Genomic DNA, 72089 nt, shown 5'->3' with positions numbered 1-72089 from the left:
GGCGGGACGCAAAGAATTATTCGAAATTAAGATCGAATTTTTATCGGGAGGAAAAAGTCATATACGTGTATTAGCATATTTAAACAAGTTCTCTTAATTAGCTAATTAAAAATGCGATCATTCTGTTTTTAATTAAATTTTATCGTATGCATATTTCAGTAATTTCATTAGCTTCAGTGTTGAATATTTATTTAAAGTTTAATTAAAAAAGAGAGTATTTTATCTGAATTTATTTTTAATTATATAATCTTAATTAAGAATTTTTTCTTACACTTAAAATTATGGTGATTCAAAACTAATACAAAAGCATGATTTTATGAATTTAATTAAAGTATTTTTTTAGGGAATAAAATGTTTATTTTGATTGAATAATTAACACTCCCATATTTAGGTCCAGCAATTTTAATTTACTTATTTATTTTTAATTTATATATTGAGTTGTTTGGAAAGTAATTTCGCTTTTTTTCCCTATGAAAATTAAATGCAATTTTCTTATAGTGAATAAATATCTTATTAAATCATATTCTGGTCGTATAAATTTTGCCTTCTTCCTTTCAGTAGACTGATTCTATGAGCATTAAATTGTTGTTCTTTGATGGCGAAAAAAATTAATCAAGGTAATTTCTGACCTCCTTATTTGAAATAAAGGTTTTGCAGTCAAAAGAATTTCTAGAGACCGGAACATTGTTGTAGACAACCCATTTTTTTACCCCAGAGATGTCTGGTGTCAAAAATGGATGGTTTTCTCTGTGTGTCAGAAACATATCACTGACTTAATGCGACAGCATCTTCCAATAAGAACGCAAGGAATCTATATGACGAGCTTTCAGATTAAACATAAGCGTTTCAAATGATCATGAACGGTCGAATTCGATAAATTTTGTCTCTCAATGATATCACAAGTTGTTATTCTCCGGTTTGCATCAATTAAACTGGCGTGGTGCGTCTTCATGCATCTTTATCCAAGTTTTGCCGAAACGAAATTCAGTAAACCAGTTTTGGCAATGATGTACTAACAATACATTTTCATACACATCGGATAATTTTTTTTCTTGATTGAAAAGTATTCCCTTTTTGATAGTAAAAAAAGTAAAATATGTTGAAAAATCTGCTTTTCTTTTCCAACATTTATGGTCAGCTCAACAACCTTGTCAGCAAAACTGTTTATAAACCTTGTTTTGATCTCTTCAGCATCATGGTGGTAAATCGTTTACATGTAATTGTCCAGAGCATAAATTAGAATGAACTATTCCGAAATAGAAAAAGATGATAAAGAAGTTCTAATTCTAAAACAATAAATTAATCGTATTGATTTGAACTCTTACGATTGCATTTTGTTGATATTCAATAGAAACTGGCGACTAAAAGCAAGCATATGATCAAAAAAGTGTTAAAATCAAATGTGAGCAAAAAAGGAACTTTTTATCAATTTACTAACACTGTCTGATGCAGACAATGTCTCTATGGAGTACTTTTTATGGTTTGGCACTGTGTATTTCTAATGGACGCTGTTTTTCGTAGCTCTGTCACCAAGGTAAATAAAAAAGTCATAGTTAGAGTGCCTTACAAAAAACAACCCTAATGGTAATCTGGTGCGAATTTACTGCAACCCTTATCGATGGGCGATCCGTTCGTCGATGGACAGTCAGGAAATTATCCGCTGCAGTTGCATTCAGTCATCAAAACAGTGTAGCTCATAATAAAGGAAATTCTTAGAAGTAAAAGCGCACTCTCGCTAACATCAACACACAACAACTTGCTATCGACAACTTACGGCTTCCTGACATCTTCTAAAAGTTGGTGTTAATATAAAACGTAGAAAACGCAATTTTGCTTGTACCTTTATGGAAAAAATGTTTTTCGGGTTTGTTGACATTACTTTGATGACGACCTTGCTAATTTAATGAAAATTACCGGGCATTCGTAGCATCTTTCAAAATTTGCCTCTCCTAAATTTAACAGAGCTTTTATAGTTATTTGATGCTCTTAATTATTCAGTAAAGTAATTATTGATAGATGGTTAAATGGTACAAAAGTGGAATCAGTTACACCTCTCAAAACAGTACTACATACTCAAGGTACTTGCTTCAGATGTTGTTGTAAACTTAGTCTATGGTAAAAATATAATCACATATATCACTCCGAAACAACACTATATACTCAAAGTATTTGTTTCAAGCGTTGTTATGAACTAAGAATATGGCAAAAATATAATTAGTCACACCACTCTAAACAACACTATATACTCAAGGAACTTATTTCTGACGTTGTTACAAACTAATTAATATGGAAAAATGTAATTAGCAATATCGCTCTAATCAACACTCTGTAAAGGTACTTCTTTCAAAAGTTACTGTAAACTATAACATAAACTAAGTCCATAATTGAGGGTGCTACTATATATATAGACTCCAGAGAAATTGGAAAAGGCAAAGAAATTGGCAAAGGAGGGTACAAAGCTTAGTCGGATGGACATCCTCTGCAATATTACTAAACAACAACTAAGACATAGATTAAGACAGATCAGAGGTGTTATTGGCAGCAGAGATGGGACAATATCACCAGAGGGAGACAAGTCTATCAATTTTATAATGGTGCGGCTGGTTAGAAATTTTTATCTAAATCAATTTTACGCAGCCCACAGGGAGTTCGTGGAACAGAAGCTCGTCGTTTTGGTTAAATAGCTTCTTGCAAATATTGTGGCAAACTAAAATTCATCCAACACTTTATCAGTGAATGTCAAAAATTCTCGACACTCCGTGACTACGGTTTTAACAATCAGAAGAACATGAAGATGTGCTACAGAACTAAACCACGTCTATGGTAAAAATGTAATAAACTAAACTGATATAAATAAGAAAAGATTAAATTACCTGAAACAGTAAATTCCAGGTCCAGTCGCTGCAGTAAAAAATTTCTTCAAGGAAGAAATTGCATTGGTCGGCTTGTTAATGAAAGTTATAACTTTCATTTTGCTCTAATTGCTTTAAAAAGAATATCATATAGAGTCAGAATTTTCTACTTCGGACGGACAATTTTCAAGTTTACTAAGCAAAAGCTTATAGAAGACCGAGAATATTATTTTCAATAATAAGTAAGTTGCCATAATGAGCATTGAATACCAGCATCGCAATACTGTAGATACGTTCGCAGTTGTTTCACTGCTCAATCTATTGTAGCTTCGGTGTGCTGTATGCTCTTACGAAACGAATGAAAGAAAGCTTTCTGGTTTCCTGAAGTTTTCAATCGTTCATGCTTTGGGGTCTCGACTTTTGGTAAAGTTTAATATCTGTAACATTATACTGGTACCTTAAATAATAGTCAGAATTCAAGAGTAGAATTATCTATATCATATTTTTGTCGGTGCTGGTCGTTAATGGCCATCCAACTTAGACTTTATCGCTAACTTCGTAATAGATTTGTTGTTATGTTTTATGATTGACTTGGTATTGGTTATTTGTATAAAAAAATGTACACGGACATATAAAGCTTCAACTTATCTTTTTACGTTATTCCTTTTCTAAATTTTATTCTCGATTCCTTATTTAAAATAAACACTTTCTCACACTTTATTATTCACATCCTGTCTTTTAATTAATTTTTAGTTTCAAGTGCGCATAAATTAATATTTTTAGTCTTTCCCTTAAACCGAACTGCGAGAAACATATTGTTCCCTCGATCTATTTTATGGACCAATTGTAATTGCTAACGTTTCTCTTTTTGCATGTGCATCGGAATTATTTTGCAAGATTGTCCCTAATTTTGATTCAGGAGTACTTCAATTTTGAGTCAGTTGGATGATCCTGCTAATAATGTTCTAATAAACATTGATGTTCTCTTTCCCTGCCTAAGATCTGTTTTAATCCTTCCTCTTGGCAATGGTTTTAAATGTGTATCATCTTCGAATGCCGTCATTACTATAAGAAACATTTCCACTTCCTACTAGGCTTTAACTTGCAATTATAATTAAAATTAAGAACTTAATAATGGCAGAGAATACTAAGGAAGGATGATAAATTTGGTAAATACCTTAAAATTAAAGATAAAGAAGAATTTTTAAGGTCAACAATACCTTTTTAAATTTATGCTGATGACAATCATAGAAATCTGGATACTCATGTTAGAAAACTAGTTCACATCATGCGATTTATCTGTCCAATGAAAATTCCGGCACTGGTTTTCATTTTTATCATATGGATAAAGCATATAGATTAAAACATATTTATTAAATTGATGTTTTTCGTAAAAGCGTATAAATTAAAAAACAAAATTATTTCAACAATCGTTCAAAACCAAAGCCAATTTTCGTTTCTTAAAGCAACTATTTTTGTTAGGCATTTAGTTTTTCATACGATTAGCTATTTTAGGTAAGACATTCTCATTTAAATCTGCTGTAACATGGTCGTATTAATAAATCCGATGAACGTGATAGAAAAACTAATAAAAAGGGTATATGAAACTTATGTAGTTATTGATTTTTTTCTTGTTTGTTGATTTATCTTTTTAATTAATCCTTCTTTCCTTATCTCTGTTACCTGTTCAATTTAATGCAAAATTGCACGTTTCATTGCAAAATTTACTGTGACAGTGGTGATGGGGGGAAGGGGGACAGTTTTTATAAATTTTCTTAAAAAGTTTAATAATCATCATTTTGAATGTATCTATATTTTTTAAATTATAATTCGGGGTTTTTTCTTCATCTAAAATGTTTTTAATCTAAAGCTAATTTGAAAGCATATTTTTTTAATAATCTTTCACTTTTTAATAAAAAATTGTTTTGTCCACATTAATTTTATTACATGGGTTTAAGGTGGGAAAGTCAAGAATTTAATTATTTTTATCTATTATTGCTTACAAAAGAAAAATTTAGATCAAAAGGAGACTAGTTTTATTATAAAAATACAGTCATGAGAAAATAATTTTTACAGTGTTTAGATTAATTCATATATTTAAACCCAATAAATACTAATTTATACTTATATTGAACTATGTTCCAACTATGCTTGAAAAACTGTTACAAAAATACGCTATACTGTAAAAAATTCCGGATTATAATACGGTAAAAAGTATTGACATCCTGAGTGCAGCATTCGTAAAATCTATTTTCCCATAAAATCTATGCTTACCGTAAAACTTTATATCGTATTTTTATAGTAATATTTATTTTATACAATAACTATTGCTCTAAAAATTACGGTATATCATATTTTTGTTTCGCAAAACTTTACGTTAAAAACGAATGCTATAAAATACTGGTACTCCAAATGCCGATATTTTTTACCGTAATTGTTTACAGTGTATGACAGAATTATTCTATAAGCAGCTATAAAAATAACGCAATCCAATTGGTAATTAACATCTCAAAAAGTTAAAATTTATGTCGTGACGATAGTTTTTCCTAAGTTTTCCTTTGTAAAAGAAATTAAACTTGTAGTCAAATAATCGAACTTATTAAACTAAATGTGGAAAAAACTTTAAATAAATAGTTTACAAAATAAATTTCGTCTATAATATATAGATATCCAAATAAGTTATAGGTTTTTATAAACCTACAATATTAATACAGCTGCGTAATGTTACAGACAAGTGTCTACACTAGCTTCGTAGAGTAATTAGAAATCAATTTAAATAGTGACAGTTAAAATACGTTATAGGCATGTTCATTCATAGTGTAAATATATATATATATATATATATATATATATATATATATATATATATATATATATATATATATATATATATATATATATATATATATATATATATATATATATAAAAAATACAAAAATAAATACTTTTGTATTAATAAAAGAATTAAAACTCTTTCGTTTTCATAAAATGCCTTTGTTAAAGAATAAGCGTAGAGAGATTCTATTTTGGGAATTCAAGGCTGAAAACATACCATTGAATTATAAATAGATTTATATTTCAAAGGAAGAGTTAGTTTTAGAATCGTTCCCTTTTTCACTTCCATATAAGGAAGCAGTAAATGATTTTCCTTAATGCGTAAGGTTACAAGGAATGTACGAAGTGTGCCTTTTTACCTCAAATCTGTGTTGATCTGTGAAACGTAAGAACGCATAGTTTTGCGTGTCCTTTTCATCATGATGTGATCCTGATAAGCTGTTCCGGAATTGTCAGAAGTCTTGTCCATTCCCCTCCCGTAGGGAGTGTGGAAGTGAACTGTTATCAATACCAGCCTATCTTTAAATAAACCTGTTTAGAACGTATGATGGCTTAAGACTGCATTATTTTAAGCTAAATACAGCACTGATAACAGGGTTGTAGCCCTGTTATTACATATATATATATATATATATATATATATATATATATATATATATATATATATATATATATATATATATATATATATATATATATATATATATATATATATATATATATATATATATATATATATATATACATATTATTTGCAAAAAAGAAACAGACAAGAAATGTTTTGGATACCTTTGTTCACATGGTTCATAATGGTAACCTCAAAAACTATTAATAATAAATTCTCACGAAGAAATAAAACGACATCACTTAAAACTCAATGTTAATTTTACTCTTATACTCACGAAAATTGAAATCAAATAGGCTTAGGAACAACATAATTGTTATAATTTACTGGTTTAGCTATCGAATTGGCGAGCTTTACAAGTTAGTCACAAATCAAGGCCATCAAAGAAAAGAAACAGACAAGAAATGTTTTGGATACCTTTGTTCACATGGTTCATAATGGTAACCTCAAAAACTATTAATAATAAATTCTCACGAAGAAATAAAACGACATCACTTAAAACTCAATGTTAATTTTACTCTTATACTCACGAAAATTGAAATCAAATAGGCTTAGGAACAACATAATTGTTATAATTTACTGGTTTAGCTATCGAATTGGCGAGCTTTACAAGTTAGTCACAAATCAAGGCCATCAAAGAAAAGAAACAGACAAGAAATGTTTTGGATACCTTTGTTCACATGGTTCATAATGGTAACCTCAAAAACTATTAATAATAAATTCTCACGAAGAAATAAAACGACATCACTTAAAACTCAATGTTAATTTTACTCTTATACTCACGAAAATTGAAATCAAATAGGCTTAGGAACAACATAATTGTTATAATTTACTGGTTTAGCTATCGAATTGGCGAGCTTTACAAGTTAGTCACAAATCAAGGCCATCAAAGAAAAGAAACAGACAAGAAATGTTTTGGATACCTTTGTTCACATGGTTCATAATGGTAACCTCAAAAACTATTAATAATAAATTCTCACGAAGAAATAAAACGACATCACTTAAAACTCAATGTTAATTTTACTCTTATACTCACGAAAATTGAAATCAAATAGGCTTAGGAACAACATAATTGTTATAATTTACTGGTTTAGCTATCGAATTGGCGAGCTTTACAAGTTAGTCACAAATCAAGGCCATCAAAGAAAAGAAACAGACAAGAAATGTTTTGGATACCTTTGTTCACATGGTTCATAATGGTAACCTCAAAAACTATTAATAATAAATTCTCACGAAGAAATAAAACGACATCACTTAAAACTCAATGTTAATTTTACTCTTATACTCACGAAAATTGAAATCAAATAGGCTTAGGAACAACATAATTGTTATAATTTACTGGTTTAGCTATCGAATTGGCGAGCTTTACAAGTTAGTCACAAATCAAGGCCATCAAAGAAAAGAAACAGACAAGAAATGTTTTGGATACCTTTGTTCACATGGTTCATAATGGTAACCTCAAAAACTATTAATAATAAATTCTCACGAAGAAATAAAACGACATCACTTAAAACTCAATGTTAATTTTACTCTTATACTCACGAAAATTGAAATCAAATAGGCTTAGGAACAACATAATTGTTATAATTTACTGGTTTAGCTATCGAATTGGCGAGCTTTACAAGTTAGTCACAAATCAAGGCCATCAAAGAAAAGAAACAGACAAGAAATGTTTTGGATACCTTTGTTCACATGGTTCATAATGGTAACCTCAAAAACTATTAATAATAAATTCTCACGAAGAAATAAAACGACATCACTTAAAACTCAATGTTAATTTTACTCTTATACTCACGAAAATTGAAATCAAATAGGCTTAGGAACAACATATTTGTTATAATTTACTGGTTTAGCTATCGAATTGGCGAGCTTTACAAGTTAGTCACAAATCAAGGCAGTCCAAAAAAAAACAGTTAAAACCAGGAAAGTTTCGACAGAAAATATTAGGAAGCATAAAATAAAGATAATTTTTATAAAAGTACTAGTTAAATATGCACAACCAACCAGTCCATAATAGGGTAGCGCACCTAGTGGCTTATGATGACATTTTCAGATATGGGTTGTATTCTCAATTGTCATGATTCCTCCTCTTCCAGTTTTTAACTTATGTATTGAATCACCCTATATAATCATTTCTTCCTTATCACTGCCAGATTCTGCATTTTACAAACATTTGGTCAGAAACATACACGGAAACAGTAATAATAACAGTAATTCTGCAAGATACTTTTAATAATAGCAAACATATATACATGTTACCAATTTTAAATAACAAAAGCGCTGTGTTTCCAGAAAAAAAACTATAATTTTTTTTAATTGATAATAAAACAATTTTTTATCCTAATATTATGAGTGATATTCTCGCATTTTGTTGGGGAGGGGGGGAAATTGTCGCACACAAATTAATTCTTTCTTCACATTTTGTAAATAATCATCACAATAAGAAAATAATAAAAATCATGTGATCCATAATCGATAAAAAAAAAATATTGACGTTGAAATAACGCTAATTGAACTCATCAAAAGTTACTCAAATGCATAGTAAATAATTGCAATATCGTATAAAAAATATAAGATTTAAAAATTATGGAGAAATCAATAGCTGCTAAAAATTAGATAAAATCATTGCCTTAAGAAGGAAATACTCAAATGCAAGATTCGAATTTTCCATATTGTGTGAAATATATCGAAAAATTTAAAAAACACGTGAAAATCATTATCAATAACTGCCGAAAATACAATAGAAACATTACAGTGATTTACGATACTGTCGGTGTAAATTAATCGCGTCAAAAAGTGATTATCTAAGTGCATGGTTCAAATACTACGTGTAAATGTCTGTAGAAAAGAAAACTAATTTTTTTAAATTTTCAAGAGAAAAATCTTTCTGCAAGAATTGTAACATTCTGCGACAATGTCGCCGTGTCGCTGTGATTTTGCCACGGGGAGTGCGAATAAGAATTTTTAATATTCTATTAATAAGTACTTAATTTACAAAAACGGCATAGCCAGACCAGTAATAAAATTAGAGAACAATACATTTCCAAATTGTTCGGAAATTAGACAAGGATATCTTTAATACTTTTCTAAAAAAAATATTTGGCTCCTTGATTTTAGTTTAATGAATTTTTATTCATTTTAACAACAAGAGTACGCCCAAAATGTGTCCCCAAGACATACGTCATTTTTCCTTCAAATGGGCATCATGCTGGCTTCAAAGGGGGTGGTCTAAGGGGTGGGTGGAGATAAGAGGACTGCAGGCGAATGTCAATATTTGACTCTCTTTAGGAATGATGCAATCGCTCGCTTTCCCACCAATCCCTTCAGTCTGTATGTGTGTGAAGATTTTTCCCCCCTCACTCAATCCACCATCTTTTCCGCAAGAGGAGAAGGGACTAAAAGTTAAGGGGTGGGGGAATCAGAAACTTTTGGGAATTAATTAAAACGAAGAGTAAATATTGACGACGGAATATTAATTGTTTGCAGCAGGCGCTCGTACCCGGTGTTCTCTTCCATTTTTACCCCCCTTATTCCGTGCACCCCTTGAATTTTCCATGCAGGGAAAATAAGAAAGCGAAGATGCGGAGCTTAAAGTTTGTGGGGGGGGGGATTCTCTTCCATGCGGGATTAATTGCCTGCAGCGGTCTCTTTTGCCCTTTTAATCCCCAAATGAAAAGTTTCAACTATTATTTCGTAGGGATTCAACCAAAATGCCCCCCCCTCCCCAACTTGATTTCTACATACTTCAATTTCATCTTTGTCCACTTGGTTGCGTCCCGCAGGACGCGAAAAGTTGGATTAGCAGAAACAATCTCCCCTTATAAAACAGAGGGAAATCCTTAGGGATTTTTGTTTTGTTTGCAGTACTATCACCTATTCCTCGAGAGTCCCTAATGATGTGTTTGTTCTTTTAGAAGGTGGGTTGAACGATTTTAGTTTAATTTAAAATGAGAATGTGATGTGGAGGATATAGACTCCCTGAAATTTAATTGCGGCTATTTAAAGAATAAAACACTTTTCCCTTTTTTTTCCCCTCTCGCCGCTTTGTTTAATGAAAAAGAGAAAAGTAAAAAGAATTGTCATTAGCAATAAAAGAGACAAAGTGGTGATTTGGCGTGAATGTCATTAAGAACATATTAAGTTAAGGAATTAAAAGAAAAGTTAGAAGTAATAGGGATTTTTTTTTCCCTTTGCGACTGAAATTAAAATAATTTAACAATGGGTTCTTATTAAAACGCATTTTCAAGTGAATGTTTCCGTTTTTCGTTTAGTAATAAAACAGGGATTAATTATTTGACAGAACTGCATTAAGAATTTGCGGCAGAGGGATTATAAAAATTGTCACAATAAATAAATTTTAATTAATATTTCCTCAGGAGAATTAAGTTTCTCGAGATTTAATAAGAAGAATATGAAGAGAAAAAAAAAGTCATTTTAAATACTTTTCCAAAGGAATAGAAGAAGAAAATTTTTTACAAAAATAAGCATTTTTCAGAATTTAGAAACTATGAGACTAAATTTCTAGCTACTTAAAATATTTAATTAAAGTACCACGATATTTCTGCTACACTTACTCATAGGATGTCACTCAAAAAGTTGTACGTCTGATTTCAAAAGCAAATTAAAGAACTTTGTGACTCTGTTTTCAAAAAGCACTTAATTTCTTTGAGATTCGAAAAAACAACGTACCTCTTATGTTGCTTATTAAAACATACCTTTTTCTGCTGTACTTTATCTGATGCAGGGTTGCTACTAAATGGACCATTTTAAAAAGTGATTTTAAAAATTTTGAAAAATATATAGGTGACTTAAAATATTCGTATTAACAAAAACAAAATTGTTAATTTAGTGTGTTTAGTTAATTGTGGATGAAAAAACCTTGAGAATGTTTTTGTATAGCTCAACTAAAGTTAAATATTTTTCAATCGCTTGTCCTTAGACGCAAAATATTTATTAAACATATTTTTCATACTATTTTCATTATTTGGTATTAATTTAGGTCAAAATAAATTAAAAATCTTATGGTTATGAAATACAGCATGAAGCACCGGTGCCTTTTTTTTCGTTACAGGTAAAATCTTCCAAACAATAATTTTTTCAAATTTGCACTTATTTACAGTTATTTAGGTCCTAAGATTAACAGTTATTCATCGTTGAAATTTCTTTAATTTATAAAATCAATTACTGATAAATTTTAGAATGTGAATGGAAAAAAAAACTAAATTAATTATTTTTTTTGGTTTTATATTTTAGTTCAAATATAATTCCGATAATGTAGCAAATTTTTTAGTAATTATTAGGCTATTTTTTATAGTTAAAAAATACCAAAATATATTTTTGCTTGCAATTAGAACGTCAGAAAAAAATATATGAAAAGGACACCTGCGTAATATCTGCCTCAAAAGGTTAAATAAAATACGTGTGGATGTTAAACCCTTGAAAGCGTTTTTGCAAAGTTGTATATTTTTAAATAGCATTTGAAAAACTTTACTGTTATTTTTTAAGTCTTCCCAGATAATTAGGAATACTGTTTTTATTTTGTGTGTTTATCTTATGCATCTGTTACAGAAACACGTATTTTAACGGAGCCTTACAACCATGTCGCTTATTTGTGATAAATTTTAGAAATAACATAATATCTACATACATAAAATTCCATTTTATTTAACTGCCGTTTATTTTGAAATTTAAATTGGTGATTCAAAAATATTATATCATATTGAATTCTGCAATTTTTACTCCGCCAAGAAAACTTTAATGATTTATTATTTTAAGGTGTCAAAATATTCACGTAAGATTGGAAGCATGGAATTTGGGCAGTAAGATATTGTTAAGGAAAAAAGAAAAAAACAGCAATACAGACTTAATTAAAATAGAGCATAAGAATATAACGCCCTTTTATGGTTAAGTAATATTTTGTTAAGTGATGAATTGTTTCATAACGTTATCAAAACAATGTCATTACGCGAATTGCTCAATTTTTTCGAGCTTGTTACAAGAGTTCCCTTGTCCTCTGGTGCGGTTTCAAAATTACAATGCTACGGAGTAGAACCTTGATAATGGTAAACTAAGAATTGGGTCAGCTTTTCAACACCGGTTATAAAATAAAATAAAAACAAATTTTAAGAGAGAGACACTGATTATGAGTTACAGCTGTATTGAAGAACAGCTTGGATTGATCAAATAGTTTTTATGCACTTAAATTGAATTAAAAAAAACTTGATAGTATTGAACTTTTATAACTTTATCAATTTTTACGCTCAAAGTTTATTTATTTAAGGAAGCTGAGAAAACACATAAAAGCGTTCAAGGAAAAAAATATCACCCAGGAATTAAATGAAAAGATAATCGAGGAAAAAAAAGTAATTTAGAAAATATTAATGTAACGTGATGGTAAAATTTTTTTATTACGCTTTCATAACATTTTCGTGTTTTAATAACATTTTCGTGCGTATTTTATAGACATTTCAGAGTTAATAAATATCCTATTCAAGTTGTGATTTTGATATCTCTCTCTTTAAAACAGAATACTTCAAGGTTTAGACTTTGTATGTAAGTATCAAACATCAGAATTTTTAAATATCTATTTTTTAAATCTCTGTGAGATAAAGAACCTACCATAAGAGTAAAACCGTAAATTTCTTCTAGCATTATTTTCATTTTGTTTATAATATTTAATTATCCTTATATTTTCTATTTTTCTGTATTTTATACATTGATTCTTCAAATTTGTTTTGTATTTCTTTTATTATTTCTCAATACATAATTTTGATTAAGAAATAAAAAAAATCAATAACTTGTATTAACTTAACACAATTATTTCCTTTTAAAAATATTATTCTACACTCTAAAGAATTCCGGATCAAATTACGATAAAAAGCACCAGCGCCCTGGGTGCATCATCTGTAAAATTAATTTTGCATTTTTTTACATCAATACATTTTTTAACAGTAAAACTTTATACCGTATATTTTGCAGAAATAATTATAGTGATTTTACAATAATTACTTTTTTTTCGTAAAATTTTATGACAAAAAATGGATTTGACTGCAAAAACTTCCATCACCTTGGATGCTTGTACATTTAATCGTAATTTGAACTTGAATTTATTTTACAGTGTATGATTGAACATGAGAAAACTTATTGAAACTCAATGCATTCCAGTTCAAAGGAACAATATTATTTTTCGCTTTTTTTTTTGCCGTAATTCAAAAATTTTGATTCAATAGTATTTATTATTTAAACTTGTGCTTTTTTAACTGATTTACTAGAGAATCGATAAAACATTTTGATCATTCACATTCTCTCTACGATAAAAATATTTTAAGCCTAAACCTATTTAAATATTAATTCAAACACAGATACTAATCCGTGGACTGGCTGTTGTGATTTAAGCAATAGCTTTTTTTTTAGTTATAATGATCAAAAGTTAAGTTTGTCCTTGGGAATTCTAACAAGACAACGTTTTCTGCATTAAAGTGATTTTAATTATTTATTTATATTTCATTTAACAGATAAGACAATATGAAGCTCTTCTACATTTTAGTCTTATTTTCGATGATCGCGGGAGCTTTATCAGCAATAGGTCCACCACCATGTTTCTATTGGAGAGACGTCAGTAAGTTGAAATTTTAGTTTATTTCTTTTCTGTTTCTATGCATTTCTTAAAGAATTTTTAATAGAAATTATAGTGTTTAATAGAAATAAATACACGACACAAATGAACCATTTCAAAGTTTCAAGTTGACCTCCATTTTCAAGTTATCATTCAGTCCATGGCATACTACGATGTATTTCATAACAGTCGTTGAACAGCCTATCCAATTTTTGGGTTTATGACTACTAATGTTCAACTTCGCAACCTTGTAATTTTCAACCCAATCCAGAAGATAAGGGAACTGCTGGATCAAGTATTGGGAGAAATTTGCCCTTGAGGAGGACTTTTTGATGGAACTAACCAGCATTTGCGTTACATGTAGAGGAAGACCACAAAAACCTCTCACGGTTAGCCTGACGGCAAGGGGACTCTAACCCATGATCCGTCTACCACTGTTGATGTTTCACGTCAGCACTGTGGTCGGTGCAAGTCAGAATGCGGAATTCGTATCGACCAGTCATCGCTGGGATTCGAGCCCGGTTCACCTCATTGGAAGGCGAACACTCTATCCCATCGCGGCTCTACTACGATGTATTGATATATCACATTTGTTGGCATTAATTCAGTTACAATCGGCTGCATTTTGTATTTTAAATACCCATCGAAAATGTGAAAAACGCACACATTACAAGAGGTTTCGAGCCGACTTCCTTTCAATTATCATCGAACATAGTATCAAATGATTACTATCATTGATTTAATAAATCTAACAAATACAAAATTTTAACCAATTTAGCAATTAAAATCATTGTATTACAGCAATACATATTTCTAAAAAAATTAATAAATCATCTATATTGAAAATAAAGAATCTGAAAGATGCCCTATTTAAAAATCGGATTTAGCGATGCACTACACTGTTATAAATTCCGGATCAAATTGCGGCTTTAAGTACTAGCACTTTGTGTGCATCTTCCCTTAAATCAATTTTACAGTAAAATCCATTTTCGCCGTGAAATATTATACCGTAATTTTTACTGTAATATTTATTTAATTAGAATGATTTTTCAGTAATTTTAAGGTAATTGTTACAGTTAAAAATTACGTTGCATAGGTTTTTTTTTACTGTAACATGTTTTTTGCCATTATTTGATCCGGAATTTTTACAGCGTACTTCGAGTCAGTATCTATGTCTCTGTTAAATCCTATGTCTGTAAATCTCACCTTTTACCATCTACCAACCTGTATCTATGTTACCCTTGGTAACACAGATATATGCATCTAATGATTATTTTAAATAGGGATTTTACAAAATGGTATCAGGAGGACAATGGAAATCAAATCAAGCTTCTTTTAAAAAAAATTAAAAATACGATCTGATTTATTTTTGCACCTCAATCTGTCTTTTCTAAACAAAACTTTGAGAACAAAAAATTGGTTGAGAGCTGCATTATGTCTTAAAGATGGGCTCAAAGTGTATGCGAGGTAACGCAAATGCCGGTTAGTTGCATCAAGAAGTCCTCCACGATGAAAAAATTTCTCCCAATACTTGATCCAGGAGTTCCATTGTTTTCTGGATTTGTTTCAAAATTACAGGGCTACGGAGTTGAACATTAGTAGCCGTAAACCCAAAAATGGGTAAGCTGTTCAACGACTTTTATAAAATTAAATATAAAGCGTTGATATAAGCAACACACTTTTTAGTTTTGTTTTTAACTGTCCAAATCCATTAATCGCGTTCTAGTGAATCTAATGGTAGGCTTTATTGAATAGGTAAATCTCAAAGAAAAAAAAAGAATTTATAACACCTAATATTTATGATAATGAAAATTAAATATTTTAAAACAAATATAAATGTTATTGATATTGTAAATTGAACCACCGTAATAATTTTGAAAGGGCATAAATTTCAGCTGCTATTTAAAAATCAAAATTTTAAATATTTTAATTTCTTAACCGCTTAATCAATGAATTTATTAAAAAAAGTAACTTAAAATATTGAAGAAATGTGCAAATAAATTAATTATTTTACAAACTCAAGCAATATAAATTGGAAAATAAAAACCATATATATAACAGTGCTTGCTAAAATTGTTGATAAGGTGCATTATTATAAAAATGAAGGGAAACTTAAAAAAATGTGATCAGTATAAAATAACATTGACATAGCAATCGAAAATAAACACTCTAAAGGTATTAAAAAGAAAAGAGCCTTTAACCAATGAAATAACAACTTAATAAAAATCGAAAGAGAATAAAAATCGGACCTTTAATTTAATAAAAAACAGAATCATCAATATCTTCAAGATAACAAAATAAGGACTCACCCCTTTTATACGTCATAACTTCTTTCTTGCGTCATCGAACACTAATAATTAAATCAGATTAAGTTCAGAATGAGAGATCATGTTTAGTAATCGAAATAACCACCACGAAAGGAACTCCCAATCGCAAAGATCAAAACGCTTTAAATTCAAACCAAACACTCATCAAAGGTGACAAAAATTTTTATCTTTTTAAAATTTTCTTTACAAATGGCTATGTTCGATTATGAGCTAGCATTAACTGATACACTCATCCAATCGGCGCCAAGCGGGAAAAAAAAAATAAAAAATAAAAATAAATGATGACGCTAGAAGAAATGCCCTTTGTCTTTTTTTAAAATCGTTTGCGTTTCCCGTGAAATATTAATCAGATGTTTCTTTTGTTTTATAATTTTCTTTTATCGTATTGGCAATATTTCTATTCTCATTGTTGTATGTTGTAAAACAAAATTTGAAATTTTGCACTAATTATTATATACATTTTAATCCCGAATAATTTATGCTATCTAAAAGCGTCTAAGCAAAATATATAGTTTAATGCAAAATGCATTATATTCCATGTAAAATGTATCAACATTTCTTCCCAAAAAATATCTTTGTGGTAAACATAATCAATATTAGTCGAAACGCACTCAAAACAGAGTAAAACATTCCATTTAAAATAAAATATTATAAAACGATAACAAAAACGCTTAATTTATGGAATTGCTCCCATAAAAATTGTGTTATTTTTCTTCCTCAGCAATGATATTTTTGAATAAAATAAATCATATCAGGTTTATTTGTGACTATAAAATTTGTGTAAAATATGAAATTTTTGACATGAATCTTAGAAAAAATGTAAACATCTATATGTATTATAAAAGCAGGTGGGGAAAACCTCCAAATTCTTTCTTTAAATAAATAATACCAAAAAAAAATTTTTAAATTTTGTTCGATATTTGGACAAGCTGTGTTTCACATTTAAAAAATTTTTTCTGGCACTGTGAGTTTTAGGGAATGGAACAATATTGCAAAGAAAGAATTTCTTTTTTAAACAAACAAGTTTACGAAAACAAATTCTTTTTCAAAGTCATGTATGAAGGTTTTCGGAAGTATTTAAATAAATCACACTTTTGAATGTAATCATTGTGACCATTTGCTACTCTATTGGCATTCACATATTTAACTGTAAGGGATTAGTCGCAAAAAGTTGCTTATACAAGAATTATAAATATTGTTAATGACTGTTCTGTATAGAGCGGAATCATAACTTTAGTGAGACAAGGCGCACAAAAGTGTGACTTCAATGAAACAAATTCGATTAAGAAAAAATGTGAGTACAAAATGAGATAAGTCCAAAAAAATGCTGCTGAAAGTTTAGTAAGACAAAGTTATGCAATTATTTTTATGTGACCAAAGTTGCAACAAATTTTCCAAGTGACTTTAGTTCCAGTAAAGTATATTTATGATTACTAACAAGGGAAACTAGGGAAGTGTGACTCGCCAATTTTGAAATAAACTAGTGGGATGTATGCCTTATGAGGAATAATTTTAGGGAGCAACATTCGTTTCGGCCCATAGAAGGTCCTGTGAGAGATAAAAAATAGTTCAATATATAGAAAAATCTGTATTTTATTACCTCAAGCAGACTATTAGTTATTGTAATTGTCTCTCTCATACTCCAATTAATTTTGTGGTAATTATTAAATAATTTTCTGATTGATTTATTAATTAGCGAATTAATTAATTATCCAATTAATTACAAATTAATTGGATTATGATACAATTACAATAACTAGTAGTCTGCATTGAAGTAATAAAATACCGATTTTTCTACATATTTAATTATTTTTTATCTCTCACAGGACCTTCTATGGGCCGAAACAAATGTTAATTAGTTTATTAATTAGCAAATTAATTAATTATCCAATTAATTACAAATTAATTGGAGTGTGAGACAATTACAATAACTAATAGTCTGCATTGAAGTAATAAAATACCGATTTTTCTATATATTGAATTATTTTTTATCTCTTACAGGACCTTCTATGGGCCGAAACGAATGCCGCCCCCTAAAATTATTCCTCATAAGGCATACATCCCACTAATTTATTTCAAAATTGGCGAGTCACACTTCCCTAGTTTCCCTTGTAAGTGACAAAAGTCACAATAAATAGTCACGGAAACTTTTATGTGATATCACAAGACTAACATCAAAGTCACATTATGACCTCGTTTAGGCAGTTCAAAACTCTCATACCTGCAACTGTGACCATTTTTGACTTTATTGTGACGTCACTGTGACAATCTGTGATATCTTGGAAGCTTCCTAACTCTCCCTGAACTGGGGTGTGCAACTATGGTTCTTAAAACATTTAGCCCTTGGTTAGGATCCTACTGGTTGCCAACGAACAAGTCTCTCGAACATTTCTCGATCTACATCACTTTTGAGACTGCATTTTGCTCAAAAATGAGTATATATTGTTTTAGTTTTAAATTCATGTAGTTTTTTTCGGCTATTACTTTTTTCGGAGCTATTTTGACATATTTTGTGCTCAATTTTCGAAACCTTTTTTTTACAGTATACTTATGTTTCAGAGCAGACCAGGGTGTCTGATTATATTTTCAAACATGTATGAATATAGCATATGTTGTGTTATTTGATTTACAATTATTGGTTTATTCATTTTAGAAGAACACCCGGAAGCTGATTGTAAAGAAAACGGAGATTTTAAACCAATTCAATGTGAAGATGGGAAGTGTCGTTGCGTTAACTTTTATGGTCAAAAACTCACTGAGCCACAAGACGGAAAACCTGATTGCTCCGGTACAAACTACAACAAATACATTGTTCAATAAAAATACATATTCAATATGAATTGATTCAAATGGATTTTCAAATTTTCTTCTATAAAATCATTTAAAGAATGACTTAGTTTCCATTTGTCAAAATATCACATTTTTAGTTTTACATTACAATTATGCTGCAAAATTAAATAAATTTATTAAATATCAAATATAAAATTTAGCATAAGTTTAGACAGTTGTTAAAGCTGTGATATATTAAACACCATAAACAACTTTAATGAAAAATCAAATTTGATAAAAAAAACAAAAATATTTTAATTCAGAAATATGAAACTACAAAGTAAAAATTAAAAAAAATATCCTTTTTTGTGTCCATATGAATTAAGAAAATGACCCGGATGATGTGGCTGCAGGGCTACGTCCCACATGACACCTCTGTCCAACAAGATATCAAAAATGCGAGTCTTTTGTGTACGTTAGCATAGTTTTCGCCAAGGAGAGTTAAAGAGTTCGTTTTCTCTTTATTATTAATCGATGAAATTTAATGCCAAGGCTCTTTTTCTCTGCCTTACTAATTCAGATGTGTTGTCAGAAAGGAAAGCGTAAGAAATAATAACGAATTTTAATGAAATCAAAACATTAGCAACCATATTACGATTTTCGAATTTTATGCTAATGTGATAGGCAGATGTAGAGGGAATCTCTAAAAATACATTTTATTCTGTACTCAATTCAAGGTTGTGGTATAAATAGATAACAAATTATATTAATGATTTTTATTTATTGAAAAATTATTAAATAAGATAGTAATTTGGTTTTTGAACGTTAGGAATATGTTATGCATATTTCAGCATAACAATTTCACTCTTAAAAATTTTACATCTACATATAGTTCTGGATCTATGCTTAAACGTAGTTAAATGCAGCACTTTTTTTATAATTCCATCTAAACTTCAGGGGGTAAGAAACTAGTATACTTTGAGAAAGATGAAACCTCACAAAAGCATTTGAATTTAAAATGTGGTAAGACATTTTAGCCCATATTCAATTCTTATGATCCCTGAATTTACAACTGCAGCACCTGCTCGTGACAATATATTCGTAACCCAACATTATGATCTCTTCTTCCCATTGTTTGCCCCATAAACGATTAGATATACAAAATATACCTAAAGCTGGTAATCGGTTTTTAGAATTCGGTTTCAAAGAAAAAAGTGTTACCGAATTGAATAGAGGTTTTGACCGGCAATGTTTAGGCAACAATAGAGAAAAGCTTATCGAGCTTTAGGGATTATGTATTCATATGATAAACTGTTCTATTCCCTATTTCCCTTTCAGTGGGGAAAGGATGACACGTAGTACTCATAATAAACTCATAACCGTATCCTATTGACTTTTCCCTTCCTTTGTGAATCCTACCGTACGGGGATAAAAATTAGCATAACACTTATTTTTCCCATTTAAATTCATTTACTTCGTATTTCAGGGGAAAGTGTATGATGGTTTTGAGGAAAATAAAAACGAATATTGTACTCAGATGAATTTTTAGAAGCAACTAGGCAATGTGTCAATAAAATCTGACAGTAATGATCAGAATTTTTTCTGTTCAAAAGTAAACAAAAATCTAGCTGAGATTACAAGTTTATTTCTAATTTGTTCGAATCAAATGAATGTAATTTTAGTTTATTCCTTATCGCAACCCTTTTAAACTCTCAAAATAAGTTTAATGCACTGCAGAAGATCAAGATGACACTATGAGTTTCACAATTACAAAATCTTTTTTATCATTTATAGTAGCAAAAGAAAATATTTTATATGAATAAAAAATGTGGATGGAAATGTTCTTAGGGCACATAATGGACTATAGGTAAAGTACTTAAACATTGTACGAACCACATAAGAGAGAGTATTAACTTCCACGCAGTAATTTGTTCAGATTCGAGAATCACATTAAAACGCATTCGTCATACAGTTAATCTATATTACCCATATATACTACACATTTGATTAAACACCATGTAGTGTTTGATAGCCATCAGATCAAATGAAGTCACCCATTTACCTTCAAAGTAAGTTAGATAAGTTTTATTTTAAATCCAATTAGAAAGCACGCTTATTATAAGCGGTTGTAAATGATTTCATGAAAAGTACGTTAAACTATAATTTACGGCAGTTCTTATCTGAGCAGCCCAGATATAAAACTTCGTGAGCGCCATCTTTTTTCATTATTAATCTTATTTCGAGCAAGAAAAAAGTAAAATATTAACATACAGACTCTGCTAAAAAAATACCATAAATTTTTAAACAGTAATTTTTAACTATTAACCTTTACTAACTGTAACTTTTAAATAGTAACTTTAGCACACCGGTATAATTATAAGCAAAGAACAACTTCTATTTTGCGTTATTTTAAGGGAAATGAATGTAATTTCTGTAACAGAAATCATTCTCCCTTCGAAATAAAAAAAGGGAGGGCGCTTTCAAATTTTATAACCAGATGACTTATACACTGAAAAAATTTCAATCAAATTACTGCATAAAGTATCCGCGCTTTAAGTACATCATCCGTGAAGTCCATTTTTACCGTAAAATATTATATCGTAATTTTAACAGTAGTATTTAGTTAGAATAATTAAGTGATTTTACGGTTACTACTGTAAAAATGTCGGTTTATCAGATTTTTTGCTCCGTAACGTGTTAAGGAAAAAATTAATTTCACGCTGACAACTACCAGAACCTTGAGTGCCACTACTTTTTACCGTAATTTGATCCAGAATTTCTTTGCAATATTATGCAATTAAACAAACATAATTTTAAACTAAACCCAAAGAAAATTATTATTTTTTTATAAATTGATCAAATTACACAATTCATTTTAACATTTCGTAAAAACGAATCCTCTATCTTCCTTTTGTGTTGGCGTTCTTCTTGATCTTTCTGTAACATGTCTATGCTGTTAATCCGAGTGTAAGATTAGACAGTAAACAACTCTTAATGAACAACATTCTTGTAGCTTTGTAAAACCACGCCAACAAATCGTAAAAACACGTAGGATCTTAAAAGAAGGCGAGCATGACCGGCCTCCTGGTTGCCAATATTTTCTACCGTGATTTCATCCGGAATTCTCTCATCGTATTCTATTGTTAAAATGTAATAATATAAGAGATTTTGTTTTAATATACGATAAATAAATATCTTTTACCAATTTCAAAGCACAAAATCGGTATAAAGCATTAATAAATAGAGAACCTTCAAGCACATAATCGAAATGGCTAGATTGTAAAAATTGAGATTGTCAAGACTGAGATTCGCAGTTTTTTTTTTCTTCCGAATATATGATTCCATTGACCACCTTTTTAAAAAAACTGTTACAAAGAAGAGGCGGAGATGGGGTGAGGATGTAGAGAATGATTCTCGTTTTACACTCTGCGGGTGTGAAAAACGGTCCTTTGATCAACTTATTCCATATTCATAGTGGGGTCCGGATTACAGCTCTTTAAGTCCATGCCTCTTTTCTACTCTATAATGCTTAACCATCCTCCGGTTCGTCAAATTGCCCCAACGGGCACGCTCTGAGGCTGAGGTCTATTTGCTTTGATGCAAAATGAAAATGTTTGAAGCATCATTGACTCCTTTTCCCCCATGGCGGTTCTATTCAGAAAGATTCGATTGCTCGAATATGAAATTAGAAATCAGCACCAAATTTTCCACGCATAAGTGAATATTTACTAAAGAATTGTAGGACAGTTATAGTCATATTATAGTTCTTTGGACGACGTAATGGAAGAGCTGAGGGGATGTTATTCGTGACAATTTAGTAAATTTGAGAGAATTAGCTTTAAAGTTTACAATGGAAAATAAAAGTTTACTTTTATTTCTTGTCTAATTATCGGAACTTATGAATCCTTAATGATAGTTTAAATTGCTTGTGTCATAACGTTCGAAATTTAAAAGTTTTTAATTTGCAGTCAAAAGATAATGATTTCTTAAACTACTTGTCGAATGTTTATCGCCTAATGCACTCAGAACCTTCTTCCACTCCAAATCAGTCAATGATTGTCATGATAATGACTTCATACGCTGAAATGCACGAAATTTGATGACTTCTTAAAATAATTATGTGCTGTATATAAGATTAAAATAAGATTTTTCCTTCGACTGCCACTTAGAACTTTTTTTCATTTACCTATTTATTTTTTACCAATAGCACCGTTATACCAGGGAAATGCTTTCCAAAATACCGTCATCGTGATGAAACAAGAATATCAGTTCTTTCATAAGACATTGTCCAATCTACTTTCAAACTAATTCACTATTTTCTCTCTGATTTCAATATTTTTGATAAAATTGAATAAATAAATGAATTTTTTTTTTATTCTTGTAAATAATGTTTTGCACTATTTTCTGGAAAAACCTATTCCTATCTATCTATCTATATATATATATATACATACTTTCTAACTCATTCACTATTTTCTTAATATTTTAATATTCAAGAAGAAAATTAATAAAGAAATAAGTTTTCCTATTATAATGCTGATAAATAATGTTTTACAGTATTTTCTAGAAAAACCAACTCCTTATAGTGTAACGTCATGCTTTCTTGCCGATTATGTCCAAACAAAGATTTAGGAATTTTATTTGCCTTTATTTTTAATTTAATAAAGGAAAAACTACATTATGAGTAAGTTGGTGTACGTCAGATTCACGAACAAAATTTTTTATCCACCCCTTCAGAAGCGTCACATCGGCGCTCCAAGTGCGTCGACGACGTCCTCAACCGCGACGGCATTGCCTAATCCCCTTCCCGTTGGCTCCCTACTTCACTAAAGCTTTTGATGAGGTAACGACAAGTGTTGACCAGGCGCTAATCTTTCCCGAACCCTCCACCTCCAACGCATCCCTCATAATGTTGATTCAAAGTGACTCCTATATACGTCCCTCTTCCTTTTACCGCCCAATTTCTCTTCTTTTTTACCTTTACTCTTCTTTTTCTTATGTTGTTCTTTTATATTATTTATTTTTTATAGCATCCTCATCTTCCCACCCCCGCTTTTTTTCTTCCACCGACCCGCCCGCTTAGATTTATCTTCGCAAATGCAGATATTCCAAGCTAGCGCCCCCAATATAAGTTTTCCTATTTACTTCCCTCCTCTTTCCCTTTACCCCCCGCTCCGTTGAAAAAAAAATTTTTTTTTTTATCTTCATCTTTTTCTTCACTTTAAGCATTTTGCTTGTGAGAGCCACCTTAAAGATTTTTTTCCCCCTCCTTTACTTACAGTTGAGTTTATTCATATAGATGTATCACTACATTCGCTTTCGTAGCGCGAGTTTTTACAGTAATAAAATCACAAGACGTTAGTGGGGGAGGTGCTGTGATGAAAAAGAACTGGCAAAGTTCTGCATAAGAAATTACGATGCATAATTCCTTACGCAGCACTTTTTTTATTGCTCATCCCTTCACTTCGCTTACCTTTAGTTGAATCGTCTGCGTTTTCTTCGTTCTCTATTTTTTTTTTCTTTTGCCTGCCTCTGCGCATACATATGTATACATATATAGCTCCTGAATACACAGAACTTAATCTTTTTTTACTCCTTTTTAGCTACCCATGGACGCAACGAGAAATATTTTTTCTCTTTTTTTAAAAAAAATTTTTTTCCAACGTTCTGTGCCATCCCTCTTCATTTCTATTTCTCACGTCTTCTTTCCGGAGATCTTACTTCCAAATTCCCTCCCCCTCTTTGCTTCCCTCCCTCGGAGAAAACTCATTCTTTTTACCTCTCCCTATTCTCCATTTTCTCCTTTTCATCGTTGTTCATCCGTATAAACACAGACGAGCTAATAAGGCAAAGACTTAATTAAGCCAGGTTACGCCAACCTATATTAAAAAGTAATATTTGGTGATCGCCAGCGCGTTGATTCACTTAAAAGGGAAAATGAAGAAAATTTTTTCCTTTCGTTTTCCCCTTTTTTTTTTACTCCTCACTCACTCCGCACCTATTTTGAATATCCGTTAATGGGGAAAAGTCTAATGCAAACAAGACTTCGTTAGCGCGTGATAGGGTATTTGTAAAAATCGAACCCTATGTCGTGTTGACGTTGTAATTATTCGAGCTTAATAAATTATTTAATTAATTTCTATCTCCGCGCCGCTACTAGCAATTAGCAGCGTACCTTGTCTCTCGTTTTGGAGTTAATTAAAATGCCAACATTTATCTTCGGGGCTTTGGCAACAGCAGCACTCGAAGATTTCTCGGAAAAGAATAAATGAAAAGAGAGAAAAAGGGGAAAAAATGGCGGAAAAGAAGAAAAGGAATACCGAAGAGAAAAGGAATTAAAATCGCTTTTGGTTGCTGCTAGAGAAAAAGAATAAAAAAAATGTCGTTTTCAGAATTTATTATTACACGGTGTGAAGTAAGTATGGAATGTTTAAATTCCTGTCTAGAATGAATAGCTCCGCATTTTTATACTTAGAACGTGCTTAGAAGAAACCTCGCGCTCTAAATTAAATTGTCAGATATGTTTTTAAAAACGGTGAATAAACACCTCTAAGATTGCTGCGAAATTTAATATTCTTTTCAGGAAATTTTATTAAGTGTTTCTGTGTTTGTTTTACATTAGATAAAACTCCTCACTTCTAATTTTTATTTTTAAAGATCGGTTACTGATAAGAGTTTAATTCAAATTTCGATTATGTATTCAAACTGTTTAGAAAAATAATTTTATGTTATTCGAGAAGTAGAAATGTATTGTTTACTTATAAAAAAGTGAAAACAAAATAGATTGTTAAAGCATGCTTATTAAAATTTTCTAATACATTAAACAAAACAAGAGCAATGTATACGGGGTGTCCCATAATGATACCTTTATTAGATATTTGTTCGAAACTTTGTCAAAAAGGGAGAAAAAAAAGAATGACCGTTTAAGATCATAACCGATTCAGCGTTCTTTAAGAAAATGAACTAAAAGTGGTTCCTCTTCTAAGAAAGGATACATATGCTTTTCAGCATCAGCTGTTATTCCTTGTTGACTATAACCGTACATACTTCATTCTTAAAAAAAAACCACTCTCGCCATTTTTTTTAAGTTAAATTTTTAATTTGTGTTTTATTGATATTTTTTGCACTTAACTTTTGAATATATTGTATTATTAGACAGCACAATACCTTTCAAAAAATATAGGAAATAAAGGGGTCACTTTATTAGATAAAGAGAAATATTTTGATATTTTTTACAACTTCTATGAAACTTTAAAGCAATAAAATGTTTGTGTGTGTGTGTGTGGTTTTGAGTAAATAATTTAAAACTAACCGTTTCTCATTTTCTAGATTTAAAATTTTTTTAAAAATTTTATTTTATTAGTTTAAACTGATGAAACTGATTTGGATAACGCTAAAAACTTTTTTGGCGTTAATTGCATAAAAGCAGATATATTTTTCAAACATCTACAGGAAACTGCATACTATTTAACTAGCTATCCATAAACTGTTGATTTCAGAATTGTATTGTCATAATTTTGTCGTAAAAAATTTTAAAAAATCTAAGTAACCTCTCGCCTTATATCACAAATCAAGGTTGTGGGTAACAGCCTTACATTATACATGCATCAAAATATACTGCAAAATGGAATAAATATCCACCATAAGTTTATTTGTGAGAATTAAATAAAAATTATTAAAAGCATATATAGAATTTCTCCTTCCCCGTCTCCATTCCTTCTACAGTTGAGTTCGGTGGTGAGAAGAAGGGCCTTTTAACGCTTTCTGTCCAATGTATGGGACGAAAAAACTCAGTTCTAAACCATTTCGCATTAGACCATGTGAACCGACACATTGCATTTCTATCGTTGTATGGGTCAAGCGATCAAAAAAGAAAAACGCTATTGGAATAAAACGAATATCTACTGTTCTGAAGAAGACGGGAAATAAAATTTAAAAAACTTGTTTGATTACCAATGGAAACAAAGATGAGTTTTGATGCCATTACTAGAAACATCAAGTTTTATCAAGCGACAATTAAACTGGTTTTGTTGTCAAACTTTTTTTTCACCCATTCAGACATTAATTTGCGACCTCTAATATGTGATATCTTCAGGTCGGTGCCTGTTGCAGTCTATAAGGTAATGGCGAAGGAGCCAAAGCAACTGCCTGGTTATAGTATTTAGAATATTAAAAAAAATAAAATTAAAAAATTTAAAAAAAAATTATAGGAGTTTGCCTGGAGCTGGATATGAATTTTTATTTTTCGAATTTGCCTGATTCGGTGATTTTAATTAATTTATTTTTAATTTTATTTATTATTTTTTGCAGTTTTTCGCTTGCTACTAAACGGGTTTCGCCAGAACTTGGCGGTTATTTTGGCACTGGCAATAGTGCGGTATATCTGTTTGACCATAAAATCAATTTACCATAAAAATCAAAATATTTACTAACTTTTCGCACATTAGTCCAATTATTTCATATTTGTATCGACTAATCCCATTTTCAAACAGTTAAATTGGAAAACTTAATAAATAATCAACAAATATTAATAAATTATTAAGGTTTCTTGAATAAGTAATATACAATGAATAAATCTTATCTATTTATTCCTCCAACGTAATTATACCATAATTATAATTTCTTAATCACTTTTCCGTTCACCAGAAACGCTAATAAATATCTATCAGGCTAAAGCAATTCGCTTTAAATTTCCTTCAGTCTTTTGAAATATTACGATTTAATAGAATCTTTATAAATTATTGTACAACAGGATTTCATGAATTCAATTATCTTCGGCAATTCCCATTCTATCTAGTTATGTGACTATTACTTATAATTCACTAACTGAGAAAACTGTATTAACCAATCAAAAACGAAATTAGTTTTAACTTATTAAATCGGATGAAGTTATCAACTATGAAAATTAAACTAAATTATTTAACCTGAATGGATTGGGAGCATAATCAGCTATGCAAGAATCTTAATAAGTTTTCCATCGTCTCGAGATGAGAATTGATTTTCGCCATCTAATCAAATAGGAGTAGAAATTGTGTTTGTTAAGTTTAATTATGAATTTTCCAATTTCCTACTTAGCTTCGTTTGCTATCCAGACATGAACCTTCTGGGCGGTTTTCTTCAGATGGAGATAGCCGGAAGGCTGTTAGACATGTTCAAAACTGCTTTTAACTTATTTCCTGTAAATTTTTGTCGTCTAAACTTTAATATCTGGTGGATTAAACTTTAATATCAATGAAAAGTTTTAAAATTGGATAAAAAGAAAGTTTCCGAACATAGAAAATACGTTGATTATAATTTGAATCCTTGCCTCTTACGATATTACTTGTTCTTTTTCAATCACAATGCGTTTCAAATATATAGTTCTTACAAATATGAGTAACTATAGTTTGATAAGACATATATCTTCATTGAAAGATTATTTAATAAATTATTTGAGTAAATTCTCATAATTTAACATTGCTACCATATTGTGTTAAAATGTGAAAGCGCCATTTGACTTTCGAAAAAGCACACTTGCATAATTTTAGAAAACTATAAAAGCACACTTTTGAATAGTTTTAGACGATTATTTAATAAATTATTTGAGTAAATTCTCATAATTTAACATTGCTATCACATTGTGTTAAAATGTGAAAGCGCCATTTGACTTTCGAAAAAGCATACTTGAATAGTTTTAAGTAGTAGTTTAGATTGAACAGTATTAGGCCATTGATTATCATGTTACACGTGTAATAGCCTAAAGAATCAGGAGTCAGTGCACAAAAATCTGCATAGTTACATCTCCATCATATAAATACACCATACAACAGGAACAATGATTTAATCACGAAGAAAAAATCTGGTTAAATTACCGTACTGTATGATAAAAACATTTCTGGTAAAAAATAAACCATAATTCTAACAATAAAAACAAAAATATACGATATTTAAACCATTCATTTGGTAATTTTTCCATTCACATGGTAACAGTTAACCGAACATTCCGATTTTCAAAATTATAGTTCATATTACCAAGCACTTGGTAAAAAATAGATATCTGAAAGGTAAATTTAAATGAATAAATATTTTTTATGCCATGCTCAAAGGTATCATAGTAAAATTACCAAATTTTGACACATATGATAAAACCCTATTTTATTGTTACTTAAATCATTACCAGGGAGCTTCGGTAAAAATTGCGGAGCTTTTAGGTGTTCCCATAGGGCCAGAAACGTGGTAAAATTTTGCCACATTCTATAATTTTTTACCATACTTTTTTTTTCTCAGGGATAATGCATTTATTGAATATAAAACTTTATCTTGTATTTTAAACAAACAATAACTCAAAATTCATTTTTAATTTTTTTTAATTTAAATTGTTTTTATTTAATTTAATGGATTAATGATTTTAACTAATATTAATTAGTTATAAATTAATTTATTTTTTAGAATTTTCTTTCCTTAATTTCAAATATTTTAAATTTTTTATAAATAGTTTCTTGATTACTCTTATCCAGGTATGAGTTTATATATAGTATTATGTATAAAATGTATAGTTTAATTTTTTCGTTTTTTATCACTTAAAACAAGTTGCAATGAAAATATTTAAAACTTGTTTTGAAACTTTTGGCTACGTTTTAGTCTATTTCTCCTTATACATGCGAATAAAATATCAATAGACTGATTTTCGCACGGTTTACGCGCAATTTGATAAGAAATCTCATATGGAAAAAAAAGTCGAAGTTAAAAACAGTATTTATTATAAAAAGCATTTCGTACACTCAAGATTTTGTTTAAGTACCCGACTGTGGATAAACTGTACAGAGGATAATCCAGATTAGCGGATTATCTGGATTATGTTTTATTAATTAAAAATTAAAGCTTTGCTGTTATTTTCTATGAAGGAAAAAAAACTGTAAAAATGGAAATGATTAAGATCAATTTTATCGATTCGAGGTTAGTTATTTTTTTAAATAAATTACCAAAGACTGGCGGAAATAGTCCAAAACGTGATTAGAAATTTAAAAACAAATTTCATACATTTCGTTTAAAACTAAATTACCGTAAAATAATATTTAGGTGATCATAAAAGTAGGAGCATTGCAATACCATTAAATTGGGAGCATTGAGGCTTTTGAATTCGCATTTTGCACTAACCATCAAATTTATCAAGTATGCGCTGTTCTTTAGATAAGCTGAATATCGGGTGTCCCCTAAATGCCACCCTTAATATATATTTTTAGAATACTCCACAAAAATTAAGACATGAATGCATGCACATTGAAGATTGAAAATTAATATTTAGGCGTAGAAAAAAAATACTATCTGAATCTGATGAATAATAATTGAGAAAAAAGGTTGCCCGAAACATCAAATCCTGTTTAACTAGGGGTGGAAACAGAAAAGAAAAATGTTGAAAGCTGATTAGAAAAGCTTTCAATTTTCAACTAGCAATAAAGCAGGTTTTTAATTTGGATTGGTCAGATTTCGAGGACGTTTATATGCCTTCCTTTTTGATATAAACATTTAATTTTGATATAAACATTAATCAGATTCTAAAAACATTTATGAAAGGGGAAGTTTGCTCAACATTCACTGTGTAAATGTACATATAGTATTTAGTACATTAATGTGAGGAACATTCTCTTATAATTATATGTTTCAAACAGCTGAGATTATTAAAGGTTTAAACAACTTCAGTATTAATATTTTTTTAAAAATTGCATTTAAAAAAAATTATATTTAAATTTTTTTTATTTTCAGTTCCTAATAATCGAAGATAAGGAGCATATATTTCACATTATTTATAAAGTATTCTTAAGAACTTTTAATTACTCATCGTTAACATTTTATACTCACAAGTAGTGCCTGGTTAGTGGTGAACTCTATATCCACTATTCTATGCTTTACGTGCAAAAACAATCATCTTCATTTGCAAAGCAAAACTTGAATAATAAATCAAAATTGTCTTAAGTATTGTGATAGATTAAACTTCAGCCATATGGAGCTAGTTCTTCGGCATTTCACCTACTGTGAGTCATTATTTTGAAATCAACATTAAATATACACGCATTTGATTAATATACCAAATGGAAAATATTTAACCAAATATTTTTCAGATGTATTTTTAATTTTAAGCTCACAGCATTCATTATCATAGTAATTTTTTAAAATTATTATAAGATCCTCATAAGAACTCAGTATATGAAATTTTAATGTAAAACAAGAAAATGTACAAAATTAAATTATTTCTGTTGCCAGTATTTAAAGTGTCTTCGTACACGGAAGTCATACGACATCTTTCATTTTCGCAGCGATTCCTCTTTCCCCCTCTCCCATTTTTTAGTCTAAGCGTTTTTTTTTCTTGAGGAGGGGGAGATATATTTTGGAAACAATCCAAGTAGTCTCTAAAAAATATTAGTAATGTATTTGAATTAAATTACTTAAACTCCATAAAGAAATTTTTTCTCTGGTATCAAGAATTGTTACACTTTGTGGTATTGCCTTGTTAGAGCTTTCAATAAAAATACAAAAAAAAATTGTTATTTCAGCATTTTTTTCTACAATAATTATCTAATGAGTGGTTTTGAAAATACTTTGGCTTTTTCAAAATTTATTTTGAAATAAATTTTGCGTATAAAAAGTTATTTGTTCAAATTTACCATTCAAGGATTTTGTTTATAGCACAAAAATGTGATAACAAACCATATTTCTCTGAATAAGAAGAATTATCGTGATCGTAATTTTCTTTCTTAATCGTAAATCGTTATCGTTTCGTAAAATCTATTGACTAAAAGCAATGTCAAATCTTACATTGCTCTTGGATTTTGATAAATGAATTTAGAGTTTGTTGATTAAGGTTCTTAATTTAAATTAAATTTTTTGTTTTTTAATACAAGCTTTTTTTTTTCGAAAAAAGAATAATTTTTTTCATCTTGCTCTGGTGAAAGAATTGTGTAAAAAAAAGAGACGAATATTTTTATTGATGTATTTTTATTCAGGATAAATAATGTTTGCATTTTAATACTAGCACTAATAGGAGATCTCAGACTGATGCTCATTGTGCACAAAAATGAGCATATCTGATAAATGTCACTTAGAAAAGTTCACACACACAATCGTATGCAGTACAACTGTCACATGACATATATTAGTAAGTTAGAGTGAGTACAAGTCTATTCTTTTGTTTAGAACTCACGAAGACGATTCAGGCCTGGAAGGAGGTTGCGGAGAAGGACTTGGCCTCTCTAAAACATGCTCTTTGGCTTTTAACCTAAGTATGTCTATGCTGGCTCTTCCAGCATCCAGTCCTTTCACTAATGGTCCAGAGTCCATACCCAGAAAAGTTGGTTGAAGATGAGGTTGTCCAAGGAAGGACGCTTTGCCTGAAGACAAAGCCGGATGGTGCGCAAAACTTGTAACAGATGGTGCTGTAGTCGGAGAGGAAGTTGAGGCTGAAGCTGCAGCTGCCGAACTGAGCATGTATACTGATAACAAAGCTGAGCTAAGTGGAGTGACTGCTTTGGGCCAAGAAGGTGGATGATGGTGTCCAAATAAACCGGGTGGACCTAAAGTTGGAGAATTGTTGCTATTATAGTTCAACATATGAGAAAGTCCGAGTGGACTTTGAAGTCCAGTGGAGAGTGGCCATAGATGATGATCAGATGGAGGCATGGGTATACCTCTATGCAGGTGTGGTCCGGAACTCGGGTATAAGGAAGGCAGATCCGTTCTTGGTCCCATTAAAAGATCTACACCTGAAGGTAAGTTTGGACTGTCCCTTCCCATTGCTTTCTCCCTTTTTCTCCATTTTGCTCTCCGATTTTGAAACCATACCTGAAAAAAAAATTAATTATGAAAATGGCTGAAAACATAAATATTACACACACCACAATGTCATTCGCCAGAATAACCTTAAATATCCCTTTTCGCAAACTCATTCCTTAAATCTTCAAGAAGATTTATTTCAAGTGATCGTTCTTAAGGCGACTTTTTCTGAACGATTAAATTGTAATATTAAATATAATAATAAAGATTAAATTGTAATATTAAATATAATAATAAAGATTAAATTGTAATATTAAATATAATATTAAAGATTAATATAATTGTTGTGTGATGACCTAATGAATTAAAAACATTTTTAGGCTAAAGAAAATAACTAAAGTGCTCAATATAAAGAAAGCTATTTTTTTTCCTCGAAGCAATCACCATTATTCTTTATACAAAGTTTTATTCACTGAAACCAGTTAAGTAAAACAGCTTTTTACTTTATTTCTTACAATTTGTGTTCAATTACTTTTTTGTTTAAAAATCACACTTAGTAATTTGCCTTTGTTCTAGAACAAAAGGTATGTAAATCTTCACGGTGGGCTAATTCAAGTAAATAAAGTAGATGTACCAATATTAAAACTCCAAATTTTTGAATAAATAGAGTTTTGTAATTTTTTTTGTTATTATTTTTTGGTTTTTGATAATGGCATGTCTAGACGGTTTTTTGTGATCAATAGATAGGCTAACACACTAATGTGCCATATTTTATTTGCGAGTCAACAGTAACTGTAATAGTCTGTCCTTTATTGCAGAAAAAAAGTCTGTTATCAATTTCGTTAAAAATGTTCTTTTTATTTTTTAGATAGGTTAGTTTTTTTTAAAGAAGTAAATAAAATTATGAAAGCAAACAATGAAAACTTTTTTCAAAATCATTTTTCTTAGAATTCTTCGATACGTTCTTTACCTGGAATGGCCCCGTGGCATTCATGTGAATTCAAAATTTTGTCCACTTTGCAATTTAATATAATAAATTAAGCAGATTTATAGAAAGTATTGATATGTATATGAATGTTAGTAGTTTTAAAATAAAATATATTTGTTTGATTGTCCAATTTGCCCTTCAAGATTATGCACATTAGATTCTTTATTAAGTACCTACGTATTCGGAACGGCTACTTTCATGAAGACAAAAAGAAAAAAATTCTTATTTTGTTATCGGGTGTTCAAAACATTTTTGCCTTTTGAAGAGGTTGGTTGATCACAGGGCAACAATTTTTAAACAGATTGGAAATCTATTAACTAGTCAGTTTTAAACGTACTATGCTGAATCTTTCTTACTCAAACGAGTTTCAATTTATGCTTAACTAAAGCATTCTCAATCTTACAAAATGTATTTTGGGAATTATGTAAAAAAATTTTTGCCGTATTAAGCTGTTTTAGCGCCAATAAAGATAGAATATCAAAAGATGGTAGCCAATTTTTTGTTGTTCTTACATCGGTTAAAATGCTTATAAAAAATCGAAAATTGGAAGGGGGGAACAGCGTTAGAGGTACAGGTATGGAAGTTAAAAATAACTTGGGTGTTTTAATAAAAAGTTGTTTTTAGTTGATCAAAAATTGTCAAAACTAAGGGAAAGTAAAAAGTTTTTACTTCAGTTTTCTTTGTGTTTTCTGATAAATATTATTTAGGAACATTGGAGTGCTTTTAAACAGGATGGTTCTCAAACATCAACCTTAATGCATAATTTTAGAATCCCAGTTAAAGTTAAATCAAAGCAACGAACACAATCAACATTTAAGCGAGAAAAATACGAAGACTATACCGAAATCTATATCGAATCACGGTTGAAAATGTTCAGATTGATTGAAAAAATTTGAAACTTATTTGATAGTCAAAGGGAACAGAAAGAGATGAAAGGTGATTGCTACAATCACCTTCAGGTTTCATTAGACAATCACATTTTTTGTGACTTTTTCAACCCATTTTCCTCATTATCGATAGCGCACTTGTTCTTTCTTGCACAATAAATTAATTTGCGACTCCTCCAATGTAAAAAATTGAGGATCAAATTACGGTAAAAAAGTACTGCTACTCAGGAAGCCGGTGCTTTTTACCGTTAAATCCATTTTACGGAATAGAAAGTCTGACAATTTTAACAGTAATAATTTCCATAAAATCACTGAATCACTCCCATTAAAATTATTATTGTAAAATTACGGTATAATATTTTACTGTAAAAATGGATTTTACGGATGATATAGCCAAGTGCTATTATTCTATACCGTTATTTGATCAAGATTTTTTACTGTGTAATATGTATGTGTTTTTTTTAATTAACATTCTGAAAAAAATATGTAATGAAGGATAGGTTTACCCCGTGTATAAATCCATTTGATTTGGAGAACTTTTAATTATATATTCTCCGATTAAATCATTCATTCCAGAAACCTTATTGTAATATGTTGTTAATGGAATGTTAATAACAGCTCTGCATTTTAATATTAAGCAAATATTATGGTAAAAATTACGGTGTAATATTTTAGGATAAAAAAGATATTACGGTAAAATGGATTTTACGGATGATGCTCCTAAAGTGTAGGTAATTTATGATGCCGTAATTTAATCTGGAATTTTTTTTCACTGTAATGTGTATGTTTTTATTTTTTATTTTATTTATTTTATTTTTTTTGCCAAGCATATTTTAAAATAAATAAATGTATAACATCTAGTGTATAAATCCTTTTGACTTAGAAAACAATGAATCATCTATTCTCCGATTTAATTATTAATTCAAGAAATCTTATGCAATGGAATGTTAATAACAGCTCAGCGTTTAAAACTGAAAATTACGTGTTTATTGATAAATGCTCAAATGCAATCGATTGTTGCTTTTTGTAAATAGAAAATTCTTCTTATTTTTTCCCTTTAAATCCCTTTTTAAAACGAAAAAAGAAAATGATTGTATAATAATCAATTCCGAATCATTTCCCAAAGTTACAGAGAAAGCCTGAAGCTCTATTATTTTGCACAGAAAACTTGAATGCCAACATAAAAAGCAAAAGACACCACAATCATCTCCGTTAATCGAAGCATTTTCCACTTATGTTGCATAGAAATGCGGGCGCAATTTCCCGGTCAATAATTTGGTCCACTTCACAACAAAGGACGATGATTAAATTCGGGATTCGGGAGCAGAAGTGGCCGACAGGGAAGGGGTGAGAAGGACCATCTCCCGGAACGGTTTCCGGATTTTGAATAAAACGTAATTGACGACAATTAGTTGATTGGTTTGAAGAGAAATAACTAAAATTGCTTCCTACCAACCCGGCGGAAGCGATTTAGGACTTGCGGAAAGTTGTTTGCGCGCTTTTCATCCAACTTTCGAGAATGGACGCACTGATTGCGGACGTCCTTTCTTCTTGAAGCACACCCTGGGCTCTTGTGAAAAGAGATTTGAAATCCTGGAGCATAAAGGGAACATTTTTCCGGCAGTTTAATTCTAGCAAAAGTGATTAGGTTATATATTTCTAAGGATTTCTCTTCAAGCGAATTTTACAAGAGGTTGGTTTCTTTGTGAATGGATCACTCTTGAAAAAACTTCCTTATTTTTTAATAATTACGATAAAAGTTTTTACGTAGTTAGTCTTTTAAGTAGAAATAGCAACAAATTAATTTAACAATTGCAAACTAATAACAAATTAGACAACAAATTATTTTTAAAATTTTTAATTAATTAATTCAAAAGCATGCTTGGGAACTAACACTGGAGGTTCCGCGTTTGACGGACCACCTGACCGGAACATATGCTCCTGCACCCCAGAGCCCAAAGGTCAAGAAAACTGAGATGGGCACAGTCGGCCTTGGCCCTCTTAATGGGCTGTCGCGCCACTGAGTTAGTTAATTCAAAAATTACAAAATTTTAACATTTATTTCAAAAATTAAAAAGAATTGTACTATTTTATTATTTTTAAAATTTATTGTTTTTAAATCATTTTTGCAAGACATCAATAATAAAATGGACGTTTAATCTTCCTATTTACTTAATATGCATTTTTCTTGCAATTCTGTTTTTAATATTTTCTTATATTTTTGTGTTTTTTGCTTGATATGTTTTATCTTTGCTCCAATTTCTTTGATGCTCTTCACACTATTGTATTAATATATTTTACTTTGGCTATATCTATGCAATATTAGGAAGCACTCTAATTTACAGATATAATCGTATGAGCTAACGGCGAGATTATATCCTTTTGTTATTTAGTTTCTTGGCTTTTTTTTTTTTAATTTTAAAAATAAATTATATTATTTTTTAAAAGAAATTTGCAATTGTTTTACAGGTATTTACAGCTTATGACCGCAAATAAAACTTATTAATTTTCTTTGTAGTTTTTTTTTCTTTGATCCTTTTCTATCTCTTTATTTTGCTATATATATAATATTATTAAAACGATTAGAATAAGGATAAGTAAATTTGTAAGATACATTTCCGAGTATTTTTTAATTAATGATTTTTTAACTGTTGACTAATGAATGATTTTTTAAACTATTGATTAATTAATGATTTAATTAATGATTTTTTTATGAAACGATTAGAATAAGGATAAGTAAATGTGTAAGATACATTTCTGAGAATTTCTTAATTAATGATTTTTTTTGTGGTTAAGAACCGAGTGAATTAATTTTTACTTTTGAATATAATCTTGAAAATGGTTAAGAGAATAATAATTTTCTGATGTAGTAAGAAACATTTATTGGGGAAAATATAAATTGCTGATGCTTTGGAAAATATTAAATGAGTCATATTTTCAGTTATACTTTTTAAATGAGTCGATATTTTAAAGGGAAAAATCAGATTGATATGGATTTCCTAAAAAAAAAAAAAAATGATTTTTTGAATGCAATGAATTAAAAAGAATTTAAATTCTTTATAAACTGAAAAAACACCTGGTTTCTTGATGTTGTAGAATAAATTATACAAATTAGCCTCGAATTTCTTTCTAGTAAAACACGACAGATTATAAGGGAGTGGGAATTTATTTTTAAATCGGTAAAGAATAACAATCAAGCAGATTTTAAATTCCTGCTTGTAACAAACGAAATTTCAAATCGGGTTTCCTGATGTTCTGGAAAATATTAAACGAACCAATTTAATCTTTTTAGTAAACTACAAATTCTACAAAGGGCATACATATGTATTTCTTAATGAGTGAAAGTAGCAATTAAGCAGAATATAAATTTGTGAGGAACGTGAAAAAAATTAGAGTTAACCTGAAACCTGGTTTGTCGATGTATATTAACCGAATCAACCTATTCCGAGTGAACCAAGAATTCTGTAAGGAGCTTATGACTTTTTTATAGTGGCGAAGAGTGACGATTAAGAAAAATATAAATTCCTCACGAACTTGAAAGAAATTTTACGAGTTAAACTGAAATCTAGTTTTCTGTAATGGGCTTTTGAATATTTCATAGCAGTGAAGATTAAAAATTAAGCAAAATATGAAATCCTGAAGAACTTGAAAAAAAATTATACGAGTTAACTTGAAAACTGATTTTCTAATTGTTTGCAAAATATTAAAGAATCAAACTAGAATTACCATGTTGCAAACAAAAAAAACAAAAAAAATTATAAGACTTTAAACGGGATGAAATTCTTAATTCGACGAAGAATAGCAATTTAACAGAACAGATATATATATATATATATATATATATATATATATATATATATATATATATATATATATATATATATATATATATATATATATATATATATATATATATATATATATATATATATATATATATATATATATATATATATATATATATATATATATATATATATATATATATATATATATATATATATATATATATATATATATATATATATATGTTTTTTCATTTATCTATTTATTTTTGTATTTTATATTTACACCAATTCCCCGATTGATTTCAAATTTTATTTATTAAAAATAAAACATTTATACATTTAAAGGTAGAAGTGAATAATGAATGAAGGAAATAGTGAAAAAGTCCGCTTGAAGCACCCTATGAGTAAAATAAGGTAATGCATTTTCTAATGTGGCATAGAAAAGCAATCTAGCGGAATATTCAGAATCCATATAAGGAAACATATTATGAGATTTAACCTGGAATTTCCTTTTGATTAAACCAAGAAAGCCAAGAGGAAATGAATTTCCGGACATGTTGAAGAATATAAACTAAGCACGTTATGTATTTCTTAATTTGGTACAAAATAAGTAAAGATTGTCGTAGTGAACAGAAGAGAAACATGTCATCAAATTGAAGTTTCCTGATAGTGAAAAATCAATAATGATGCCTAATATTAATTAGCTGATGAAGTGAATACAATACGCTGAATATCAACTCCTAGTGAAGGAAAAATACTATAATACTTATTAGTATTTCAGGGTGTTAATTTTGTGATAAGCTAAAAAATATTGTCAAAATTTGTAAACTGTTCCATTTTAATACATTTGAGTTTTCGAAACTCTTCGGTTGATAAAGCATTATCACAACACAATTAGTGTAATTATTGGAATTCAGAAAAATTACTAACTACTAAAGAGCCCTAAAAACTTTGTTAAATAGTATGAAGTGCGTAAAATTCTTTCCATGAATTTTAAACTATTCCTTGTACTTTAGTTCATTTTTTTTTCAAAAATACCTAATTTCATTAGAATGAATATTTAAGTACTTTAAACTAGGGCTGAATTCGCTCAACGGCTGAAATCAAATTCATGTAACTAGGAGGCTTCGCCCCCTGCTCGCTGGCGCTCACCAACCATAAATAAACGCGAAATATAAAAAAATTCAATGCATTCAATACAAACACTTAAACGTTTTTTAGACGTTTAGGTAGCTCCCAGTAGAAAAATATCAATTCAACGGCGGCCTTTTAAAGCATTCTCACTTCAATTAATTAATTAATTCCTAATTGAGTTTAAATTAAATATTGTCATGTTTTTAGTGCATGAATCTGAATTGAACAACCTGATAGATTGTAGATAGAAGATTGTTAAAACTCTGTTTTAAGCTAAGTCTCTCTAAGCTTTTTTTCGGGTTCTTTTCGGTACTTTTTTTCGAGGGTTTTTTTCTCTCTTTTTTTTTCTACTCCTCTTTTTTTTCGTTTATATTTGTTGCCGTATGAACGTTCAAAATTTATACAGCTTTGAAGCATACCCTATATTAAGAATGTATTTTCAATGGGAATGGATTTTATGTGTGCTTTATTTTGAACTGGATATTTCTATTCAGTATGCTTCAATCTGACTTGTTTTCTTAGCTAATGATATATTCATTAGTACTCATTACAACAGAAAAATAGCTCTAGTGAAATATGAATGAAATTAAGAAGTGTATCTAAAAATCTGTGGGTGACAGAGACAAATGGTTTGCACGGTTTGAATTAGCAAATTTTAACTGTCTTAAAAAAATTATTACATACTAAGGTATCCACAACTCTTTTAAAAATTTGTTTATCTGTCTTTTTTGTCTATTTTTTTTACATAATTTAATATTGAGTAAATTTTTATAAAGAAACAACGCATATTACATTAGCATGAATATTAATTACATACTGATTCGAAAACTTGAAATAGCCTGATTTAAGAAAACTTTTTTTCCTTTGAATAAAATTTGAGTTCATATTATAAATTTTAATACTATTTTTTCTAACCGTTAAGTAAGTTTTAACAACTATATCACTTGTATTTTTTCAGAAAAAAAAACGAAATAAAAACAGCAAAGCTGATGCAAGGTTGTCAAAATAGGGTCGTAAATCAATTGTACACTACCATCAATATTTTTATGCTCCTAAGTTTGGAGAAAAAATACAATAACCAGGAAGAAAGGTTTTATTTATTTTTCGTGATCGATCTGGAACTTAATTATAAATCTTAGACTAACCATTCTGCAATTCAGTCATTTTGCTGACTAATCAAAAGCACTGGACGGAAGGGGAGCGATGAGCTCGAAAATAAGATAAATTACAATAAAAAAAAAATAATGATTTTTTTTTTTTTTAAAAAAAAGAGGAAAAAAAAGAGAAGAAAAAAATCAGAATTTAGGAAAAATTTCAAAGTGATTTTCAAATAACCAAACTACTACTGACTACTACCAGACTACTTTACTGTTTAAAAATGTACAGTTTTTTTCTCTATATACCTTTAATATAATAAGCAAACGCATATATTACCTATCAAATTAATGCCATCCTCAACAAAAATGTAAGAAGTTGTTGCAAATAATATTATTGCTTGCTTATAAAACCTTTAATTGCAAAGTTATTTTAAGCAAATCACAAAATATAAAAAATTTGAAGAAGAAACTATAAGTACTATGCGAAAAACTAAATCAAATTTAAATGACTGAACCTCCAATTTCTAAATAATTGACTGACCCTTAAATCTCATTGAATTATTGACTTTGATTTGTCCCCTAGATTGCATCACGGTAATTGAAAATATAAAAAATATGTATGTAATGAAATGAAAATACATACATGTGCTATTTATTAAAGGTTTAGGTTTAGCCAATAAAGTGTAATTGGCAAATTATTTTTATTTGAAGAAAAAACTCAACATTTCAGGCATACTCTAAGCCAATTGAAGCCAAGTTAAACAGAATCAACGTCAACTTCATCGCTTTCTAAATCTGAATCAGTGCGACCAACTTAAACAAAACTCTCTCTTTAAATTCCTTACTCGACATTAACAAGCAAAACATGATTCAATTTTTTCATTCTCACTTGGCGTCGTTTCCTTTCGCTAAACGGAAAGAGGGGAATCTCCTCCTCTTCTTCATCTGATTGGCTGGGAGGGATCAGATGAAGGTGGAAGAAGTAGTGGAAGAGGAGAGGAAGCATAATAGTGCCAGGAGCATTATTATTTTACAAATTTGATTGCGTTTTTCCGGTTTATATTAATCTCGCCAGTGCTTGTCAATTCACGCTATTTTTATGCAACTAATTAACACAAATATAATTAACACGACGTCATAATATTTTTAAATCCTTCAATGAATTTTTTTTTTCTTAATTCAAACTAACTAGACATCTGTTAACTATATTTTTCAACTCATTTTTGAATATTTAATATGTTTTCATCATTAGAAAATGTATAACACTTTCACAACAACTAAAAAGCTGATAAAGGTTCAAGGTCAGCAATTTCAAGATCGACATGATTGGTAATGTGGTCAGCACCGATCGATATGAATGTGGGTTAGCTCTTAAGCCACCTCCAGGAATAAAACCCCTGTCATTCACAATGACAACTCAATGCCTAAAGAGGACGCTTTACCACGAGCGATTCTCCCAAATTCTGTTTCAACTTCATTAATTAGTAATTTAAAGTTTAAAATTGAGTTTAGGCAAACCTAGAGTAAGGCATGGAGTTACAATTGCTGGAGAAAAAAAATTGACACAGATTTCAAAATGTAAACAAATTATTGGAAGAGAACTTCACCTTGCGTAATCCTAATTTATCTCCTCATAATTTATTTTTATTTTGATATTATGAAAATTTCTTTTCAGCAAATTGAATCTTCGTGGCTTAATCTATGTTTGTCTGAATTCACTTTTTCCATACTTTAAATATTAAATCACTTATGGAGGTGAAAGAGAATTTGCATAAAATGTTTCTCCCGAAGTATGGCGTCCTTTAAAGAGGACGCTATGTCGCGGGAGAAACTTTTCGTAGGAAATACTGATTCTTCTCAATTAATATCTTAAAATTTAAAGTTAAAAAAAAAATACGTTCAGATAAACTTAGAGAGAAACATTAAGTTTCAAATGCTGAAAAAATAGTTTCAAAATTTTAAAAATACTAATAAATTATTTCAAGATAACTTCTCCACTGTGTAATCCTTTGTATTCCTGCCATAATTTGTTTGCATTTAGATATTTTTTAAAAACAATTTTCAGCATTTGAAACTTATTGGTGTACTCTAGGTTTACATGAACTTGCCTTACTTTAAATGATAAATTGCTTAATTTGGTGAAGGAGAATATGCCATGAAAGGTTTCTCCCGCGGTGTAGAGTCGTCTGAAATGGCAACCAACAAAATTAAATTTTCAAAAAATGTTAAAATCAACATAAATTTTCGAATTAAACTGAATCAATTTAATTTTCATTTAATCGAAAATCATTTTTATACGCAAGGAGAAACATATATTAGAAAGTGAAAATTGACTACATTTGTTTATTTTTTTCTTTTGAATTTTTCTTTTTTTTTTTTGGTTTTCTTCATAGCCCATAAGGATATGCAAACTAAGTGTATCTTATGCTTTACAATGAGTCATATAATAGCTGTTACCAAATTTAATATGTTATTCAAACTATAACAAAACTAATGATCAGATCTGTAAAAGTAGATAAAACATACGAAACAAAAAGCAACTAAATAAAGACGTAAAAAAAATTACTATACAATGTGGGGTTGAAAAGCAAAGGGTAAGGCGAGAGATCGCACCTGATTTGGGAAACTGTCTGGACATTGCCTTTCCATTGGCAACGAATCTTAGTCTTCCGATCTAAACTGTCTAGATTTTCTTTCTACTTCTTTTTTTACGATTAATCAATATTTCTCCTGATCCTCTATGTTGGAACAAAAAGCAGCGGTGACTTAGGCTAAGAGCGTTTGTCTCCCAAAGAGGTTAACCCAGGTCCGAATCCCTGCAGTGACTAGTTTATACTAATTCTGCTCCTGACTCATACCGACCACAATGTTAACGTAAAATATCCTTAGTGGTAGACCGAGCATTGGTTGCCGTCAGGTTAACAGTGGTACAAGTAACGCAAATGTAGATTATTTCCATCAAAACGTCCTCCTCCGAGGCTAGAATGTCCAACCGCCCGATCCCTGTCAAAACTGCAAGGCATTGGTAGTCGTAAACTCAGAATTGGGTCTGCTGTTCAACACCAGTTATAAAATAAAATACAAAATAAAATAAAATGTTAGAAAGAGGTTCCAACATGGGTGAATTTCACTTTTATAGCAACCAGTCATGAGCAGTATTACACCGACCAGAATTACAATTGTAATCTGACCCATACATTTTGACGATGTTCGCTCGTGTGATTGAGCTATGCTGTGATTCATTGAGATTTATCTATATCTTATTGAAGAAATAATTTATTAATATCAATAATTGTGCTTATAAGCGATTTATATAGGTTCAGTTGCACGCAATGCAATATACATCTATTTTCAAATTGCGGTTTACTACCCTTGCTAAATTTACAAAGAGGAAAAAATATTGAGGAAAAAAATATAGCGCAAATTTTTAACGAATCCCAACAAGAAGAAGTATGAAATAAAATAAATATAATAAAAAAAAATTTATAGCTCTGTACGAAAAAGTATATTAGATGTAATTTCGAGTCGATTTAGTCTCGGTTAATTCTCCAAATATTATATTTATTTCATTTAAAGCTTATTTTAAAATTAACCCTAGGAATTTCTTATTAAATTTTTAAATGAAACAGAAGAAAAGTTTGTGGTTTTGAATAACAATAATAATATTAAATGAAACGCAGACTTTCCACTTTTTTTTCGATGGGTCAAAATTTTACGTTGGTCTGTCAGATTCGAGTTGTGCCAAATTCACCACAGTTTAAAAAAGTTTTGATATATAGTTGCCACCATTTTTAGTACTAAAGTAAACTAAATCTAATTGTGAGTACGGAACTGTTGTTATCGTTCAAAAAACTATATAAAATGAGAAAATAACAATTAAACTACAGCAAAAAACTACGTGAATAAAGCGCAAATGTAAAAGTCTGAAAAGACATACTATAGTTTCAGTTCTATAAACAAGAACTTTCCTCAATGTCTAAACATCAAATAAGGGTAAGAAAGGCTTTATTCACGTTGTTTTTTGCTTTTGTCTACAAAGCACAAATTACACATTATAACATACGAACAATAGTTAGGAATAATTAGTGCAAAGACATTACTAAAAATGCACTTGTTCTTTCAACGAAATGTTTTTGCTGCGAAGCCGTGCATTTATTCTAGTGCAGATGAAAATATGTCTTCAGGGAATACATCAAGAGAATAAATAAATCCATATCAAGGAAAAAGTAAATAAAAAATAGAACTACATGCACTGTAAAAAAATTAAGTTTAATTTAAGGTAAATTTATTTCACTAACAAAAATGGAGGGAACTGTCCACCAAAATGTTTGACAGTGTATACATAAAAATGCCGAGACTATGTTTGTAAATTATGGATCGTTGCCACAAAAATGAATAAAACGACGTACCTGTACTCTCGCTTCACTGAGGTCCAGCCTCATTGCCAATTCTTCTCTTGTAAATACATCTGGGTACTGTGTTTTCTCGAAAGCCCTCTCCAGCTGATGCAGCTGATAGGTAGTGAAAGTTGTTCGACTCCTTCGAATCTTTCTAGGTTTGTCAGGTCCACTTCCATTAGTGGTCTCCCCATCATCTGTGGAATCTAGAGGGTGGTGTGGGCCCCGATTCTGTTGATCTGTCTGTTCTGATGGAGTTGAAGGATTCTCTTCACCCATCACTCCCAAATCGGATAAGGAAGAGCGCTCCTGTCTCTGTACAAGCCTTGAAAGCGTGTCTCGTAGAGCAGCAGTCGGATCTAATGAATATAATTTTGTTTACATCTTTATTCACCTACATGAGTATATATATATATATATATATATATATATATATATATATATATATATATATATATATATATATATATATATATATATATATATATATATATATATATATATATATATATATATATATATATATATATATATATATATATATATATATATACATATATATATATATATATATATATATATATATATATATATATATATATATATATATATATATATATATATATATATATATATATATATATATATATATATATATATATATATATATATATATATGAGTATTTTTAAGAGCATAAGTATAATTATGTATTAAAAAAGCATTTTCTCCAAATAAAATATTCTTCTTATGATTCGACTAATATTAATTTTTAAATGTTAATACCACATTCACGTTTGCCGTATTTTAGTTTCATTGTTGAATTTTAACCATAAAATATTTAATTTTCAAGATTGGCAATCTATTTAATTCATTATTACCAGTAATATTGTGTAGTTAATGATTCGAGTAAAAAATAAATTTAATGCTAAAAATATTTGTTAAATTTGTCAAGCTAATTCAATTTCAATTTATATCTGCGATTTTCTAAAGAGAATTGTAGAAGTAAATCATTTAATACACCATTTAATATTCGTTTAGTTGTCATTAAAAATCCAAGGGTTATTACGTATAGTTAGCAGTTTTCACTTCAGAAGATGGCTTCAAGAAAATTAAGGTGTTGATGACGACAATTTTGTGGTCCTGAACCTTGTACTTGAAATGCAAATGAGAGCAACTTAGAAAAAGGAAAAGACTCGATTGTTTTTATTTTTGTAGATCTTGTATACAATAGCATATTAACAGTACCATGACATATTTAATATACCATGGTACTATTCTGAGTCTTTCCCTTTTATAACTTTTCGCGATTTGCAGATTTTTTTAATATTTTTATTTATTGAAATAAGTTGAAGTTGCGTAAATTTTACCGAGACCTAATAATTTACACCCGTCACATATACATTAGATATTATAATAATAAACATAATAATAATTATTATGTTTTATGTGTAATTTTTAAAAAAAATCTCTCATATGAGGAACCGTTTCCCGATATTTATCTCATAAAAAATTATTGATTTATTTCCGAAGTCAAAATCTATGATCTCTTTCTTTTTATTTCAAAATTGTGATTGATTTATAATTATTTTCCTTTAAACTTAGGAAATAAAATTAGTAAAAATAAATAAAAATTACGATATAACATTACCGTAATTTAAAAGGATGATATCTAATTAAAATGTCTCAGATTTTTCAAACATTCATTAGATTTTGATTTACTTTTATAATAATGAGTACGTCAATGATTAAAAAAACACTATTATTTTTTAGGTTAACACCATTAAAATGAAGTTTTACGCATAACTTTAGAAAATGGGAAACTTTAAGTACAACACAATTGACTTTCTTTTTCTTTAAATTCTACACTGAATAAAATTTTTCAACTTTACATAATGTTCTTTTAAGGCTTTCAATAACTTAATAAATTTTACTTCTTTTCGATTTAAAATAAAATGATATGTCTTACTAATGTATACATTAGTAACATACACTGTTGAATTTTAAAACGGAACTGCTACACTTGATATTTTAGATTGGGTTGATTGTTTTTGATTCGATAATACTTTTCCTAAAGACATTTTTCACTCAATATATTAAATATAAACTGCAAAATATAATTTAAAAAAAAACCTACGTGTAAAGTAACTACAATATTACTATAACTATTGCTTTATACACCACTATATCACTATAACACTATTGCTATAATAATATTACTGTACAATATTCGTAAACAACAGTATAATAAAATTTTTAAGTAAATCGTTTTTAAAAAATAAAAGATTTGATGAAGTTATGGGGCCCACAGATAGGAAAAGAAAGGATAAAAAAATGGTAGGAAATGAGGATATTTAAAAGAAAAAAGCATTTTACTCTGGAATTCATTTTTAATTACTTTTTCATAAAATTGAAGATATTATCTCTTGCCACCCCCTAGCTACTCCATCGCCTCACAAAAAACTCAGAAATTATGTAATGGATATTTTCCCCATTATTATAAAAGGTTTACTTAAGAAAAAAAAACGATATGTAATTTTTGTAACAAATTGGATCAATTTTAAGGATTAAAATTCCTTTCCTACTTTGAGAAATCCGTGCGTAATTGTTATTTATTATTTTACATCATATATCATAAAATGATAAGATTTTTTGAAAAGATGTATGGATTTTGGGAGCGTTAATTCAATGACGTAATATGACATTGTCTCTGTTTTGATGCGTTGTTTTTTAGTTTACTGTGAAAGCTTTATAGATTAAGATTCATTCTCTATAACTTGATTTTAAGAAAATCATCTTTTTTTTTAATATTTGCTTGTTTATTTGTTTATTTATTTTACATCATCTATCATAACGAAAAGATAAGACTATTTGAAAAAGATACGTCATTTTTTGTCAGTGTTAATTCAATAGCGTATTGTAACATTGTAATTGTATTGACACGTCATTTTTTTGTATACCGGAAAAGCTTTAAACATTAAAATTCACTTTCTATATTTCTATTTTATAAAACTCATCCATTATTATTGTTATTAATTATTTTACATCATTTTAAAATACATCATTTTATTGCACATCATTTTAACATTTTAAAATTATTTTTTTTTAAACAAAACGTTAAAATAATAATGTCGTCTTCAGAAACTTAGTTAAAATCAATAAAAAAAAGAAAATTAAAAAAAACTCGAATGTTCAATATGATCTATATTATATTGAATTTCAAAATTTGATTCCAAAAAACTGCTATAAAAATTTACACGATTTAGCTGTCAGATGATGTTGTAGGTTTGAATCAACAAGAAGTATGATGATGTTGTAGGTTTGAATGTACAAGAAGGTGTTGACCTTCTTGTAAACAGACAAGTATTGATCCAAACCTACAATAATATTCTGTTATAAACATACTTTGTTAAAAATTCCGGTTCAAATCACGGTATAATGTAAAAGCATTTTGGGTGCATCATCTGTAAAATCTATTTTACCGCGAATTCCTTTTTACCGTAAAATCCATTTTTCCTCTGAAATATTATACTGCAACTTTATTAACAGCGATTTTACTATAATTACTACAGTAAAATTACGATACATCAGATTTCATGACCATAACAGATTCCAGTAAAAATGAATTTTGCGGTAAAAAGTGCCAGAGTGTCGGTACTTTTTAAAGAAATTTGATTCGGAATTTTTTACAGTGTACTAAAATTAAAGTATTGATCAAGATTAGAATACAAAGTATTGATCAAGATAACACCTGAGACGAGTAATTTTGTCTAACATTCAAGGACTAATCCGTACATGGATGATTTGGAAAATAACACTGAAAATTCAAAAGCTACCTTAATTAAGAATTAACTAAGTAATAATGATTTAGAATTAAATGTTTCAAGTTGTGCATTTTTATTTTATGCATAACTTAACAGAATGCACCATTAAAAGTGTTTATTAACAATATCTAAGTTTTTGATTTTGTTTTTATTTTTATTATTTTTTGAATCGTACTCAAATATTGATATTATGTACTATATGTTTACACTGAGAAAAAATAAAGCATGGTCAAAACTACTAGAATATAGTAAAATTTACCTATTTCTGGCTCTATGGGGAGACTACAAAGCTCGAAAATCTTTACCAAAGCGTTTTGGTTATAATCCTGGTAAAATTAGCATTAAAATATGGATTTCTAATATGTAAAAAATTTGGTTTTGTGACAAAGTTTGATAATTTTATCATGGAAATTTTGAGCATGGTATAGAAACTATTTATTCTTTTCACTTTTGAATTTTTTACTAAATGTGTGGTAATAAGAACAATAATTTTTAATACCAGAATTTCCATTAAACCGTTGCTATCTACTTAAACGGAAAAATTACCAAAAGAATTGTTTAGATTCTGCATAATTCGGTTTTACTTACTAAAATTATAATTTTTATTTTTTTAAATCCGAATAGTTATTACCATTCAGTACGGTAATTTTACATGAATTTTTTTCTGATGATTTAATACGCTTGCCTCCCAATCCCAAGTTTTTCAATCATTATTCATCTCATAACTGATAAATAATTGCAGAAAAATGCTATTATCTTTGGGTAAACGCCTTTTATAATTGGACCATAATTTCTGAATTTTTAAAACAATCAATCTGGATTTTCAAAAATTTAAAACAATGTTTGCAAAATAATTTTTTGAAGTTTGAACTGCTTAATTAGATTAATCAGCAAACTTACTTAACTACTAACCAACTTTTACTGATTTTTTTTTCCATTTTTTTTTTCTTGTTTTGTTTTGTTCACCGTATGCTTAAAATAGAAGGTGACAGGGGCGCATTTTTCAAAATAAAGGAAAAATAAAACATGAAGATCAGATAAAACAAACAAGAACATAATTTTAAAAGCTGTTTTTAAAATTTTTACTGTTAGATGTAATATTAAAACAATGATTCATATTAGCCAAGAACCCAAGCTAATATTTCAGATTTTTTTACTCTGGCTTTTCAATAAGTTTTTGTTATTATTATTATCCCCATTTAAATAACAAATTAACTTATTTGGCTTTTAAAAAGTGTATTCATTCAAACATTCTGATAAAAACTTTAAAAAGCATCGTATTTAAGTGTCCATTACATTTCAAAAAAAGAATAAAATCCTATATTGTTCAGAAATTTTGGTCCATATTAAAATTTAATATCACCTTAACTTTTGAATTTGACGAATTTGAATCTTCTACACCGTTTCATCTCTCAAATGGATAATTCTTTTTTTTTTATTATTAAAAAAATACAGTTTTCTGAGTTTTATTTTTACATTTCAAGATATAAAGCATCTGTTTAGATGTATTTATATTATATCTGTATTTTTTGTTGTTCTTAAATCCCTTTCAGCCTGTCACCGACAAATCTGATTTTCATGAACTCCAAAAAGCGGATTTTAAAAATTTATTTTAGTCTGTGAAAAATATATTTTCACATTTTTACCTCCCAATATTGCATTTTTAAGATATTGCTCTACCCGGTGAAGTTATGGACTTACATTTGGATTGCGACTAAAAGCTGAAAATCAAATATAATAAAGTTTGAAATCTTAAGTAAATATCAAAGGGAGAGAAATTTCCACTTGTCTATTTCAGTTTTCTGAATTTATTGGCTTTATTTACTCTTTCTTTTTGTTTGTGATATATTTTCTGTCGAAACGACCAGATTTTCTTAAAAAAACGGGATGTATCTAATTTTTAGCTCTAAGTAATATGTAAGCCATATTGGGACATTTTGTTTACACAATTTTTTGTGTTCTACTTTATTTTTTAAAAATTTCATTTTATGTTTTCAAAAGATCCGTAATGCTTAAAATATTATTTAATTTTAATCAATCTAATTATTCGAACAAATTTTGTAAAAGGAAAAAAAATTTTTGTACCGGTGACAAGATGTGCAACATCTCACAATTTTTCATTAAATTAATATAACAATAAGAAAAGTAGTTGAAGAAGGAATTTATTCAATGTATTCAATTTCTACACTGTTGATTATTCTATGCATTAAATTTCTAAATTGTTTATTACTAATATTTTAATGTAACTTTACTAGAGCTTATTGATTTTTTGATCAAACAAATGAAATTTTATTTAAGGATTTTATATTTTATTTTCTAACCGTCGTTGAACAGCCGATCCAATTTCGGGTTTACGACTACTAATGTTCTACAGCGTAGCCTTGTAATTTTGAACCCCATCAGGAAGACAAGGGAACTCCTGGATCAAGCATTGGGAGAAAATTGCCTTCGTGGAGGACTTTTTGCTGGAACTAACCCCCATTTGCGTTACATATAGAAGAAAACCACGAAGACCCTCGACAGTTAGCCGGAGGCAAGGAGACTCTAACTCATGATCCTTCTACCACTAAGGATCTTTTATGTCAACACTGTGGTCGGTAGGAGCCGGGTGCAGAACATGTATCGACCAGCCATTGCTGGTATTCGAACCCAGTTCACTTCATTAGAAGGCGAATGCTCTATCCCCTGAGCCACCACGGCTCCTATTTAAAGATTAAATTTTATTTTGTAACTGTCGTTGAACAGCTGGCCCAAATTTAAATTTACAGCTACAGATATTCAACTCCGTAGCCTTGTAACTTTGAGACCAATCCAGAAGACTAGGGAACACCTGGATCAGTACCCCCAGAGAAATTAATCTGTTATAAAAACTTGGAGAACTTTGTGACCCTGACAGATTTAATCTAGTAATGGTGCACCGGTCACCATTTAATACATGGGATTTCTGGCTGATTTCGAACTCCCGTTCTCTCGAATACGACTCCAGCATTCTACTAACCAGGGTATCCTGGCCTCCCAATTTAAGGATTTGCGACCCCCCCCCCCTATTTAAGGATTTGAATGAATCCCTACCAAAAAGTGTCAAAAGTGTTGTTTATTTACTTCTTAAAAAGTTTGAATATTTTCTGCGGCATTTAAACTTAGCCTTTAAGTTTTGAAATTGTGAGGTTTTAAAATCGCGAAAAACCACGCTGGTTTCGAACCACGCTGAAAAACACTTGGAAAAATGCTACAAATTTATTAATCTCAAAAAGATTTTATTTAATTAATTGATATACAAGTCGTTGTCATTGTACTGTTTACAATGATATAAAAACGATTGAGCCTGTTGACGAGAGCATTCTCAACTAACCTTCAACTTTCGTCACCACTACATTAGGAGCCAGGGTACTTTTTTTCGAAATTTTAACCCTCTGAAATCTATTTATGACCCATTATTTTATGGTAAGTATTTTTCCTCTTTTATTTTTGTCGGTTACATTTTGGAGCATCCCGTATAGCGACTTGGTTGTAATCAATTTTAACAATAGCTGCATTCCTACTAAACTTAATAAGACCCAGTTTATTATTGATTCCTGAATTTTTGTTGTTCCATAAATGTTTAATTCTGATTAGTTTTATCAAAATGATTAAAAACAATTTAAGTCACAATAAGAAAAATCAGAATAAAATATTCCAATCGCAATTAGAATTTAGTAGCGATTAGAATAAAATTTCAATCATACTGGAATGCTTAATTTATCACATTACTATCCAAATAAAATGTAAGAGTTTCTTTTAGAGTTTGGACTTATTTCCTACCCTTATCAAAAATTTAAAATTATGAAATGAAGAAATATTCTTTCCTTGCCTGTGTCTCTCTATTATAAATCCAGAACAATTTGTTCTATCATCATTAAATTCAACAGTGGCTGCAGGGGTACATTTAACCCCAGACCCTGAAGTTAGTTAAAGATTTTCGATTGGTTCCTTCGGTAGGGTAGTGTGAAAGACGGAATTTTTTCATTGGCTTTGAACTCTCCACTGATAAAAATGAGACTGCAGAAGATTTTCTTTCCTTAAAGATATTTTAAAGATTACATCAGTGATAGTTGGTAGCTTATAGCTCTAACTAAGAAAACGACTTATTTGCACATTCTATAAAATTTAATTATTTTCTATTCGTTACGTTAGATAAACTCATTGATATCATATCAACATCATGAATATCATAGCATTGGCGGATTATGTGACCAAATTAATATTCCTGAACTTATCTGAAACCAAGTGTTTATTTTGTTCATAATTATGCTTTTAAAACGTGTATCCATAAAACTAAATAATTTAAAATCAGCAATAATAGATAATAAAAAAAAGATATGCATTGAAAGAGCAAAAATTATTGAAGGAATAGTACTAATTTGTATATGGGAGAGGTCAAAAATTGCTATTCTCTTATTAATTTTTTATTGCTATTCGCTTAATTAATTTTGGTAATATGTACAAATTGAAATGAAAAATAGGCTAAAAAGAAAAATTAATCAAGAAATGATACTAATCTGTGTAAAGGAAACATAAAAAATCGAGCTATTGTAGACGCCGATGATACTTATTTAATTTTGGCAATAAGCACTATATGAAATAAAAAAAATGATAATTTTTGTCATCTTTTAACCTAAATACAAGCCTAAATTTTATATATAACCTAAATTTTTGTATGTTATATCATTTCTAGTGACACTTTAAATTTAATTTGTTTAGAATTTCGCAGTTTGTTTTTCATTTATTCAATTCTGTTTTAGCTGTTTTATAAACGGAAACATTTATCGTGTTGCTTGCAAAAATCTCTTTTAATATTGTCATTTCAAAGCAAATAAATAACCAAAAATATTTTTCAAATCTGTTACTCTGATCATAATTTTGTGTGTATGTATATATATTTATAACACAAAATAAAAAAGTTAAAGGAAAACTAAGAATTAAAGAATTAGTAAGTTTTATTAACTGTTCAGAAGTTACAAAATCAATTATTCTAATTACATTTTCATAATAATTTATCTTCTTCTCTTTTGAAATTTGTTTTCCTTTCCGTTTCTTTCCTTGTTTCTTTTTTCCATAACAAAATGTAATTATAACAATAATAAATATTTTATCATCTGAAGTTCTTACTTTTGAGAAGAAAAGTAAGGTAGGGACAAAAAAAGCGATCCCAACATTTTTACATAATAAAACGATTTAAAAGTTACATTTCTTCCTTTTAAAGAGTTATAAATCTTCCTCTAGCATAGCTCAGATACTTCATTTCCCGTTTTACAAAAAGTAAGAGAACTTTAAAAACTCTTTTTACCTTCTACTTGCTTACGTAATATTTAACTTTACGTCATACTACTCAAATAATTACGAAAATGTTAAATTTCGAAGATAATATTTCTTAAAACGTGCCTGATTTTTTTTTGTTTTTAAATTAAACGGCACCTTTTGCACAGTGTGAAGATAAAATGAAAAAATAAAATTTATTTATAACTTATTTAGGGAAGAATAGAACCTAAGTTTAGATAAAACAAACAATTATTGACCTTATTGATCACAAACATGTAAAGGGGTTTTGATGGGTTTAGTAAGGAACAAACTTTTGGATTTATCATTTAGATTTGGGGACTATTTTTAAACATCGAGTGCTCTGCAAACAAAAACCTTTTTCAAGAGACTGGCATACAAAGTTTAATAGATTAATTAATATTTGCATATCTGGTACAAATAAAGGGAGAAATATACCTAAGATATCTTATGATAATTAATTCATTAACAAATCATCGAAAAGGAATGTAATTGAGTTTGATTTAGAAGAAATTTTATATTTAGCTAGTTCCTAAATAGTTGAAGATTGAAATAAATAAGAAAAAGCTCGAAATTACCTAAAAGGTGTGTTTTGGGCCCAATATAGATATCTGATATCTAAAATTGGAAGGTAAACTTCATCCGCCATTTTGAATTCAAGGGGGCGGGATTAAAGAATTTTCTTAAAACTCTACCTTTGAAGTCGATGGATTAGCTTTCTCAAAAACTAATGCACGACTCTTATTAAAATTTTACACACGTTTTCTAGATAGAACTGATTAGATATTGAAGGAAGGGTATTTTTTTTTCGTTGCCAACTATTTTTACAAGGCTATTAGGTCATAATTTTACCGAAAATAATAAGGCTTATAAATTTATCAAAAATTCAAACTTCAATTTTTTTTCAAGGCTTTTCCCTCATTTCAATTTTATCTAGAGAAATTTGCAAAATTTTAGTAAAATCAATTCTGCAGTTTTTGAAAAATATTATCCACTGCAAAAATACCTTTTTTTCCTAAGGGATCTAAAAATATCTGCTCTAAACGTGTAAATTTTCATAAATTTCAGATGAAAATTTTATAAAATACTGTTAAAAATTGTTTTTCTTTTGTTTAAAGTTTTAATGACATATTTTTTGTACATAAAAACAGATGAAGAACATATGCTTTCCCCTCTTTTTAAATATATTTAACTTCTTAATTTTTTTAATTAATTAAAAATTAGGAAAATTATCTTTTTAAGCTGACTATTTACTTGATTATTATTTTTTCTGCAGACATGCAATGATGATGAATCTTCAAAAAATGGCTTTCTTTTAATTTTTAATAGTATTTTTAATAGTAATAATTAGGTGTTTCGTCTTTCAACATCTTAAGTCACTCTAGGAATCATTAGATGATGTGTCAAAATTTCTGTCACTTTTGTAAAGTTATCATTATGAAACATGCATGCTTCATTCACTCAGATAGCAATTGATCCTACAGAGATTTTTAATCAACTTAAATTTAAAAACAACTGATTTTTTTAATAAAAAAAAAGCGTTTACTAATAATTACCAATAAAAATTTAAAGTTTTTGTAAAAAGTAAGCATTAAAAAATGCACTTATTAAGAACAAGGGAAAATATTTTTCCTTGAGATTTTTTTAACAGATCTTCTATACTACAATCAGTTTTTCTCTCCATGCTACAAATTGTTTTAAATAACATTTTTAGTTATTTTTTTCACCGAAATACGCAAGTTTAAAAACATTATAAACAACAGGGAGTAGCCTAAAGGTTGTAACAAACTTCTAGAAGAAATAAGGCACATCATCTGGATCAAAATTGCGTAGTAACCCATGTCCAGAAATACGCCTATAGGGGCGCTTTCTCATTATGTGCTGTTTCTTCTTAAGTGTGCTTCTGAACAAATCATAGCCCCTAGCTGCGTATGCCGGCCTTTCAATTTTAATGGTAATGATATGCCTTAACTCCCCTAAAAGTGTGTTTCAACATTTAACCCATTTAAATGTTGTATATTATGTTTTTAAACTTATACATTTCGAAAAAGTTTCTAACTTAAAAATGACTTAAATTAAATGACTATTAAAAAAAAAAGCAGGAGCAAAACTAATTTCTAATCTTTACATCATCACACCCGAATTAAGCGAGATCAAGTATTTGAAAAAACACGACAAAAAAATTTTTCCCTAGTGAAATTAACTAATTAACCCATATAAAATCTTAATTTATCATTTTTCAAAATTTATTTAAATTCATTCAAAATATTAAACATTTACTTTTACGGTTTATTAAAAAACGCTGTATTGAAAATTTGAGAAATAGTAAGGTTTATAAAAATCAAGTCAATTCAAGAGCTTAAGATAATAAATAATTCTCAAATTTAACTATTGAATAAAAATAATGCATACACTAATAAAAATAATAAAAACATACGATTTTTTGATTAAGAATTTTAACATATACTTAATTCCTCACAAACAACACAGTTTAAAGTTCATATTAATTTAAAATTCAAAAAAAAATTTGCTTCAGCAGACGAAGAGAAGGATTGTAAATTTTCCTAAACATGCTTACGTAATGTTTGAGCCATTACTTTTTTTTTTCAAGTATTTGTTAATAACTCTAATTCTGCTCAATATTTTACAGCGGATTGAAAAACAATATTGTTCAAATTTTAACAACTTTTATATGGTGCCAAATTGAACCGTATTAGATGGCTTCTTAAACTTGATTACTTGATACTATGGTTCAACTTAAAAGGAAGCATTATGCAATTTAATACCTTAATAAATTTGCAGCAACCTTGAACAATATTATGATTCAAAGTACCGATATTATGGTTCAGTATTTAATCAATTTTTTGATGGAGTACACTGACTTAATCCCTTTTACTTATTCAAGATATTTAATTTTCATTCATTAAATTATCAACGCGACTTTGCTAAGAGAAAAAAAAGAAAAAAATTTCAATTAATTAAAATTTATTATTTATTTCATGCTTAAATTTAAATTTTTACTGATTATATTTTGCTACCATGAATAAAATTTTTTAAAAAAGTATATTTAAAATAAAGAAGGAAGAATCAGCTTTAGTTTCTTTTAGTTAGTTATCGGTTCATGACATTCAATTTAGTAGGATTTCGGATACTGGCATAAAAGGTATTGAAATGAGGCGAAAAAATAAACCTAAAAAAACCTAAAAGTTCCTAGTTTTTATGATCCCCTTAATAGATGTTTTATAACATGCGTATGAAATAAAAATGTTTTGAAACTTGAATAGGTTTTTTAGGCATAAATAAAAACACCATGTATTCTGCTTTACATCATATTTTAATCATAATGCTATGTAATACTAAGCTACTGTACTGCAAGAAAGGTAAAATTAGAAACATTAATTGGCACATTCTTAAATTATTATACGAATATTTTGCGTAAAAGTTAATAAAATGGCTTCTATCCAATCGGGGACACTGTTTTCATCATTTATTGCTCATCATATCATGATTGATAAAATAGTTTTAAAATTGATCAATCTTTAAATTTTCAACTTTTCTAACTAATGAGACGAATAAAACAGGTAAATATTAGATAACACGTATCATTAAATGCAAAATGGGAAAATTATGTGCTAAAGGAAATGTAATGGTTGCTATTTAATCTGCAAGGAAAAAAAAATCTAGTAATATTACTGTACTGTATGGTAATGACATTTATAATTTAAAAAAATTATTTTAAAAATTGTAATTCAGGTTAATAAAGCCAAAATTTACGGTACTTGAATCATTCATGTGGTACCGATTTAACGAAAATTTTGATTTTCAAAATTATAGGTTATAGTTCTTATTACCACACATTTAGTAAAAAATACGAAACTTAAGAGTAAATTTTACAGAATAGATAATTTTTATGCCATCTTCTAAGGTAACATGATAAAATTACCTATTTTTACCACATTTTCCGAATTTTATCACACATTATAAAATCATATTATATTGTAAACTTAACCAAAATAATTACTCCGAGAAAAATTACCTAACCTATTACCTAAAATTACCTATTTTGGTGATCCCATAGAGCGTGAAACATGGTATAATTAACCAGATTCTGGCAGTTTTGATTATACTTTATTTCTCAATGTGGAATATTTTATTTCGAACTTATACTGCCCATTGCATGATTATTAATACAATGACATCAAATAAAATTTCTGAATTATTCATTTCTAAATTTTCAACTTTTTTACTGATGAAGAGGGAAAAAATGGGTAAATATCAGTTTCGTGACATCATTAAATACACATTATGTGCAAAGGGTAGTAAAATGGCTGATATCCAACCTGGAGAAATAAAATTACTAGTATGCAATTTGATGCACTGTATTTCAAACTTTACTGCCCATTGCATCTATATTTAAATGTTTGTTTGTTTTTTTTTTTCAAATTATTTCTCATTAATGTATTTTTTAAACTGTTATCAATACTAATTTAATCACCGTAATCTAAAGGTTTAAGCCAAAATTTAGTTGTAATTTTTTTTTTTCTTTTTTTTTTAAAAAAAACTTTTGGGAAGTTGAGGTAACGACAATACTCATAAACGTACATGACAAATCTAACGTACTGCTAAAAATATACCGAATTTGTTAATCTCATATTAAACAAGTTTTACTAAGCAGAAGTTCATTTTTATAATTTTCAAGTTCATAACATGGCAAAATTTAATTATATATACATGATGCAATTTTAAAAATTATAGAATTCTATAATAAATGTAATTTAGTTATTTTGTTGTATAGGCAATTTGTATAGTAAATGAATTATATTAACATAAATTTATTCCAAAATTCCATTAATATTCAATACTTCATATAAAATATAGCTATAATTTGTGAATCAAATTAAATGTTTATAAAAAAAAATAGAATGTTTGTATTATTATTATAGAATTTCTTGCAACATAAGAAATGTAAAAAAGAAATATAAAGTAAGTCGCTAATGGATTAGTTTAATTTAGTGAGCCCTTTCAAGAGCTCTAACAATACATACTGAAGTAAATGAATTAAAACAAAAACTTGCCATTTTGTCATTATTATTGTTATTACACAAAATAAAATCTTGCACGAAATATTAAGAAAGTCAAAATGTGTATGTAAATCAAATATAAATTTCTTAACCTTTAATTTTTTTTTCACTCAAAAATATAGAATTGAAAAAACATACTCAATACCTCTATAGCATAATGTTGTGTATATAACACTACTTCGGAGGAGCATGCTACATTTTTCTGGCACAAACGAACACAATACGAAAACTAGTTTAACGTTGTATCATAATATCGATGTTTAGAACCATAATATCAAGCAAATAGAGTCATTCAAATTGAACCATTGTACAGTGTAATCATATTTACAAAAAAAAAAAAAAATGATTTTTTGGTACGATTATTTGGCTTATTTTGAAGCCACATTATCGTACTAAAGGTCTATTGCAAGTTTATGCAAATTTGAACAATTAATGTGGTTTAACGCGATATAAAGTTTCTAGCAGTGTAATACAATGACTTTAAAATTCTACTTTTGCTTCGATTTAATTTTTATGGCTAAGATTTTTATAGGTCTATATTTTATCACTTTATCTACAATTTCTATTCTGAGATTAATGATATTCTGATTAGTGATTTCTGTTCTAAATGAATGATTATTTGTAATTCAAATTCAACATAACTAATTAACATGCAATATGTTACATATTAATTAGCTCGAACATACCTAAACTTGCTAATTATCCAGAAGGCATCACTAGATTGGAAAGTTACAAGAAATGTGATGTGCAGATTATGCAGAGATCTTTAAAAACTAATGCTTACACATAATTGAAATTTTTTAAAAATCTTTTGTACAGTTTTTGAAATGCAATCCACAGTACATTTCTCTTCACAATTGATTATTTTTAATTCGAATCTAATCCATTTAAAAGTACAAAGATATGTGCCACGGAAATTTGTAATATTAAAGCATGTTTATTCATTTGAAATAAGTTTTTGTAAATAAAGGTGTTCGCCAAGTATTATTTATAAATAATTAGTTGTCATATTCTGCTAAAAATCAATTTTTAAGACAAATTTTTTTTTTTTTTTGGCATGTTAAATAACATGCCTTAATCTATTACACCTTATTACAATGTAGTTTTTTCTATTACTTAATACACTTCAAATAATGGAATAAGATTTCTATAATAGTTTTTATTTCAACAATAGAACCTGAATCCGCTTTCATATGACTTTTAAAAAATTTGGAAGGCGTATGGTTCACATTATGGTTCAAATCTACTGCTTAATATGGTGCCGAGATGACCCATATTTCCTACTTAATGAACTTTATTGCATAATACTATGGTTCAGTTGAACAGCGTAGATTTGCACCCAATTACGGTTCAAAACATAGATAATGTGGTTCAACGTTAAATTGATTATCGCTGATGAAGTGATTGACTGATTTACTTCTTTGGTTATATTTCTTGATAGAAAAAATGTTCCTAAGATGAAAATTAAGAAGCAACATGACGCAAAAGTCAAGTAAAAAATTGTTAGCTCTCTTAAAAAGAAAAAAAAATCTTTGTTTTCATTTTGTGGATAAAAAAAATGTAGTCTTGAGTATTTGAAATTGACGTTTTAAAACGATGTTCTAACATTATACTGACATCCTTGTAAATTACTTTTAACGAAAATATCACCACTTTTTTGACAATTTTCCCATTTTTATCAGGTTTATTCCATTACTACTGGTAATTATTTCTTAAGGTCAACAATACAAAATTTTCGTTTATATTTTAACCCATTTTAATTATAAATTTAAAACGAAATCCAGTTTAAAAGAAAGCTAAATTTATTATCTGATTAAAATAAATTGAATATTCGAATGTGATTCTTTTTTGAACACCTGCTCAATGAGAAAAGCTGCGAATTAATGAAGATTTATTTACGAATTTCAATGATAGATTCATTATCATTAAAAAGCAAATCGTGAAATTTTCAATTGACAAAAAGAAGCTCTCATCCATTAAAAGCAACCACGTGCCAAAGTTAGTGCATGAAGATTAAAGTTTCGAAAACAAAATTTACTTACCTCTGGTATGGACACTAAAATCAATGGCTCCATCTGGTTTACCTCTTGGTTCACCAACTTCTTGAATGTCAATTAGATTGGGACGACGCACAACGTCTCTGCCTACATTCAGAAGTCTTTCGATACTATACAGTGAGAATCTACTGGGCTGTCTATCAAGAGTCGGTCTTGAATCTTCCATTTCCATGAAACTTTATAATTCTGAGTAAAATGTCCAATATCACAATTCGCTTTACAAAAATATACACGGAAACTTAACTTTTCTTGCTCTCTGAATGAGTTTAATCATCTTCTCTCATTTTCAGCAACAAAGTAAGTGTTCACTACGATCGTTTAACTCTTATAATCGATTACTTGAATGGATTAAAATCGTTTGCTTTAATTGTTTCGAATAGTTTTTTAAGCAACGAAATTTATCGGTTGCTTGAAATAATTACATTCGTTTTATTATTTTTTTGATCGTTTGCAGCTCTAAAAACTATTTTTTGTTGTAGGAATTAATTGCCTTTGCTGATTCAATCACTTCATGTTATTTGTCGGCTCATTCAAGAATAATTGTCGGCTCATTCAAGGATCATTGTCGGCTCATTCAAGAAACATTTATTGTATTGAGGATTTTTTTTTCTGCAAAATGATTTTGTAAGGATATTAGAATAGTTTGTAACTGCAAACTAAATAATTTATACTTTTTTAATACTTAATTTAAAAGATTTGTTAAATATTGGCTTGTAACACACTTTTGTTTTATTGAGTATTCCATTTGTTTTACAGCTAAATGTCTTGGAAAGTCCTACATTCTCTTGGAAGAATTCAGCTCGAGTCGCAAAGTGCTGCGTGCTTTTGACAATGCATTTAAAATTCTATCGACACATGCCATGTAAAGTTTATGATCTATTACTGCTGTCACTGTTGAGATCTGGAAAGAACGTTTTACAACTGAATCAGGTATCAGCGACCATAGGGGAGGGGAGGGACCGGAAGGACGGATGGACAGCTGGAAACACCCCTTCCTGCAGAGAAGGACCGGTGAACTATCTGGTTAACGCAATTATCCCCCGAAACGAAACCTTGAGCACCCATAATGAAATATTTGTCTAGAAACGCTTAAGTCGTTTGCCGCTCTCTGATTGGTGGATGGGGGGTGTGCTTCGGTTGCCGCCTAATTCCTCAACTCGCTCGCTGATACGTGAATCGCCTTCCAACGAGCCTCGTCTTGTCGGTCAAGTGGAGTGCTGGCATTTGGCGACAGATCTCCACCTTTGGCATTCTAATTTCTATTAACACATTTTTTAGTAAAGAGGCAGAAGAAAAAAAATCATTGCAATTATAAAAAGGAAATAATAATAAAGAAAAATGTTGGATTTTGTCTGAAGAGTTTGTTTCTTTTATTATGGATACAAGTACTTTATTTTTTGTCAAACTGAATTTCAAAATATTTTGGATGTTTATTTGCTTCATCATTTCATCAATTTTTTATACTACTCCACAATAATCGATTCGATTTATAGTGAATTAGAATTTAACATTATTTTGAAAGAAAGGAAAAAATTTGGGTTAAATTTTTATTTTATATGGGTTCAAAAAGTAATATCTTCCTTAGCAATTATTGAAGATGGAACATATAATTAATTTAACATTATTGATTGAAAACTAAGCTATTGTAAAGAAAAAAGATCACGTTTTAAAATTCTTTATTTCATCGACACTTTTACTGCAATAGGTTTTCATCATACTGTTTACATAAAAGCATATAGGACAATTGTCTTAAAGGTTCTGAAAAGGAAAAATGTGATCAGCATAGAAATAAAATGGCTGAATTAAAGTGACTCGATATTTTTTCAAATTTCAATTTCGACTGTAACATGTTATACAAATATTCTAATAAATTATTTATCAAATTTCAATACAAATATTTCATTTTTATGTAAGTTATGCATCTTTCAAAATAACGGAATGAAAAAATTAAAAATCTTAAAAAAATTCTTTTACTTCTCTCCACTCATTTTTTAATATTTTAAAACTTAATATTTTCAAAGAAGTTTTATGTCACCATAAAATGTTGATCAGTTCAAAATTAAACTATTTCAAAACTTATGTTTATATTTTATACGTATGAGTTATGTCTTCTTTAATAACTGTTATTGAGGATTACTTTATATTCAAAAATACATGAACAGGAACAGCAAATGTTCTTGTATGCTATATGAATAATTCTTAATTCGTTAGGTTAAACTGAGCTTATTTTATCTATTTGCATAACTTTGAAATGTCGAGAAAGCATTGGAAATAATAAAAATTAAGAAAAGAGATGAAGAGAAATTATTAAAATAAAATATTAAAAAAAAAGTATTTTGAAAAAAAATTTTTTTAAAAAGAATTTGTTAAAAAAAAAAAACAGAAAACGAAAAACAAAATAATGAAAATATATAATCTCGTCATCAGCTCGCACGATTATATCCGTGAAAAGGAATGCACTCCTTTTTGCGGATGATTAGTTCTATATAGTTGCAGCTTATGCGCAGTAAATAAAACTTATTAATTTTCTTAATTCTTAATTTTTTCGTTTTCTCTCTTTTCTTTTCATCCTTTTTGACTTTTTATATATATATATATATATATATATATATATATATATATATATATATATATATATATATATATATATATATATATATATATAGATATACACAGTCAAACCCCGCTATAGTGAACCTTCAAGGGACCGAAATTTTGGTTCACTATAACCGGGAGTTCACAATATCCGTTCCGCAAGCAATTTAACTAATGGTTCCCAAACTCCTCCCTTTTATTACACATTATTTAAATAAATGACTGAAAAATATTATTTAGTAGCGAAAAATGTGTTATTTTTCATTACTCTTCGTCTTGCTTACAGAAAAAAAAAAAAAAAAAAATTAGTAATCTTTAGCTGATGAGCAATCCTGACAGAAAATTCATATTGATCCCACTGACACCTTACAGGTGCACTATCTGCTTGGTTTGTTTAGGGATGGGAAAGTGAGATAAAAGAAGCCTATCGTTAAATTCCCCTCTATAGATGGTTTTAAAAATCGGTATATGTATTTATTTTAAAGTAAAAATTTCAAAATTAATACAAAAAAAAATGAAGAAAAACATTAGTTGAAGACAGAAAAAAGTTCATTATATCCACAAAAAATAACATTATACGTGTATAGCAAGGCACGGGACGTAACATTTCGTTCACTATATCCGGGAGTTCACTATAGCGGGGTTTGACTGTATATATATATATATATATATATATATATATATATATATATATATATATATATATATATATATATATATATATATATGCAGTGAAACCTCCTGTTATGGACACTCCTGCAAAACGGACGCCTATCAATGCGGACATATTTTTAATTCCCCGGAAATCTTCTATGAATAATCCATTATGTACGTTCTCCGACGTTCTTCCACTCCCATAATCGAAAGCGGACTGTCATTTTCGTTATTTCGTTGTATTTTGTTATTGAAACGTTATTTTCTATCTCTTCAAACCGAACACTACTTTTTCAAAATTTGAAGAAAAAAAATTTCTGCTTTAAATTGCAAGAAAAAAATTCAGCTTTTCAACATTTTTGAAGCATGTAAATATTTTGCCTTATCCATAACTGAAAATGTTGTTAAGCTATTTCACTACTAAAGAATCAATCTTTCTCCTGTTCCCATGCCTTATCTTTGTAAAGAAAGGAGAGAAAATAATGTTGCACTTGTGAAATAATTCGGACAGTGGCAGCTTTCGATCTTTTCTTCTGGACAACACAGGTTATGAGACCTCTCAAGTTGAAATGATGTCTTAAATGCTCTCAATGTTTCTTCTTCACTGAAAATTTCTTTTATTTTCTTATCAATTTGAAGACTGTATTTAAAACAGCTGGTGTGAAAAAGAAAAAAAGAAAGAGAACAAAAGTATAATCTATGAGGTGTTCATATAAATGAAATAATTATTCAGACACTTGAAAGACTATCAATTGTGATTGAGTGAAAGATTATTAATTGTGAAAGATTATCAACTTCATAAGTCCTCATGACTTACAGGTATGCATTGCTCTTTTTTTTCGGTGAATCATGGGAGATTTATCTCTAGCTACATCTAGAATTATGTATTGATATCAAGTTTTTAAATATATTCTTTTTCATAGAAGAAATATATTTTAAACTTTAAATAAATATTCTTGTAGGTAGTTATTCTAGATCATTTAATTATTTCTATATCTCTGAACATATTCTAAAAACTATGTATGGTGTTAAACTTCGTTATAAGGGTACCATTCCCGTAAACGGACAACTCTCATAAACGGACAATTTTTTCGGTCCCAAGAATGTCCGCATAAAAGAGGTTTTACTGCATATATAAATATATATATGTATATGAAAAGAAACTTTTTTTCTTAAATAATGTTGTTACAGTATTTTTAATAAAGTTATTAATGAACTTGGGGTAAGTTAATAGTAAATTAAATTCTGTTCAAGTTATTTATAAGGTCATTTTCTATTAAAAAAAAATTGCGGGATTTCCATTTAGGCAAAAAAAAATTTAAAAAATTTAAAAAAAAAAACTTTTCAATTTAAAAAAAAAAATTACTTCATTATCAACTGAAAGCTTATGCGTGTTGCAAATAGTAAAAATCAAAGGGAATTATTTTTAAAAATAATGTCTCTAAAGTTAACGTGAAAAAAAAAATTTCTAATTGCCTTTACATTCATGACAATTTAAATGCAGTTTAGAATACTAAAAAAGAATCCTTAGGGGTAATTTGAAAATAATGAATGTAAAATACTTGTGAAAAAATAATTTTATTGCTTTAAAAATTATTATGTTTGGACGCATTTTTAAGCAATTACTAAAGAGAATCTTACAAGTTAATTTAAAAATGATGCATATAAAATGCTTAAATAAAAAAAATTCTTATTGTTCAAAAAATCATTACCCTTTTCGATGCGATTTTAGAACAAATGCTGAAAAAGAATCCTAGGTGTTAGGCAGAATAATTTCAATAACAATAACTGTAGAAAATATTTCATCTTTAAATCCATTGACATAGTTGACGGAAATATTTGAAAAAAATATTTCGTTTAGTAATAGAAAAAATCTATTTGAAGCGTTGTATAAATAATTTTCTTGTATTTTTTTAAGTAAAATATTAGATTCATTTGGGTAAATTAATTTATGAACTCTATTCTTTCTTAACATTATAATAATGAAAAAAAGCAATTTTAAGTCTGATTTGAGAATGAATACTGACTACACGTTCTGTCACTCATTTCAAGAAATTTCTATAAATGATATGTGTAAATTATAACAGAAGATGCTTATAATTCAATTTTTTTTAAAGAAGTATTTATTATTACAGATTTTCTTCTTACAGAAGATTTAAGGCACATTTTTAAAATTATAATTATGCGACTTAAAATAACCTAATAAGTAGTAAAATATTAAACAGGACTTATGTAAAATAGATGTGAGAAAATAACAATTTTTGTTGCTATGTACACTTTTAGAGATTTTTTAAATATGACTCATTCAAGTAATTCTTTTAAATGTAACACTTTTTTTAAGCAATTCTAAATCTGTAAATTTGATCAGTATATATATATATATATATATATATATATATATATATATATATATATATATATATATATATATATATATATATATATATATATATATATATATATATATATATATATATATATATATATATATATATATATATATATATATATATATATATATATATATATATATATATATATATATATATATATATATATATATATATATATATATATATATATATATATATAATTCATTTTTATGAAGTACTTGAGAGTTTAGGAACGATCTTAAAATGCTACACAAAATGATTGTATGGTAGCAGATGAAAAGCCGATCAAAAAAAAAAAAAATTTTATTAATATAATATTTAGATCAATCATAAATATACCTAACAAACTCAATAAAATTATGTAACAACTGAATTTTTTTCATTAATAACCTTATAATAAAACTTTTAGTCTCAAAGAATTGGAATAATGGTTTAAAATCAAAATTATTATTTCTCATATTTCTTTACTTAAAAACTAAATAAAAAAATGGGTAAAATTTTAATTAGTTCTATTAGTTTTAAAAAAAAAACTAGCTTCATCTGAATTTAATTAACTGGATTACTTCCTTATCTTCCTAATATAAACTAATAGCTGGTTTCAGCCCAATTAGAGTTAATAATTTTTAATTAAAGTTATATTTGAAAATAATAAAAACAATACATTAAATAAAAATAATGTTTAATTAATTTATCGATAAAGTATTTTATTCCATTAATTATTATTAACTACTCATAATCTATAAATGTATTTATTCACCCCATCATACCTAATCAGTTCTTAAAACCAATTTTAATTTTTTGGTACGATATGCAATGTTCCCCTTACAAAAAGTAACTCAACAAAATCGTCTAAATTACATTTTCCTTTTAGATCAACAGAAGCAAATTGGGATTAGCCATCCATTATTGAGAGGAGCCTCATGTCTGGAAATTTTTCAAGGGGTTATATTCAACTCTTTCTTTAGAACGACACTTTCACAAAGAGAACTAAGAATAGTGAACTACAGCATTAAATGTGTTGAAACCATGTAAAGTGTAAAAGCCCGACAAACTCACTATAATAGCTAAGATATCACACTTGAATAGGCCTTTGGCAGGATCTATAAAGATGTTAACTGATCCGGGGATCTTGTATAAATTGAGATATTAAAGTAGCGTTCGGTTTATGTAAACAAAATTAAAGAGAAATAATTTAAAAAAAAAGGTTTGAGAAAATATATTGAAAAGAGAGAAAAAAGAAAACATTCATCTTTATTATTAATTTGCCATTAACAATGGCGGACATTAAATATCTAAAATTGTTTTATCAACTGATTTAAATTTTTAACTTTTTAAATCACAAAAATGGAGAAACTACCACTAAATATAAATATTTCAATACTCAACAATTCTTTGAAATTAAAACATTTTTCAGATGCAATTAAACTGCATTTTAACCGATTGACGCAGAATTTTTGTTAAACATATTCTTCATACTTTTTTATTAATTTGTATTTATTAAGGTCAAAATTAGTGAAAAATAATATGTTTAACATTTTAATAATTTATGGTTATGAAATACAGCATGAAACACCGGTGTCTTTTTCAGTTTTAAAGATAAAATCTTTTAAGCATGGCTCCCTTCCAAACAATAATTTGCACTTAATTTGCATTTATTTAGATATAAAAAAAAACAGTGATCATTGGAAGTTCTTTAATTGGCAAAATCAATAATTGATACATTTTTGAATATAAATGAAAAGAAAAATTTCAAATTACTTTACTTTTGGATTTTAAATTTTAGTACAAGTATAATTCTGGTAATCTAACTGATTTTTTGTCGCAACCATTGGACTACCTTTTGTTATTAAAAAATACCAAAATATGTGTTTGCTTGTAATTAGAGCCTCATAAAAAATATTTAAAGGGACACCGGTGTCCCATATGCGTGAAAGAGTTTAATAATGTTGTTAAACATTATTTAAATACAGTTACAATTTTCACGCTGTTAAAAATATAGCGTAAAAAAATTCCAGATCAAATTACAGTAAAAAGAAACTGGCGCTCAGGGTGCAGATACTTTTTACCGTAAAATCCATTTTTAACGCACCATGTTACTAAACAAAAAATTTGATATGCCACAATTTTTGCAGTAATTATTACTGTAAAATTACTGAATCACTTTAATGAAGTAAATTTTACTGTAAAAATTACGGTATAATATTTCACGGTAAAAATGGATTTTGCGTTAATATGAATTTTACATATCATGAACCCAAAGTACCGGTATTTTATTGTAATTTGATCCGGAATTTTTTTTAGTGCATATTAATGGGGAGATTACTGAATTAATAGTTTAAATACCGAGTTAATCAAAATCATTTGAAGATAAAAAAATTTTGTTATATGCACCAAATATATTATAACACCAAAGATATCATATGCGATCAACTATTTCGTAATATTACTTCAGAATTTAAAATAGGTATATTGTATTATATGCTTTAATTACAAAAGTTGACTGGACATATTTTTTTAACTTTATTATCAAAGTAAATGCTACTTATTTTCCGTCCATTAAATATAAAACTGTAATTTAAATGTCCATCATAAAATGTTGAGTCATTAGATCATGCACTGAGAAAAGAAATATGATGAAAAATACCAGAATATGGTGAAATTTACCGTGTTTTTGGTTCTATGGGATCAACAAAAGTTGAGTAATTCTTACCGAAACGCTTTGGTAAAGATATTGGTAAAATTAACAATAAAATACGTTTTTATAACGTGTCACAAAATACGGTAAATGTGGTAAAATGTGGTAATTTTACCATGACAGTTTAGAGCTTGACGTAAAAACCATTTTTTCAGTTCTATTTATTTTTCATGTATGTACTTTTTACTAAGTGTGTGGCGATAAAACTGATAATTTTGAAAACCATATTTTCCGTTAAACTGCTATCCAATAAATATTTTGTTTTTTATTATAGGAATTATGTTTTATTATTATTATTAGAAATACCATTACCATACAGGACGGTAATTTAAAAAAAAATATTTTCACTCAGTGTTTCTAACAACTTTTTAATTATTATGAAATTATTACAACTTTTTAATTATTATTTTTTTAATTTGAATAATAACGAAAATCTAATATGCAATAATAACGGAGAATAATATTAGGAATGGATATTAAATAAATACCATTCAAACATACAATATAAAGGCCTGCAATTTAGTGACATTGAACCTATTGTTCTTGTTATTAATCCAGAATCAAATTGCTATCATATTTTCTCTTATTAATTTCTGGCTAATAATAGTGAAGGATATCTAAATTTTCTAAGTTGATTAAGAGTCTTATCATGTAATTTTTTTGACCAATGGGAAAGTAGGAAAATGTTTAATCATTAAAATTGCTTTATTATATGTCCTGAGATCGGGCTTTAACTTGACAGAAAATGTGACTTTTACTTTGAACTTATAAATAACTGTCATAACTTATTGTAACTTACGAAAGGAAAGTGAACTCACATATGCAATAAAGTACTTTTTTTGAAAAAATTAAATTAAAATTTCTTAGCTATCTTGAATTATGACATAAAAAGATATGTATATATATATAGAGAGAGAGAGAGAATTTTTTACCTTTTCCCTGATTTTAATTGTAATTAAAAACTCTGAACAAGAAGGGTAAATTTGATTATATTGTTACATTGATTGTAAAGGCATACGAACAGAAAAAATAATTTTAAAATATTATATCACTCAATGTTATAAAGTTATAATGCGATTTTATCAAGCTATTATGTGATTTTATAAAATTATACTGTGATGTTATAAAGTTGTAATTTGATTTTATAAAGTTTTAATGAGAAGTTATAATGTGATTTTATAATGTGATGATATAAAGTTATTATGTGATGTTATAAAGTTATTATGTGATTTTATAATGTGATGTTATAAAGTTATTATGTGGTGTTATAAAATTATAATCCGATTTTAGAAAGTGTTCATAAAGTTTCATAAAGTTGCAATGTGATTTTTATAAAGTTATAATGAAAAATATTAACTAATATATTGGATGAAGAGACGATATAGAGAAATAATTATGTCTAAATAGTTTAACATTTTGTCTCTTTGGAAATTATTCAATTATTTAAAATTGTAGTAATTTTTATTATAAACTTGAAGAAAATCATTTCAATTTGTGAATCAAATTCAAATTTAAAGTTCTAATAGCGTTAAATATTTAAAACTATTAGCATAAAAACGTTTCTTTTTGATATTTTATAAAAACTTTCAAAAATTATCTAATTTTTAGTAACGGATGTATTCATACTTTCAAGCTCAATAAAATAATACCTATTAATAACAACATTTGTAGTTATGTATTACTATGCATTTATTATTAAGTACTATCATATTTAATAAATATGCCTCATAGACTAATTTATCGTGTGCACAGTCCCTTATAACTCTATGATTTTGTTCAACAGATGTGAGAACTACAAGACACCTTCCGTTTTCCCCCCCTTTTGGCTCCAAGATCCCCCTTTTCCAATTTTGTTCGGCTAAAAGAAATTTCTACAATAGCGGCACCTCTTAGTCCCAATGATAACTACTTAGATTCAAACGAGGTATTTATTTAAAAGATAATCCCCGGTATTTTTCTTCCCTGCGGGACACGACAGCTGAAAGGCCCAAATGATGTTATTTTAAACACGAAACGACCCAACAAAAACGATGACAGGCGACCGATTTGATGGAGCGGACACCCTCTTACCTACATCCCCTGCCACAATTTTTTTTTTTTTGTGTGTCGTCATTACTTACTTGACTTAAGTTGCCAACATGTGTTATGGAGCGAACCTAATTTCGCGAAATTAAGAAAATCCTTTTGCGTAACAAGCTTGTTTATTTAAAAACATTTAATTGTGTATAATTTAACTTAGTAAATAAACGTTTTCGTCAATAATTTAGTGTCCATAAACTTCTTAAAAATAATGTAAAGTAAATAAGATAATCAAAATAAGAAGAGTTAATTCGGGAAGAATATAAATTATGTTAAAATAATGTAAAAAGCACAAATAATAAAGAGATTTTGTATAGTGTTTCCATTTTCCGTAAC

General features: G+C 28.5%; 1 protein-coding gene and 1 long non-coding RNA gene across 3 annotated transcripts; one reads left to right on the top strand and one right to left on the bottom strand.

The window, feature by feature from the left end:
• Positions 1-12808: 12808 nt before the first annotated feature.
• On the top strand, positions 12809-19147 carry LOC107457079 (uncharacterized). 2 transcript variants are annotated; one of them, XR_015435769.1, is made up of 3 exons: positions 12809-12865; positions 13828-13931; positions 18909-19147. It is a non-coding gene; the product is annotated as an uncharacterized LOC107457079 (long non-coding RNA). The 2 variants fall into 2 exon arrangements; XR_015435770.1 differs by lacking the exon at positions 12809-12865 and adding an exon at positions 12907-12946.
• Positions 19148-31979: 12832 nt separating this feature from the next.
• Positions 31980-62491, bottom strand: LOC107457082 (uncharacterized). Its single transcript, XM_016075141.4, has 3 exons — positions 61323-62491; positions 45074-45420; positions 31980-32839 (listed from the first exon to the last, which is right to left on the bottom strand). The coding sequence occupies exons 1-3, from the start codon at positions 61507-61509 to the stop codon at positions 32198-32200; spliced, it is 1176 nt and encodes a 391-aa protein (XP_015930627.1). The 5' UTR covers positions 61510-62491; the 3' UTR covers positions 31980-32197.
• Between the last annotated feature and the right edge of the window lie 9598 nt (positions 62492-72089).

This window comes from Parasteatoda tepidariorum, chromosome 7, assembly GCF_982258835.1.
Source record: "Parasteatoda tepidariorum strain Cologne lab strain chromosome 7, Ptep-v5.0, whole genome shotgun sequence".
Lineage (NCBI taxonomy): Eukaryota > Metazoa > Arthropoda > Arachnida > Araneae > Theridiidae > Parasteatoda > Parasteatoda tepidariorum.
The sequence above is the reverse complement of the archived record's forward strand: the minus strand, read 5'-3'. Positions and strand labels throughout refer to the sequence as shown.

Excerpts from the sequence above, each read along its gene's own strand:
- LOC107457082 (XM_016075141.4), bottom strand. The coding sequence starts at position 61,509 with ATGGAAATGGAAGATTCAAGACCGACTCTTGATAGACAGCCCAGTAGA. Across the intron at positions 45,421-61,322 it reads TTTTAGTGTCCATACCAGAG|ATCCGACTGCTGCTCTACGA; the intron begins GTAAGTAAATTT and ends TATATTCATTAG. Across the intron at positions 32,840-45,073 it reads TCAGTGAAGCGAGAGTACAG|GTATGGTTTCAAAATCGGAG; the intron begins GTACGTCGTTTT and ends TTTTTTTTTCAG.